Source organism: Rattus norvegicus, chromosome X, assembly GCF_021556685.1.
Source record: "Rattus norvegicus strain SHRSP/BbbUtx chromosome X, alternate assembly SHRSP_T2T, whole genome shotgun sequence".
Lineage (NCBI taxonomy): Eukaryota > Metazoa > Chordata > Mammalia > Rodentia > Muridae > Rattus > Rattus norvegicus.
Window position 1 is genome coordinate 160,248,066 of NC_141554.1, and position 60,952 is coordinate 160,309,017.

The 60,952-nt window shown below is 49.2% G+C and overlaps 3 protein-coding genes and 1 long non-coding RNA gene across 15 annotated transcripts; 2 read left to right on the plus strand and 2 right to left on the minus strand.

The window, feature by feature from the left end:
• Positions 1-229: 229 nt before the first annotated feature.
• Positions 230-7,398, minus strand: LOC147998407 (uncharacterized). Its single transcript, XR_015647125.1, has 3 exons — positions 7,030-7,398; positions 4,544-4,671; positions 230-535 (listed from the first exon to the last, which is right to left on the minus strand). It is a non-coding gene; the product is annotated as an uncharacterized LOC147998407 (long non-coding RNA).
• An 8,138-nt stretch (positions 7,399-15,536) lies between these two features.
• Positions 15,537-19,463, plus strand: Dusp9 (dual specificity phosphatase 9). The gene is made up of 4 exons (NM_001037973.1): positions 15,537-15,719; positions 16,296-16,793; positions 17,288-17,743; positions 18,012-19,463. Exons 2-4 carry the CDS (start codon positions 16,331-16,333, stop codon positions 18,335-18,337), a joined length of 1,245 nt encoding a protein of 414 aa, NP_001033062.1. The 5' UTR covers positions 15,537-15,719; positions 16,296-16,330; the 3' UTR covers positions 18,338-19,463.
• Positions 19,464-33,045: 13,582 nt separating this feature from the next.
• Pnck (pregnancy up-regulated nonubiquitous CaM kinase) lies at positions 33,046-37,073 on the minus strand. Of its 11 annotated transcripts, none has more exons than XM_087599310.1 (12): positions 37,022-37,073; positions 36,209-36,278; positions 35,730-35,861; positions 35,313-35,387; positions 35,081-35,219; positions 34,779-34,902; positions 34,497-34,572; positions 34,290-34,351; positions 34,132-34,210; positions 33,973-34,060; positions 33,700-33,844; positions 33,046-33,413 (listed from the first exon to the last, which is right to left on the minus strand). In XM_087599310.1, exons 2-11 carry the CDS (start codon positions 36,274-36,276, stop codon positions 33,707-33,709), a joined length of 981 nt encoding a protein of 326 aa, XP_087455436.1. In that variant the 5' UTR covers positions 36,277-36,278; positions 37,022-37,073; the 3' UTR covers positions 33,046-33,413; positions 33,700-33,706. The 11 variants fall into 11 exon arrangements, with proteins under 11 accessions (XP_087455436.1, XP_087455431.1, XP_087455432.1 ...); XM_087599305.1 differs by having other exon boundaries at positions 34,290-34,402; XM_087599306.1 differs by having other exon boundaries at positions 34,290-34,402; positions 36,985-37,073.
• An 11,198-nt stretch (positions 37,074-48,271) lies between these two features.
• Slc6a8 (solute carrier family 6 member 8) lies at positions 48,272-57,619 on the plus strand. Of its 2 annotated transcripts, NM_017348.3 has the most exons (13): positions 48,315-49,163; positions 50,742-50,873; positions 51,743-51,992; positions 52,406-52,538; positions 53,660-53,794; positions 53,887-53,990; positions 54,085-54,209; positions 54,746-54,858; positions 54,983-55,120; positions 55,199-55,301; positions 55,388-55,488; positions 55,569-55,739; positions 56,058-57,619. In NM_017348.3, the coding sequence occupies exons 1-13, from the start codon at positions 48,902-48,904 to the stop codon at positions 56,196-56,198; spliced, it is 1,908 nt and encodes a 635-aa protein (NP_059044.1). In that variant the 5' UTR covers positions 48,315-48,901; the 3' UTR covers positions 56,199-57,619. The 2 variants fall into 2 exon arrangements, with proteins under 2 accessions (XP_087456725.1, NP_059044.1); XM_087600599.1 differs by lacking the exon at positions 53,660-53,794 and having other exon boundaries at positions 48,272-49,163.
• The last annotated feature ends 3,333 nt before the right edge of the window (positions 57,620-60,952 follow it).

A 60,952-nucleotide genomic window follows, 5' to 3' on the forward strand; every position in this document is an offset into this window, starting at 1 on the left:
GATCCTCTACTAAAGTGTCAAGAGTTGAATTCAGATCTGGGAATACCTCAGGCTGATTAAATAACCCTGGCAAAATCACTCAAAAGTCCTGAATCCTAGTGTTTTCATCTATAAAATTTTAAGATCATCTACTTCATATAGATATTTTAGAGTTAAGTGATAATATATATGAGAAAACATTTTGGGAATGGTTTTCTAGAGTGGTGATAGCAAAATACCACCCACAAGGAGCCTTGAAACAACAGACATTTATTTATTTTTCCCCTAGTCCAAAGGACAGGAGTCCGAGACATGGGTATTGACAGAACCTTCTGCCCCTGAAGACTCCTGGGATGATGTGTTCCTGGCCTTGGCTTGGATTCTGCTGGTTGGTCTGTGACCTTTGGTCTGCTTTGTCTTGTAGATCTTTGCCTTCGTCTTCACATCTTCCTGTGTTTGAGTCCAAATTCCCCTCTTTTGTAACACTGGCGTTAATGGATTAGGAGCCCACCGCCTTCCAGTCTGACTTCATCCTGCTGAGTTTATCTGCAAAGAGCTGAATTCCAAATAAAGTCACATTCCCAGGTATTGGAGGTCAGGACTTCAGTATATGAAAAACAACCCATGGTAAGCTCTCTCTGGTGTTATACTAGAGAATTTGGGTCTCTCGCTGTTATTATTACCACCTACAGTCAGTTGAACCTCCTTGCCCACTTCCCCTTACCTGCTTGTCACTGTTCACTCCCAACTTCCTACTGCTCTGTCCTAGGCTTTGTTTCTGGCATTTTCCTTCCCAAAATGTACCCCAAGTATTCTGTCAGATCCCTTCCCTTTTCTCCACCTAGCCCCAACTTCTCTTTCCCACAGCCTTAGTATTCTCAACCAGGCAACCTCTTTGTCAGTATGCCTCAGTGGGACAGGAAGTGTATTACTGTCCCTAAGAAGACCTGTGCCTGTACAACAGACACGTGTTGTCATGTTGTCATTCTCTGGCTATAGGTCTCGTGTTCTTTAGTAAAACACAGCAAGCCCAGAACACTAGACAGGACCAGCTCCACATTATAGTATTCTGCCCCATACTTCCCAGGTACCACAGCTCTTGGTGCATGTTTGTGGGTCTGTCTGGTAGGATTCTGTGCAAACATCAAGGGGTCCCATCCCTCATAGAGACATATTCTCTCTCTTCCCTGACAATCACTCAGTATGGTTTACTTAGGAACAGAACAGAGATCTGAAGCTCAGGACATGGAACCTGTGGCAAAGGTTTCCCAGGGATCACCAATGTAATAACACAGCAGCTTGTCCTCCTCCACAGTATCTGGGGGTTGGCCAGCTGAAGAAGGAAGGGAAGGCCTGTGGTCAGCAAAGCCTCAACAAGCACACACTTGCCTCTCAAGACATCCCCAGCCACCCTGAGGTCCCAAAAAGATACTGAGCACTAGCTGAAGGAAGTGGAAGGTGAAAACATGGAGAAGGAAACTAGGGCTGGTCTGAGGTGCTGAATATTTTCTGAGAAGGAAAAAGGCAAAAAACAAAGACTGGAGTTCTGCTGCAGAGACTAGCAATGGTAATCACATGTGAGGAACAATGGGAAAGGAGCCTGAGGGAGCCTGGACAGGGAAGGACCTAAAGAAGCTGGAGCCGTTGAGACTGCCACATGGTGCCTTCGGGCTCTGAGGCATACCAGGGAACAGGAGACAAAGATTTGAAGACGACTATCAGGGCCTACCCCTGAGACCAGGAATGCTTACCTGGAGGCAGAATGAGGCCACAAGAGTTAATAAGGCAACAAAGGTGCCTATTGACTGCCTGGGCAGAATTGGTAGCTTCAGGCAAATGACAGCAGCGACTGAAACCAGCTGCCCTGGACTGTGACTGTGCTGGAATTTCTATTTATGGGTAGAGGTCTCCTGAAGGTGGGCTCCACTCTTGGGCCCCTCCATATCCTAGCGGCCTAGTTCAGGCCTAATCATAGAGTACAGTTGTGTGAGGTCTACTCTCTTTTCCAAGAATGGTGGTGGGATACAAAGCAACAGGTTGTAGTCCCAGATCCCAGGCCCTGCCTAAAACCAGCTGTTCACTGCCCTGTCCAGCTATACACAGCCTAAGTATACTGTAGGGTAGTAGTCTCAAGCTTCCAACTCCTTTCATCCCGGGCTCCACCCACCTTATTAGAACCTTTCTAGGAGCCAGACTGGTCAAAGGTACTAGAGGCAGAGATGGCCCTTTCCCAGTGTGGGTGCCGCTGAGGTTTAAAAAAGAAGTGAACCATTTCCTGGAAGACAGGCAGACTACGTGATGGTAGACAGGGTAGATATGAGTGATGAGGTAGAATAAATGTGTTTTCTACATGCTAGTGATGCAAATTTGAGGGTCAGGAAGAGGAATTACCAAGTTAAATAGTGGACTCACAAAACATGAGTCCACCTGGAGCCTCAGAATGTGACCTTATGTAGAATAAAGGGACACTAAGTATCCCAGTGTATTCTGAAAACTGCAAATAAAAAACTGAGGCTGGAATGTGGGCAGGGAGGAAGTGGGAGAGGGGAGGCCAGAGGGGCACAAGAGGCAGGTCACGTAGGACCTGCAAACTGGACTTTGTTCTCAAGGCCACACGGGACCGTTAAGAGGCCCAAAAGGGAGGAGTAGTTTAGTATTTGTCTTAAGACAATCCCTCTGGCTTTGGGATGGGAATGGGGGCTGGAAAGAAGCTATGCTGAAGACAGAACAGTACAGGCCAGGTGGCACAGAACTTGACAGAACCAAGGGGATGTGTGTGTAAATTTTCAGTCTTTAACAGTATGTAGAGGTCGTGCAAAGAAAGATCAGGCTGGAGGAGGAATTACCATGACTCAATTTTGAATAAACATCTGAAGTGCCATGGTGCTTCCAGGTGCCAATTGCCAGCTGGAAATGAGTGCTATGGACAAGATACTCAGTGATGTTGATGTCACAGTTCTTACCAAAGAAGGGAGCTGAGATCATCCCATGAGGACATGTACAGAGACATTAAAAGGCATGGAATTCCTGAAAAAGAGACTGGGGCAACTGGCCAGGAGGAAAGCAAGGCAGAAACCTGGCCAGCTGGGGAAATCAGGGGAGGGTAGGGATCTAAGAGGGAGACATGGCAGCAGAGTATCAATGCAAGTGCAACTGAAGAGGTCCTGCCCACAGAGCAAGAGTGTGGGCTTCTTAGCAGGTAGAAGGATTGGTGGCCCTGGGTATAGTGGCTGGAAAAGAATTCCATCCAGGCCCCAGAACTGCTGGGAACCAGATTGAGGCAGCATTCAGGAGACTTGAGGAGGGAGGAAAGATGGTATGGTATGTGTGCATGGTGATGGGAAGATATCAAGGTGGCAGGGCCTGTGCTGATGGGCTGAAGGGCATGATGAAGGGCAAGCAAATGGCTCCTGTGAGTCTAAACACCAGGTGGCCAGAAGGCAAACTGTTGCAATGCTCTGTGATATCCAGACCTCCCACTCCCATTCCTCCTGCTCATCGCTTATCAGAGTCATCTACCCCAGGGGACAGATGGGGGGAGGGAGGGGAGCACAAGCCCAGACACTAGGAAGAACAAATCTGTCAGTCAAAGGTAGGGAAAAGCCTCCCCGACCCTGCATTCTCACCACAGGGGAGGAGTCCAAGACAGAAAGGTAACTGATCCTGCCTGGCCTGGACTCTGGGGAGATGTGTGCAGGAAAATGTATAGTACCCACAGGAGGACCTTGGAAATCAGAAGTTGAAATGGGGCTACTTAGTAAGCACAGATAGATTGCAGGATAGATCCTAAGATGCTGGTCAGGGAAGCTTTTGAGAGCCAAAGAGAGTAAACAGAATTCAGGTGAAGTCAAGGCTAGTGATCAGTTAGGAGGTGGAAACTAGGTGTGCAAAGAATGGAGGATGAAGTACACATCAGTAAGGGCTGGGGCAGGGAGGCAACCTTCTCTAAGATGGAGAGCATATTCTAAACACAAACCTCCCTGCTCTGAAGGCAGGCTTTGGATGCTACTTTTACTTGTAGCCTTCAAAGCCCTTATCAGACAGCCTAGAAACAGATGGAACTATCACTGGGAGACAGTACATGAGGTACTCCTCTGGGACACGGAAATTTGAGATATGTTCTAAGTGACCCAAAGAAAGCCGCCCAGAGTGCAACAGGGCCCAGTATCTCTGAAACAGAGACCTTAGGATATGGGTCAGCATGTGGACATTGGTCAATGGTATGGGCAGAGAGTTATCCTTGAGAGTGTGAGCATGGAAAACAGGCCCTACTCCATGATACTAGTGGATAAGGGTGATGTTACAAATACGGAAGACATAATTTCCCAACGCTTCTCCTCCTATAAACACGATTCAACAACCACTTACCAACAGAAGAGACAGGTAATGTCAATCTAAACTCTAAAGTCACAACATCCAGAGGCCAAGCAAGGGGTTTCCAGACCCTCACTGGAATCTGATCCTGTGATTAGCTTTGGTGGGTTCTTTGAGGCATTGGCCAGGGCTGGGACATGAAAGAGACATTCAGAATGTGATGGTAAAATTCAGGTATAGTAGCACATACCAATGATCCAAACACTAGGGAGAGGGAGGCAGTAGTGTCAGAAGTCCCAGATGCTCCTCAGCTACATACAGGTTTGAGGCCAGTTTTGCCTGTCTTGAGAAAAGCAGCATTGATGTAAAGATGTTGGCCTGGAAAAAAAGAAGTCAATGAAATGATTCCCAATAATATTCTTTTATACTCAGATGAATGCCTAGCCCAATTGTCCTCAGAGAAGCTTCACCCAACAATTGATGGAAACAGATGCAGAGACCCACAGTCAAACATTAGGCAGAGCTTGGAGAAACCTGAAGAAGAGGGAGAGGAAGAATTGTAGGAGCCAGAGGAGTCAAGGGCACAAGAAACCCCACAGAATCAACTAATGTGGGTGCGTAGGGGCCCACAAAGACTGAACCAACCATGAGGGAGCTTGAATGGGTCTAATCTAGGTACTCTACATATATGTTACAGTTATCCTAACAGTGAAAGCAGGGGCTGTCTGTTGCCTGCCTTTGGGACCCTTTCTGCTGGATTGCCTGATCTAGACTTAAGGAGGTGTCTAGTCTTGCTGCAATTTGATATGTAATGGCTGGTTGATATCCATGAGAGGCCTGTTCTTTTCTGAAGAGAGATAAAGGGAAGGTGGATGTGAGGAAGGGAGAGAAAGTGGGGGGAAGGGCTGGGAGGAGATGAGGGGGGGAAAACTACTCAGAATGTATAAATAAATAAATAAATATAAATAAATTAACAAAAAATTGAAAAGCAACAAAACAAAAATATATCAGCCTCCCACCATCCCCAGTAGACCTGGGAATTTTCTATATTGGACTTCAAGAAGGGTGTGGCTTGCACAGTAGCAGGAGGGTGGGAGAGGAGGGGTTTGGTGGGTGTATGCCAAGTTCCTGAAGAAATATCCATAGAGACAAATAATACAGATTCCTAATCCATGGCCTACAGGTTGTCCAGCACTTAGACACCAAGAAGCAAGCCTTGGTGCTAAACCTTCCACTGGTTTGTTTGTGTCATTCTTCTGACCAGCCAATCCCAAACTGGCAGCTCTGGCCATTAGGAAGTCCTCCCAGGCTTGTACCCTTAGAACTTCTGTCCTTGACCCATCTTTTCCTCCACCAAAGCTTCAGAGACCAGCTACCTTCAAGTCACACATGTTATGAGACACAATCCTCATGGCTCTGGCCAGCTCTCCAACTACATGACTCCAGAGCTGAGCGTTGCAAGTTTAAAGACTGGGTCACCCTCACAGTCACATCCCATATTACTCATAGCAGCTTTCCCTGGAGGCTTTCACTGCTAGAAAACCAAGTCTTGGGTCTCTGCTCCAGATATAACAACCAAGTACACATGGCCAACTGAAAAGATATCAGAGTCACCATGTTCTCCCGTCTTTCTATTAACACAACTTCGGCACCTGCTTAAAGGAAGCAGTGCTGCCCACAACTTAACATCTACAGGTAGGACTGAGTAAGAATGCCCCCACCCCCTCACCCCACCACAGAGGAAGCTTAGTGACATCATAGCTCCTCACTGGGAAGGCCTGGCCTAGAGCAAGGAGCTCTCCACCCTCAGCATTCTCAGGCAGGGGCTAATTAACACTTGCCTCTCTGAGTTTCACTGTCCCTACCTCAGCTTACTGCTCTCTCCACCTTCTCACTGCCCAGGGCCTAACCCCAGGACAAGCAGATCACATGGCATGGCATCTGTGTCCTTGTGGTTCTCTCAGAACACTAATCAGTTACCAATGTGGGAAGTAGGTACTGAGAGGGAATGGTTGGCTTGCTAAATTTAGGTAGATAAATCTTGAGTTGTCAGAAGCATCCTAAGCCTTCTTTGTGGCAAGTAGTCCTCAACAGGAGTGTGAGGAGGGGTAGTGAGGGTGCCAGGCTAGGTTCACATGCAGCCTCAGCCTGGGACTCTGCCTGGTGGGATGGCCCCACTCTCTTTGCTGATCAGCATTTTGCCTATCTAAGTTGCAGCCCCAGTTCTGTGTAACCAGGAGCAGAGAGAGCTGACTTCTTCCCTATTCTGATGACTGAATGGGGCCTTGCCGGATGTGCTGAGACCTCGGGCCACTCCAAAAATCAGTAGGAAAGACCAAACCTAGTCTCCAAGATCAGAGGTCACTTCCCACTATATAGGCTGAGACCCAGCTGATGAAGGCTGTCAATTTGTCATTGGCTTCTTGATTAGTAGTAATGGAACTAACTATCACTTCTTTCTGTGCTCTGGGAACATCTAGGAGCACTGAATGAGAGCACAAGCACCGTGTCACTAAAAGCCATTGCTTTCCCTCATGATCATCATGACTTGAATGAAACCTTCACACAGTCCCCTGAACTGCTCATTACCTAAAGGCCTGTGGAGGAGGACTTCCTCCACCCAAGGAGACTCCTACTGACATTTCTGAAGGCCATGACGCTTCAAAAGGCAATTAAGGCTAGAGTCAGGACAAGGTGATAGGCCTTACCCAATTGTTCCCCCTGGAAGCCACTTACCTTAGCCAGCATTGAATCTTTGCTTAGAAGGTCGTTTTCAGTACCTGAAGCCCAGCCTCTGCCCTAAGATATGCCACAGCTCACAGCGGGGACTTAAGTCTCAGGCTGGGAAGGACAGGAGTGCCTGAGGCTCAGTCATTCTGGGAATCTGGGAATAGGAAGCAAATTGAAGTTCTGGGAAAGAGGGATAGCTGGAGCCAACAGAAAAGGCAGTTGGGATTCTCAATGCTGCATAGGTTCCTCCACAGTCTCCCCATGAGCCCCCCTCCTCTTGACACTGACATCAGAGCCTTGATCTAGGCTGTCCTGGCTGCCTGTTTCACATATTGTCTTGTTTCTTGTGGTGACCAGGCCTGACTGGCAAGGCACGTTCCTGTAGGGGAGGGGAAGGTCATCCAAAGATTTTGCCAGAAAGGTCACTCACAGAGGCCTTTCTCCTGGCCCAGGCAGAAAGCCATGGTTAAAGGTGTCTAAAGCAAGGGAGCTGGCGTCTCTGTCTGCGCAACCTGGTCCTTGATCCCTGGTAGCTCATCTAGTTGCTGGTCTCCTTCGATCCTTGACAGCCCTTAAATAAGCCTAAAGGCCTTCTGCACAAGGGTCACAGCTTCCGTTCACTCTCACCTCCATTTGCCTGCCCAGCCAGTGGATGTGGGTGGCTGGCTCTCCTGATAAAAGGATTATATCATCTGTATTGTAGATACAAACACACTCAATACTTCTCTAAGGACAAGGGGTGGGAGCACAGCAGTTGCCAGAGGGGGTTGAAAACTGAACCTGGCTCCTGAGATCCTGCCCTAGAAATCAACCACTCTATAGACTTACTCTCTAGCCCACCCTCTTCCTCCTGGTCTCTCATCTCTCATGTCCTGCTTGGAATGTGTACATCTGGGACCATAGGACTCTACTATCTGGAGTCTGTTTTAGGCCTTGTCTGCAAGTGCAGCTTGGGGAGCTGCCACCAGGGTCATTTTGTTTAACATGTCTAGGTGTGACCCTAAAGGGAGCCGCTAGGCTCTGGAGCTTCTTCTAAATGGGTCTCTAATGTGCTTCTGAAAGCACTGTACATGATCAAGGAAGGGCTTGGGCTGAGCACAGAGTTAAGGCTATTTATTCATAGATGATGCCGTGGTGGACTGGGGCCCCTGTGATAGCAGATGGCTTCAGCCACAGGCAGTCTTCTCTGTATGATTCAAAGTTTGCCCAGAAATAAACTGCAGGTGTGTGTGTGTGTGTGTGTGTGTGTGTGTGTGTGTGTGTGTGTGTGTTTGTACATGCACATATATCCAAAGAGTGGCCCTGTGTTAGTGCTCAGTGCCTTGGTCTTTTAGGAAGCAAAGGGACTGGATGCAATAAACTGAGGAGGTGATATAGAGAGGACAAGGGATAGAACTGAACAATCATCTTATCCTGAGGTTTGTCAGAGACCACCAGGTCCTAAGCATGTAAACCTGACTGCTACAGAGATAAAGGCCAGCTGTGTCCCCAGTTCAGCAATGGGAACCTGCACTCAAGTCTCTGTCAAAAAGGTTTTAAGTTTTATTCTGCAACCTCAACAGAGCATAGGCTGGGCTGTGCCACTTGAGAAAAATCCCTAGAGATAGAAAAGACACTCTAGTTCCAGAAGCCAAGCAGACCTAAGCCTTTCAATTTCCCAGACATCTTCAGATCAGCCTGGCCCTTGGATTTCTTGTCTTAGAGCAAAGAGTGGTTCTTGTTGCCTAGAGAGCAGTGACTACAGTGGGATGTCTGGGTGAGTGCTCTGCAAGGATGGGTCAGCAGAATCAATGCAGATAATACTCCCCGAAGCCTCTCAGTCCTGAATCACTAAAGTGTGGATTCAGGGCTTGTTTCAAACCTGTCTAGAAACACATCTGAATCAGTTCATCAGATGAGGGCCCAAGCCACATACTGTGGCTGCCCTGTGTCCTCTGGAAATAGAGGTAGGGAATGGCTGTCCTCATCGTTCTTGTTCTGTGTATTATCCTGTGTTGACAGATAAAAAGAGAAAAGTTCCTTATGGTACATCATAACTTTCAGCTTCTTCAGTTTCTAAAGAAAAGTCCCATAACCTTGGAATAAGGCACAATCAGGAGTAGCAAAGAGTCCCATGTCCAGAAATAGGAAGAAACCAAGGGCTGACCTATGTACCACCATATTGGCAGTTGCAGCAGGATCAAGTCTTGAGCCCATAGGCTGATGCTGAAGGGAAAGAGGCCAGTGTGGAATGGAGTGGCGTAGAGAGCAAGCTAACAACCAGTCTGATGTCCCTCTGGCAGGAAGAGGATGGTAATGCTGACCTCTGCCTAGAAGAGACTAACCCTTTGCTGAAGCTGAGGTGAAGAGGGGCAACCAGGGCCCAAGAGCATGGTGGTCATACCCGGCTCTGGACTCCACACTCTGCTCAGGCTCACACGTCAGTGTCTGATACTGCTCTAAAACTCACCTGGAGATTACAGGATCTTGCTTCCCTTCCCAAATATACAGACCAAGAAACTAAATCTCAGAGATGGGAAACTTGATTGCTGGCAGCCAAGTTGCTACTTTCCCTCTTCTGCAGGGGTAATGACTAAGGGGGATTCTGCTGCAGACATGAGCCAACTCCCCAGCAGCTCAGCAGTAAGGTCTCCCTTGGCTAGCCCCCATCCATGAAGCTGCTGGCGTCCCAGCTTCCCTGGCCTCACTGGATTCTGCTCCTCATGAGCAGAGAAGCCAGCCCTTGGCAGTGTCTGACCAAAGACTGGTTCTCAATATCTCCCCAATGTAGAACTTCCTGAGCTCACCCATGTCTCCCTTGATAGCCCTGGAAAGGACAGGCGCTTCTGAGTCCTTCTCCCCCAAAGCTAGAATTGAGACCTGGAACCAGCTGGTATCCTGTGCAAATGTTCTACTGTGGCTCTAGACTTCTGACTCAGTCTACTTGAGGCTAGTATAGCTTCACCACATTACTAGGTACCCCTTTCCAACCACTGCCTCAGTTGACCTAGCTGTAACATGGGAACTGCCTCCCTTGACTTCTACAAAACTGACAGATGAGGATAAGTCCTAGATGGAAATGCTTGGGACCTGTGATGCAAAACAAAGTAAATGGGACCTAATGCCAACATCCTTGTCTCCACAGGCTCCCAGGCCTTCCCCCAACATCTTAGTTCTACCCTTTCCAGGCACCGAGGCTCCCATGTTCTTCTATTAGACAAAATCTGACACATGAGAATGAAGGAAGACAGCGACGGGGGGGGGGGGGGGGGGATTTGCAGCACTGTCAGTCATACCTTTGCATCCACTTCACTATGAGGACTGGAGGTAGTCCTGGAGGCGAAGCCATATGTCCTTTCCCTCTTGGGCCCCTTCATTCTGCTGGAGGCAAGGATGACTGCCCAAACCAAATGCAGGCCACTGTCAAACCTCCCCACATACTCTGGCCCAACATGGGGTTACAGGATAAGTGTGCTTCGGGGGTCATGGGACTACAGGGCCCATCATCAATCAAGTACAAGTTGAGGAGGGCAAAGGCTTGCACGTAGGTGGAAGGTGGGTGGGGTTTGGAAGGCAGAGTGGGGGATGCTGGACAGGCCTGGGCCCCTCCCTGATCCTTCCCAGAGCCCCTCCTGGGCAAGGGGTGGAGAAGACTGCCACTGGAGGGGAGGAGGCAGCCACAGCGAGGCGGTGGTGGAGGCGGGATTTGGACTTTCCCTCTGCTGCGGCCATATGGCGGTACCAACCCCTAAGCTCCAGGCGAGGCCGCCGCCCTGAGCTCTGGTGGCGTTTGCCGGTGACAAACGGCGCTTCTTACTGCCTGAGCTACGGAAACTTCCTGGTCACGAAGCACAGAGCCAGGGATCAAGCTGAGGCTAGCGGAGGTGAGGAGAACACGCAGAGCCCTGCCCCCTACCTCACCCCATCCTTCCTTGCTGCCATTCCCCCAAGTATGTTCCTCTACTGTGGACCCCTATGGCCCTGCCAACCACATCCCAAAGGCCCCAGGGCATCCTGGGGAACAAAAATCTACATGAACCATTTAGTTCTATCACTACACTCCCCTGCCACCCTGTCCTTGTGCCTTCCATGTCCCCTGCCATTTCCACCAGCCTCGCGGTCATGAGCACACAGGTTTCTGTACTGTACATATCAGCAGCCCCCTGCCCCACCATTCACCACTATCCCAACTCACCAACATCATCCCATACCCTGCCACACCCCAGTACACACCGAGGTGCTGACACAGTGCCAACACATGTCTGCACTAGCCTAGAGCTAGCGCTCTCTCTCTCTCTCTCTCTCTCTCTCTCTCTCTCTCTCCCTCTCCCTCTCCCTCTCCCTCTCCCTCTCCCTCTCCCTCTCCCTCTCCCTCTCCCTCTCCCTCTCCCTCTGCCCTCTCTTCCTCTCTCCCCCCACCGCGCGCCCGCTCATTCTCTCTCTCTCTCTCTCTCTCTCTCTCTCTCTCTCTCTCTCTCTCTCTCTCTCTCTCTCCCCCAACACAAATGCTCTCCTACCGTCGCAAACTTCCCATATGTCCATTACAGAACCCACCCACATCCCGACAGTCCAGAGACACTGTAATCCACCCACTATAACAAATGCATACCCCAACAGCTGACATTCCCCAGTCCCCAACGACACCTCCAAGCATCCCCAACACCCCAACATATAGAAACACCTGCTGGATTGCTGGGACTTCAGCATCCTGCTCCGCTTCCATCGCAACTAGCCCTCACCTCCCCACCATGTCTCTGAGTCCCTCCCACAACCCCCCCCCAACACCTGGCACACAGGCTCTAAAGGCTGCAGCATTTGGTGGCATCCCTGCAAGGCAGTGGCTCATTAGCTTGGGACACCCCTCCAGGTGCCTCCCTAAAAGGTCTTGAGATTCCTCCAAAACTGACCTCTTCTTCTCTAAGAAATAAAGAAGGCACTTGAGGCCCAAGGTACAGTACTTAGATGTGAGGCAAGGGGCCGCGGGGTTGGAAAAACAGAGAGACAGGCATTGAAATGGGGGAGGCCTAGCTGGGACCAAAGAGGTCCAGCGCATAGTGGGCTGTTTTTGTAAGAGTCAACATGCACTATTTTTATCCCATCCTGCCTGAATGCTTTAAGTGCTCTGTGTGCACGTGTGAGTCTGGGAAGAGTGTGTGCTCCGTAGAAGGAAAAAGCAGGAGCAGCACCCTCCTGGGCTCCCCCAGGCAACAACTAGTTTCATTCATTCATGCTTTCTTTGTTAATGAGCATTTCTTCTGCAAGCACCCCGGCGGGCGGGCGCAAGTAGCAGGCCCTCAGTGGGGTGCTGGGGTCAGTTTGGGACCGAGCACACGCCCGTTCCTGCCTTGGAGGAATTCCCAGTCCCGCGAGGAGCCCTACAAGGAAAATCATAAAGCCATTCCCAGCGGAAAGAGGGTTTTGTGGGAAAGACTGGGTTTGGTAGAAACGTTGTCTCTGGGAGTTGCGCTCCGGGCCATGTGACCGGGCAGCGACAACCGAAATCCTGCCACTGGGCTGGGCGGGAATCCTGCATTTTGCTGCGAGTAGTGCCGCTCTCGGTCATCTCAAGGGACCTGGGAGCGCCCACAACATGCAGTGGACCTGGTGGGGAGGTTCGTTGGCCCAGGCAGTCGGAAGTCCTAGAGGGGGCGACAGTGGACTCAGCGCCCACCCTGCGGCAAGTGGTGCGTCCCCTGACTCCACCCACCAAAGGGGCGCGGGGAGGGCCCCGTGTGCCTCGGTCTCCCTAAATCCTGACTGCTGGAGAAGTGAGAAGCGAGAAGCGGGGGAGATGGGTGGGGCCAGCGCTCAAGCAGAGTCTGCGGGCGTGGGGGCGGTTAGTGGGGGAAGGAGAGGGGGCCCTTGGCTTCACCGAACCCTGCAGTGCGGGGGTGGCAACAGGTTCCCATTTGACCTGTTTTCTGGCACTGCGGTGAGACAGGCTTTGGGCACTGAGCACTGACTTTGGAGAGTGAGCATCTGTCATCCTCTCGAATCTTACACTAGGGTTGGGCCTTGCTAGCAGGCGCCTGGAATTATGTGTAGGGAAAGTGCTCTTCAGGTGTGGACAGGAGTGGAGCTGGTTGTCGATGCCTAGGCTTCCCTTTCCTTAATGGGGAGGTCCCTCTCTCCCTTGCTCGTCCTCAGGGCAGTTCCTATCACTTCCTCTAGAAAGCCCATTCCTAAGAGCACACCTAGATTACCGGGAATACCACTATTTCCCTCTGGTTGGAGATTCTCCCTCCAAGCGCACAGCATCCAGGACTGGGAGGGTGGGATACTGTCTCTTCAGCTGTCTGCATCCATGGCCTCATGCCACCACTTCGCTGGCCACAACATAATCAAGCCCCAGTCAGCCCAACTCACAAGTGTGACATGTTGCAGAACTTTGTTGGCTTCAACCTCTGCCCTAACCAAGGCCTTCCCTACAAGTACAGTGGGGTATGGAGGAAGGACACAGTCTGGATATCCATGGCTAGGCAGAAAGAGAAGGAACCCTACAGGTTTCCCTATGAGAACAATGGCGCACAGGGGCTGGGGCACGAGCAGCCAGCAGAGGAGACCTGGGTTGGAGCCCCATTTGCCCAGAACCCTTGAATACCGACATTGGAACTCATCCTAGAAGCAGGGACATGATGAGGCAGGGCTCAGTATTCTGAGTTTGGTGGTAAACTACAGTGGTAGGGAAAGGGGAAAACCTGAAAGGCCCTCCGAGATCGTCTGAGCCTGTATGGCTTGCCTCTACCTTGTCATCACTTCACACAGCATCTCATCTTAACTCTGGCTCATGAGAGGAGACATTTCAACGTGCATAGATGGTCTGCAATGGTACTAAATATTACTCTTTCGAAGGCTTTGTATTTTTTCACTCCTGAGAAAAATGCTTTGTAGCACCCATTCTGTGTGCACCAGTCTGCTTTCTTGTCTTTGGTTCCTTAAGGTAGAGCCCCAGAAGTAGCCCCAGAAGTATGAGTTTTTCTTGTCTGGTTCTTATTTGTTGTTTGGAATTGTTGTTTTGTTTTCATGAGACAAGGTTTCTCTGTACAGCCCCAGCTGTCCTGGAACTAGTTCTGTACTCCAGGCTGGTCTCAAACTCACAGAAATCCAAGTACCTCTGCTGAGATTAAAGGTGTGGGCCACCACCCCCGTCCAACCTTCTTGTCCTGTTCTTGATGCATATTGCTACACTATTTCCAAAATGGTGCTACCAAAACAAAATCCCTCCTAGGATAAGAACACCACATGTGTTTCACAGCAACCTTGCCAACTCTTGGCGGTCTCATTTTGAGAACATTCTACTAATGTCGTGACTGGGAAGTATTTCCTTATTTTTTTTTTTTTGAATTGGCTTTCCTTCCCTGCCTGAGCTTCAACCTTTCCCCAAATATTCTTACCCCATCACATTCCTTCCTTCGGGCAGAGTATGCAGTCCTTGAGTTCCTTACCCATTTATCTACGGGGTCTTAACCCTTTGATTATTTTGTGCGAGCTTTATCTTATCTGTTGTGTGTTTTCCTTTAACGCTGTTATTTGCTTTTCTTGGGCTTTTAGCAGAGAAAGGACACATGGCCAAATGGGGCTTTTTTAGAAGCCTCCCCTGCCTCTCCTTTCATTGTCAGCACTTATCACCCCGATATCTGGTCCAGTGCCTTTGCTTATTGTTGGTGTGTCCTGCTGGACTGGAAGACCCAGGCAAGGAGAGCCCTTGTGTGTCTTTCCTGTTCATTACCTGTCTGATGGGCTGGTTGGAGGCCACTAGCCTTTGTGGACTGAATAGTGCTCTGGAATGGGGCAGGGTGGAGACAAGCTGAAGTTTCAGAAACTGGGACACTGACATGTATAGTCATGACCACTGCAAAAGCCAGAAGGAGCATGGGGATAGGGACATATTGCAGTAAAACTACTTCCCTCCACGTGGATCCATCCAGGGGGTTATGGGAAAGATGTTATGGGGAGGCGCCCGCCTTCACCTGATAAGAGCACAGTGTCTCAGTTTAAAGTCGAGTGCTCAGAATTCCTGCGTACCTTTAGCTAGACCTGTACAAATGAAGCCCAGATGGAAATAGCGCACCCGGGAACTGCCTTGTCACTTCAGTTTTTTAGTGGCATCTCACAGTAGAACACTTTAGAAGGCTCCGATTAGCCCATTATACAGATGGGGGCCATCTAGTTCCAGATCAGGATTGTTGAGTTGTTCGAGACAGTTTCTGGTTCTGGGGCTCTGGGCTTTTGTCCCCACCCCTCTTCCTGCTTCCAGGGACCAGACTGGCGCCAAGCAGGGGCAACTGCAACATGTCCCCTGCTGGGCCCCCGACCTGCCCTTGGCCTCTGCCCCGACCCTGTCCCGCCTGGGTGGAAGCCCTAGCTCAGCTTGAGGTTTGCAACTCCCACCAGGCTATTCGTTAGCACTGGTTGGCTCGCCTGCCCCCTGAGACCGCCCCACCGCCCCGCCCCGTCCCGCCCCTTTGAGCTGCTACTTAGTCCGTCCGAAGGCAGAGCCTTCCAAGGTGGAATCTGGATCCGGCAGCCAGGAAGCGGCCAGCGCACGAGTGGCGCGAGGCTTGGCTTCCACGTGCGAGCCTGCTCCACCACCCCGCCCTCTCTGAGCGCCGGAGCCTGGGGACTCCGTCTCCATGAACGATACCTGCGCCCTGCCTTGGCACTAGCTGTGGTGAGGACGTCCGCGTTTGGCCGCCTGCCTCTGGATCTCGCTCCAGGTCTCTCCTTTTGTTCTCTCCTGGGGTGGGTAGGAGTGGGGCCGAGTCAGCTCTTACGGGACGGGACTCGCCGAGGCCCATCACCTCGGTGACCCTCTTGTTCTCTGGGTCTTCCCGGCTAGAGAGGAGAGCCGGGCCTTGAACCCAACTTCTCCACCCATCCAAAATCGAACTTGGGGAGTGATGGAGATCAGAGTAAATGAGAAAGTCAGAAAAGGGGTGTGGAGGGAACTGGTTTTAGTCCTCCTAGCACCTCAGAAAATGCCTTCATTCAAGAGGCCGCTAGACGCCTAGCTATCTTCTGGGGTATATCTCTTGAAAACTCCATGTGTTAAGCGGGGCAGGGAACAGCGCCCAAGTGGCGGCAGCCTCGGGTCTTTTTCCCGGGGCGCCTTCCTTGGTGTTCTCACTGTGGGTGGAGCGCGAGGAGAGAAGCAGGCGGTAGAGGAATGTCCCTGCGGGGACACTGAGCGCCTTCCCTCAGGACAGGGGTTGACTTCCCGCCTCAGTAGCCTGGTCCACGCTGCGGGAGTAGAGAAAACTTGCCCTCACCCCGCGCCTTGACTCTCTCCACAGCGCCCGCTGCCCGACGTGCAGGACGCTGCGCGACCATGGAGAGTCTGAGTCGGTCATGCCTGTGGCTGCGTCAGGAGCTGTCGTCCCCGCGCCCACAGCTTCTGATACTGGACTGCCGCAGCCGGGAGCTGTATGAGTCGGCGCGCATCTGCGGGGCGCTGAGCGTGGCCCTGCCCTCGCTGATGCTGCGCCGCCTGCGGAGAGGGAGCATGTTGGTGCGGTCGCTCTTGCCTGGGCCACCGGTGCAGCCTCCGCCACCGGCCCCTGTGATCCTCTATGACCAGGGTAGTGGCCAGTGTCAGCCCGAAGCAACGGAGGCTGAAGCTAAGGCCGAAGCGGAGGCCAAAGCCGAGGCCGAAGCGGAGGCCAAAGCCGAGGCCGAAGCGGAGGCCAAAGCCGAGGCTAAAGAGGAAGCTGAAGAGTGGGATGCTGACTCGGTGCTGGGCATCCTGCTCCAGAAGCTGCGGGAAGAAGGCTACCCAGCATACTACCTACAGGGTAAGTGAGGGTCAGTGGTCTGAGAGAGAGCGCTCTGGAGAGGCCTCAGGTCGGGAGAAAAGGTCCTTCTTTCCAAGGGGAGTTCATAATTAATTTAACCTTCGGCAAACTCAGTCTTATTTTGTCTAAAATATAGGGTAAGGGCCTCCCTCCAATAAGCTGCTGGAGAGCTTTTGGAGGTGGGGAGATGAGCATGACCTTGGGCAAGTCCTTCATCCCTCCAAGCCCATTTATAAATCTGGAAAATGGGGAGAATTGATCTGAAACAACCTGGGTCACAGGCTATTGCCCCGGGACTAAGGGCTGCATTGGGCACTTGCCATGCTGAGCGAGGGTGGATGGGTGTCCATAGCATAGCACGTGTAAGGAATCTGCTGGCTTATGTGTTCCCCTTAGCAATATCTGCAACCCCCAATCCGGGGAGCTGTATAGGCCAGGGATACCTGGCTGCCAGGAAGGCATGTTAGTAAGACCTCACCCTTTTTTCCTGACAGGCGGCTTCAGCAAATTCCAGGCCGAGTGTCCTCACCTGTGTGAAACCAGCTTCAGTGGTCGCGCTGGCTCAGGCCTGGGCTCAATGTCTAGCCCAGTGCCTGTGGTAGGGCTTGGTGGCCTGTGCTTGAGCACTGATTTCTCTGATGCAGAGTCCGAGGCTGACCGAGACACCTTGAGCTGTGGCCTAGATTCTGAGAGCACCACATCCCCTCCAGCTGGGCTGCTACCACCCTTCCCAGCCCAGATCCTGCCCAATCTCTACCTAGGCAGTGCTCGCGATTCAGCCAATTTGGAAAGCCTTGCCAAGCTTGGCATCCGCTATATCCTCAATGTCACCCCTAACCTTCCTAACCTCTTTGAGAAGAATGGTGACTTCCACTACAAGCAGATCCCCATCTCTGATCATTGGAGCCAGAATCTGTCTCAGTTCTTTCCGGAGGCCATTGCATTCATAGGTGAGTCCTCCCTACCCCTCCCCCAGCCCACTCTATCCACCCACCAGACTGATTCCTGGCCACCTCCTCCTTACTCTCTGCATTCCCAGAGCACATGTGACACTTGGGGAGGTGGGGGTAGAGCTCAGGTTAGCTACCAGTGAGACCTCCCAGATATGCTCTAAGCAGGGTGGGGAGACAACGATGATGACCCCAGAAATTCACTTAGCTTTGGCCTCACTCATGGTGACCCTTAGGGGGTGTTTCTGTTCTTTCCTGTTCTACCTAGATGAGGCCTTGTCACAGAACTGTGGGGTGCTCGTCCACTGTCTGGCAGGGGTCAGCCGCTCTGTCACTGTCACCGTGGCCTACCTCATGCAGAAGCTTAACCTCTCACTCAACGATGCCTACGACTTGGTCAAGCGGAAGAAGTCTAACATCTCACCTAACTTCAACTTTATGGGGCAACTGCTAGACTTTGAACGCAGCCTGCGCCTGGGGGAGAAGCGCTCTGGTGGGAGGGGCAGTGGGGGGCCAGAGTCCACTGTCTCAGACCCACCTTCCTTTTTTACTACCCCCACCAGTGATGGGGTTTTTGAGCTGGATCCCACATAAAGCTGTCTGGAGCTGCTGGGCTGGTCCTTACTTATGACCTCTAGTATTAGCAGGGATGGGATACAGCCATAAGCAGGAAGAGGGGAAAGGGGGAAGGGGGAGGGAAAGCTCAATACCTCATGCGGGGATGGTGGAGCAGGAACAGAGCAGAAACCTGCCCTACCCACTCAAGGCCAGCCCCAGATTCTATTACACGTGCCTATGGGTGGGCCCGTGGCTACGGGCCTAACCTGCACCGCTCTAGGGCGGAACCATGCTCCAGAACCTGCCTCTTCTGTGACTGTTACTTTATTTTTTTCAGGGTAGGATTGGGGTTGCCTATCCAAGAGACCATTCCAGATTGCTGCCAGGGCCCTGACCCTTCTTGGTGTTTCGTCTTTAGGAAAAGTGTATCATAATTTCCTGTCAAACCACAGGAACTTGCTCTTGGTCCCATACCTGTACCCAAATGTCCACCTGTGGGAACAAACCTGACCACTTTGACTCTCTGACTAGGGCTTAGACCTTTTGGAGCTGTGGGGTGTGGACCCAGAGACACAGTGGTTGCTCTCCACATCCACAGGGACAGCCTCTCTGGGTGGCTTTTTGCTGGGCAGTGTCACTTGGGAGGGCATGGATCTGGGAGCCAATGAGCGAGATCCCAGCTACACGTCTGGTGCCCTGGCTGTTTCTTTCCTCCTCCCCCAGATGTCTTGACAGGATCACTGAGACTCTTTGTGACTGAGGGTGGTCAAACTGCCACCGGAGAAGATGGGGTCTCAGCTCGAGAGCTAAGGGGGAGGGAGGGAAAGATGAAGGCCTCAATTTTGCTGCTGTACGTCTCACACAGCCACTGTTGGTTTGGGGGGCAGGGAAGGGACCAAGCTGCAGACACACATGGTCATTCATTTCAGTCCACACCCCGTTGTAGACAGTTTGTGTATGTGTGTGTGTGTGTGTGTGTGCGCTCGTGCACGCACATGCACACTGGCCCACTCACATACTCAGCTTGGAGCTGGCAGTACCTATGGCAGCAGGACCATCTAGTCTTTGAACCTGGAAAAACTTGTGCTTCTTTGTTTTTGTAATCCACATCAAAATCACTTTCTTTAATTGTTCCTCCTGAATAAACAGTTTATTTAAGGTACTGAACAGAGAGATGGCTGCTTCTTGGGCTCCTCAGGGAAGGGAGGGAAATGAAAAGGAAGCCTGCCCTTCACGGATCCATCGTTCTCCATCTGTGTGCACTGCCTATTGGCTACCAGGTCTCTCTCAACCCATTTGAGCTCTTATTCTATCACATACTTCAGGAAGCGGGTTACGACAATGAGCCAGACATGAAGAAACTGCATGTTTGCGATTGCATTTCCAGAGGGGAATGTGATAAAATGTGTGGCCAGTACCACAGAGTTGGGAATCAAATCAGTCATGAAGTTGCAAGTGACCCCCAAGCTGTGAGTCAAAGTTGGTTTGCTGGTCGACACCTTTGTCTCCTGCGCAGGATACGTGTCGACCCAGAGATCCCCATAATCTCCGTAATTAACCTCGCCTTTGCTTATTACATCCAAAAAAAAAAAAAAAGTTGGTTTGCTGAGGGTGCCTAGGACTTCAGGGAAAGGGCACAGGCTATGCGTACCACACAATGTGGAATCAAGGCTGCAAAAGCCTGGGCAAGGGTAGGGAGAGCAGTGTTCACTGCCCCACCAGAAATGTGAGGTAGAGCCTACATACTGGGTCATCTAAGTTTCAGGTACGGCTCCACTCAATACTGCCAGTGCTTTCTTCATGCAATAGCTGGAAATCTGTGTTTTCAGCTTAGAGATAAAGCAGAAGGAAAAGCAGCAGAAGGTGAGCAGGGAAAAGAATAGAGGAGAATGTAATGGAGGCTTGGTTGTTTCAGTCAGATTTCCAGTTAGCACAAGGAATACATGAGGCAATATGCTTGTAGAGGGAAAAGATTGATTTTTGGCTCTCGTTTCAGTGTTGCAGGCCATGCCTGCTTGGCCCCTTCACTCTGGGCCTGTGACAAGGCAGTACCAAATGGTGGGACTGTGTAATGAGGCATAATTGGATGCTTCATTACCAAGAGGGAAAAGAGAGGAAGAAAAAGGGACTGGAGTCCCCAAAGACCCTTCAAACAAACTAAAGACATCTTCCTTCCCACTGGGCTCCACTTCCCAGTATACCACCTGAGGGACTAAGCCTTAAACATGGATTTTTGAGAGACATTCAAGATCCCGACTGCAGCAATGGACTTAAGAACTTTAGGAACAGCAAGATGTTCAGGTAGCACTCCTTATCCAAAAGCCCTGAAATGTGGGTGAAATGTAAAATCCTGTGGCCAAATGGCTGAGCTGATGAGAGAAATGCTCTGAGACAAAAGGGAGGGAAAAGCCACCAGTGAGGAAGGCCAGCTCAAAAGTGCCTGGGTCAGCCCATGTATAGTCTTTGGGTAGTGGCTTAGTCCCTGGGTGAACAGGATTGTTGAGGGGAGGGCAGTAATGGGGGAGGGGGAGGGGCTAGGGGGATGTCGGCCTGGAAACTGGGAAAGGTAATAACAATTGAAATGTAAATAAGAAATACCCAATTTAATAAAGATGGAGAAAACAAAAATGCCTGGGGACACAGCCTGGGATCAGGAGCCAGGAATCAGGGATCAGTACAGGAATAGTATCTAAAACTGTGAGGTTTTAAGACTCCTCTGCCTCTCTCTGTGGCATAGTCAAATGTAACCCCATCTGGCTTCAAATTTACTTAATTCACTGTGAGGCTGAGGATACCTTTGAATTTCTGATCCTCTTACCTCCACCTCTCCAGAATGACAGACAAGTGCTACCACAATAGCAGTCAAAGTGCTCCTCTAAGTCACCAAATTTATGGTAATTTGTGACAGCAGCAAACAAATGTAATAAATGACCTTGAAAAATATCCCTATAGAAACAAATGAGTATGCATACTATCTTGAATTTAAATTTGGGTCAAAGTTGAATGAAAAGAAAAGTAACACCCCTGATTACCAGGAGAAAGGAATCCTACAAGTCTCCTGTAGTGTAATAGTGAAGTGGCAAGGAGAGGCCATGGTCTATAGTGCTGTTTTGGGGAGCCTATGACTCTAGGCTGTGTTTTTAATGTTCTGTCTCCCCAAAGGTGAGGCAGGATGACCACAGAGAACTCCCTTTCCCCATCTACCCACCCCTGCCACAAAGGCTTCAATAAAGGTAAGCCTTGCCTCAGCAGCTTTTTTTTTTTTTTTTTGAGGATAGGACAGGGCTTAGAATGCCCAGATTTTCTTCCCCTGTCAGAAGCATGAGCTTGTTCTTTGTTGGAGCCCTACAACAAAGAAAGAACTTAAAGAAAAAGTTCCCAAGAGCACACAAAACTACAAATTTTAATTGTCTGGCCTACTTTAATTTTTACTCTAGGCCTCCACAATTCAACAATTTCTGTGGAGCAAGTCTTCAATCGTCCTGAGTGGAACAGGAGTTCCTTGGGTTCCTGTGTGTGTCTGCCCCACTCCAACCTGATGAGGATGAGTGATGGATTTGAAAAAGTGCTTCGTTTTCAGCTGCTTTGCCTTTGTATAGCATGGTGTTAGCTTCTCAACTCCTTCTGCAATGGACCACTCACTAGTTTTCTAGGGCAACTTCTAGAAAGAATAGAGTATGCTAATTCCAGACTAGAGTAAGAAAACATGAATGATGAAGGAAAAGCCTCTATTAATGCAGAAGTCAAGAGAGAAATAAATAGAAAACACTGGAATAAGTAGAAAGTATAACATGACCCATGGGACAGCATTAAGCATCCAAAGTGTTTAGTAACTGGAGATATAAAGAATAAGAAAGAGAAACAAGCTGCTGCTGACTCTTCCTAGGGGAGATGGGAATAAACATGTATTCATCCCCCAACGTATCAAATAAACAATTTACCCAACTCTAGCTTACTGAACCAATTAGTTTATTGGGGGTTACTTAAAGGGACACTGGTTAAGGATTACTTACAAGACCTCCCTGAACAACTTGCAGGCTGCTTGGCCTCCTGGAGTCTCTACTCAAACACTGTTTGCTGCTGAAGCTAGAGAGATGTCAGTGGGTAACTCTTGCAGAGGACTTTGATTAAGTAAGTTCCCAGCACCCACATCAGACAGCTCACAACCACCTACAACTTCAGTTCTCAGGAATTCAATGCATGCTTCTGGCCTCTATGGGGCATTTTTATGCAAATGGTGCACGTACATATACTCAGACCTATACACATGAACATAAAATAAAAAATAACAAAATAAATCTTTGGCTGGGTGGTGGTGGCACATGCTTTTAATACCAGTACATGGAAGGCAGAGAGACAGATGTATCTCTGAGTTGGAGGCCAGCCTGGTCTACGGAGGGAGTTCCAGGACATCCAGGGCTACACGGACAAACCCTGTATCAAACAAAACAGAACAAAAAAGTCTTGGGGGTGGAGAAATTGATCCCTGCTTATATAATCTTGGGGAGGAGCCTAGAGAACCTCATTTCAAGAGCTTCCTGAACCTTCTAAGTTTTGTGAACTTCCTGAGCCTTCTAAGTTATGTCAGTCCTCTTGGAAGGAGTGTTTCTATTTGGAGGAAATAGCTACACTATACGAGCAGAATAAATGTTTGAAAAAAATTCAAAGTTTTATGAAAAAATAATCAGATGGAAGAAGTTCAACAAACCACACTAATAAAAACTGGTTATCAGTCAATGTTTCACCATAAAGACATACCTCACAGAGTTTAATAATGAGGAAAAGAGGTGAATTTAGGTCACAGTTTTAAATTTTTAAAGTAGAAAGAGCATAAAGAAGACTCTGAGACAAGGGCCACCACTAAGCTGCATCAGCTCGGAACAGAGACAGCAATAGCACAAGTGACTATTGCATATCAAGACAGGAACAGAGAGACTATGGGGGCTAGCCTTTCTCGTTTTATAACAGCCCATGCTAGAACTCAAGGGGACACACAGAACTATTTCCCAGAAGCATACCCCAAATAACCTAAGGACCTCTAGCAGGCTCCATCTCTTAAAGGCTCCACCACCTTCCAGTCCTGCCACCCCGGAGTCCAAGTCTTTCATCACATAAACCTTTGAGGGGGACACAATTAAACTATATCCCAATCATAGCAAACAGAAAGAGAGCCACTCATAGATACTTCACAGTCACTGTTTAAAGACAAAGGTACACAAATTGAGAAAGTAGCAAGAAAAAAGGGACCCACAAAGACAATTTAACACCTGACTTTTGGTCAGAAACAATGTACGTCAGAAGGCAATAGAGTGATGTATTCAGAGTACAGAAAGGTAAACACTATTATCAACTAAAAAGTCCACACCTGGCTTTAAAAAGTAAAGGCTTGAAGCTGCAAATGCTTAGTTGATGGAGTGCTTGTCTGGCAAGCACAAAGCTCTGAGTTTCACTTCCAATCCTTCATGAAACTAGTCTCTAAAATGTATTTTCCGTTTTTCCAAAGATTTTATTTAATTCGTGTGTGTGTGTGTGTGTGTGTGTGTGTGTGTGTGTGTGTGAACATATATGCAGATGCCCATGGGACCAGCAGAGGATGTCAGATTCCCTGAAATCAGTTGTGATCTCAGCACTCCAAGTTGTTTTACTGTAAGAGGTCTCCATTCCTATCTTGGGCTCAAATCAATGCTCCAACTAGTTAGTTCAGGGGTTGGCAAGGACACTGCTCATCACTTGCTGCCAATCAGCTTCTCACCTGGCATCTCTTCAGGATGCACCTGTGGAGAAAGCAAGTGAGCTCTCTGGTGTTTGTTATAAAGACACTAATATTATCAGCCATCCTGATGGCTTCATTAATTATTTCTTTAGGGGCCCAGTTTCCAAGTATTAGAATTCTAGTGAGAATTGGGATTTCAACACATGAGTTGGGAATGAACCCATTCAGTCCATCACAATCTACAGATTATTGGAAGAAATTGACAAACGGATGTTAAGAATTTATATGGGAATCCAAGAAACATAGAATGGACAAAACAATTTTGAAAAGATCAAAATTGAAGGACTCATGCATCCTGATTTCAAAACTTATCAGTAGCTACAATAATCAAGACACTATGACGGGGTTGGGGATTTAGCTCAGTGGTAGAGCACTTGCCTAGCAAGCGCAAGGCCCTGGGTTTGGTCCCCAGCTTCGAAAAAAAAAAAAAAGACACTATGATACTGACATATGGATAAATGGAATAGAATTGAGACTCAAGAAAAAGAGACCTAGCAGGTGCTTAACTTCAGAATTCAGGAAGGAGAGGTAGGCAGATCTCTGTGCATTCTAGGCCAATGTGGTCTACATTGTTAGTTTCAGGACTGCCAGGGCTACATTGTAAGACCCTGTCTCAAAAAATGAATGAATGAATGAATGAATGAATGAATGAATAAAAGAATGATGCCAGGACAACTAGACAACCTATGTAAAAGAAGAAAGTTGGGCCTGCCCCACATGTGGCCCATACATATACAGCCACGCAATTAGACAAGATGGATGAAGCAAAGAAGTGCAGGCCGACAGGAACCGGATGTAGATCTCGCCTGAGAGACACAGCAAGAATACAGCAAATACAGAGGCGAATGCCAGCAGCAAACCACTGAACTGAGAACAGGACCCCCGTTGAAGGAATCAGAGAAAGGACTGGAAGAGCTTGAAGGGGCTTGAGACCCCATATGAACAATAGTGCCAACCAACCAGAGCTTCCAGGGACTAAGCCACTACCTAAAGACTATCCATGGACTGACCCTGGACTCTGACCTCATAGGTAGCAATGAATAGCCTAGTAAGAGCACCAGTGGAAGGGGAAGCCCTGGGTCCTGCTAAGACTGAACCCCCAGTGAACTAGACTGTTGGGGGGAGGGCGGCAATGGGGGGAGGGTTGGGAGGGGAACACCCATAAGGAAGGGGAGGGGGGAGGGGGATGTTTGCCCGGAAACCGGGAAAGGGAATAACATTCGAAATGTAAATAAGAAATAAAAAAAAAAAGAAGAAGAAGAAAGTTGGGAAGATGGTTCTGTGGGTAAGGGTGTTAGCTGTGCATGTACAGACCTGAGTTGAAATCCTCAGCATTCATATTAAATGCCTGGAATGAATGCATGTGCCTGTGACTCCATTGGTGCATGAGCAGAGAGACACATAGATTCTTAGGATTTAATGGCCATCTAGCCTAGCCAAAATGGTGAGCTTTTGGTTCAGAAAGGAATCCATTCCCAAGGCAATAAGATAAACAATGATAGAGGAAGACACACAAAATACTGTTCTGTCCATTCACACACACACACACACACACACACACACACACACACACACACAGAGAGAGAGAGAGAGAGAGAGAGAGAGAGAGAGAGAGAGAGGGAGAGAGAGAGAGAGTTCTGTAGCAATTCATCTTATATAATCAGTAAGGGAACTGCTGAGGAGAAATTCTCTGAATCGTTGAACTGTCTGAAATGTGCAGAGATGTCCAGAGTTCCCACTTTCATCACTTGTCACCCATGCTAGGATGGCTTTTAGTGATGCAGCTGTCTTTGAGTTCTCCATGTTCCTGTAAATGGCCTTTCACCCATACTCTTATAAGGAACCCCAATAAACTCATTAGTTCATTAAGTTGAACTTTTACTTTGGTCTGTCAGCAGTTCCTTGTCTTGGGTAAGTAAACTCTTGTTTATGTGTCCCAAGGAAAAAGTGTCACACACATATGCACATGTGTACATGCATGTGCACACATGTGTGCATGCATGTGCACACATGTGCACATATATACAAGAACTTGGACCCTAACATCAAGTGATATACAAAAGACAACTCAAAATCTATTTAAGACGAAAATGCAGAAGTTAAACTATGGTTTAGAGCACTGGCTGCTCTTCCAGAGGTCTTGAGTTCAATTCCCAGCAACCACATGGTGACTCACAACCATCTGTAATGGGATCTGAGGCCCTCTTCTGGTGTCTGAAGAGAGCAACAGTGTACTCACATACATAAAATAAACAAATCATTTCTAAAAACTACTGTTTGGGGGTGATGGTCTTAGCAAGATGTGGTATTACCATCTTAAAATCATAGCAGCTAGAACTGGAAGAGCTTGAAGGGGCTCGAGACCCCATATGTACAACAATGTCAAGCAACCAGAGCTTCCAGGGACTAAGCCACTACCTAAAGACTATACATGGACTGACCCTGGACTCTGACCCCATAGGTAGCAATGAATATCCTAGTAAGAGCACCAGTGGAAGGGGAAGCCCTGGGTCCTGCTAAGACTGAACCCCCAGTGAACTAGACTGTTGGGGGGAGGGCGGCAATGGGGGGAGGGTTGGGAGGGGAACACCCATAAGGAAGGGGAGGGGGGAGGGGGATGTTTGCCCGGAAACCGGGAAAGGGAATAACACTCGAAATGTATATAAGAAATACTCAAGTTAATAAAAAAAAAATCATAGCAGCTGTGATTACAGCAAGAAAATCTCAAGATTGGGCCCCCCTAAAATTTCCTCTTGAAAGTGGGGATCTGGCTCATGAGGTCCCTAAAGCTCTACCCTTCCTTGAGGATATATAAAAGTCTCACAATTTCTAAAGGAGGAAAAGTTCCTCAGTACTGTAGCTGCTGGCAAGTTACCCATGATCCTTATAGGTAACCCCTCATCTATTCTCCTGTAAGCAGCCCCAATTAAACTTACTTGCACCAATGGTGGAATATTCCTTCCATCTGTTTGTGCCCTATTTGGAGTGAATATGTGTTTATCCATATATTCTCAAAAAGTTACTGCAACAACCACGTAAAAGAAAATATAATCATTAACTTTGTGATCAGGATTAAACAATGGTTCTTCATGTATGAAACTACTGTATAGCTATGTCCTCCAAATTGAAACATTACCTCCTGTAGAGAGGAGGGAAGCTCATGTAACATATTAGGCTCAGGGAATTAAGGGAAAATAAGGCTTTGAGAACACAAAAATTTACAAGATTCTTCACCCACAGTTAAAAAAGCAGTAAACAACTGTAGGCTGAGCTGCCAGCAAATTGTTCAGGAAGCTCCAGGGATGTAGCTTTCATGAGTCATCTGTCATCCATGCTGGGATGGGCTTTGCAGAGATACAGCTGCCTTTGAGTCACCCATGCTCCTGTAAGTGACCCTTCACCTGTGATCCTGTAAGAAACACCGGTAAACTCAGCAGTTCACTGAGCTACAGCTGGTGGAATCATTTCTTTAGTCTGTCTGTCATCAGTGCTTCATCTGAGATGAACAGACATTTGTTCATATCTCCCCAGGAAAGTCAGACAACATACATCACAACACAGGAAACTAAGAAAACTATTGGAGTTTATCACAAGACTAAAACACTTGTGCATCAAAGAGTAAAAAGATGGCCCGTGGAGTGGGAGAAAATACTTACAAATTGCATATCTGATAAGGATCTACTAACTAGAAAATATAAAGAACTCATTAACAAAAAGACATATGACTCAAAAAAATGAACAAGTAGAGAGGATCAGAAGTCCAAGGCTAGGTAGGCTCAGCCACATATCAAGTTTTGGGCCATTTAACTGACATAAGACTCTGTTTCAAACACACACACACGCACACGCGCGCGCGCACACACACACACACACACACACACACACACACACACACAGACTAATAAATGCATGAAAAGATGTGTGTGACATCATTTATCATCAAAGAAATGCAAATCAAAGCCATGAAATGCCCTCGAATGACTGTGGGAGGCATGACTGCTAATGGGTACGGGGTTTCTTTTTGTACTAGACAGTAGTGATTTTTGGGAAACTCATTGACCTGTACATGATATTGGGACTGAAAATGTAGCAATATCTCATATACCCAAGGATAAGTGCTGGAATTACAAGCCTGTGCCACCATGCCTAGCCAAAATTTACACTTTAAACCATGAATTTTGTACTGGGTGAGTGAATTCTATCCCAATAAAATTTAATTTTTATTTTTAGACAGGGTCTTAATGTATAGACCTGGTTGGCTAGAATGCCTATGTAGACCAGGCTGGCCCTGAACTCTCAGAGTTCTGCCTACCTCTGCCTTCCAGGGGCTGGGATTAAAGACCTGCACTACCACACTCACCTTTTTTAAAAACATTTCAATTTAAGTGTATGAGTAGTTTGCCCTCGTGCATGTATGTGCACCACAAACATGCTTAGGGCTCTAGGATGACAGAGGAGGGAGTGTTGGATCCCCTGGCACTGGAGTTATTGATGCTTGTAGATCAGCTGTGGGTGGTAGAAATTGAACCTACATCCTCTGCAAGGGTAACAAGTTCTGTTAACTGCTAATCAATCTCTCCAGCCCCATAAAAAATTTAATCTTGGAAAAGGATTTTTTAAACTATTTATTTAATGTATATGAGTACACTGCAGCTGACTTCAGACACACCAGAAGAGGGCATCAGATCCCATTACAGATGGCTGTGAGCCACCATGTGGTTGCTGGGAATTGAACTCAGGACCTCTGGAAGAGCAGTCAGTGCTCTTAGCCACTGAGCCATCTCTCCAGCCTCCAGAAAAGGATTTTTTTAACTAGTAGGAAAACATTAACAAAAAGTAGTTGTTGCTATGGTAATATCGACAAAGTGGATTTTAAGGCAAAGCCAATCCTAGTACTAATTTTAAATAAAGCATTGGACCAACTTGAAACAGAACTGAAAAGTACATAAAGCAGCACACCAAAAAATTGCAAAAACAGTATGGGAAGATGACTCAGTGGTTAAGAGCACTGATTGCTGCTGTTCTTCTGGAGGAACTGGGATCAACTCTCAGTGCTCAGATGATGGCTAACCACCATCTATAATTCTAATTCAAGGGATCTTTTGCCCTCTCCTGACCTCTGAGAGCACCAGGTATGCAAATGGTGTACAGATATGCATGCTGGCAAACACTCATACACATAAATTAATTTTTAAAGATTTATAAAAGTTCTACAAGGAGAATCTGGCAAAATACACTTGTTTTTCTGCTCAGATAATCATTCTAGGTAAGTAAGATATAGCCCCTCAGGAAGGGGAGCTGTCAAAAATCTCCTTAGATAGTGAGGGAGGAGACCTGAGGGTGAGGTTTTAATATTGATCAGAATAGCCAGATAGGGTTGAAAATATTGAAAATTACTTTTAAAAGGTTCTTTTGTTGGGCTGGCAAGTTTGTGAAACTTGCTCAATTTACTCAATTTGTGAAAGCTCTAGCCACAAAAGTCTGACAACCTGAGTCTGATCCCCATACCACACATAAAATGCTCACCTGCAGCTGGGGATGTAGATAGGAGGCCTGGCTAAAGCTAGCCCTGGGTAGAGAATGTGACTGCAACATATCCTTTGGACATACATGCCTGTCAGGAAGGAACTTATGGCTATGTTGCCAACTCTTTCCTGGGTTCTTGGTCACATTCTTTAGTCACCTGTGACCCACTCCTGCCCTTCCCCTGACAGCACACTTCCACTGGGTCCCACTTCAACTAAAAGTTCTCTGTATCACGTGCCTTGTTCCTCATATGAACTCAGAAGTGTCCATCTCCCAGTCACCATTACTATTCCACTTCTGGGCTATTCTTTACCTAAACTCTAGAGGGATCTTATCGGGCCTAGATCTTATCGCTACCCCTACTACAATTAGATTTCCAGGGTTTCTATTTAATGGGACATTGAATGAAGTCACAAGGATGCTAACAGTTACACAAAATCTTTTAAAGTTAAAACTGAAATTAGACTTCTCCTAAGAGGGGACTAGAAAGAACTCTCTTTTTCTTCAGTTACCCAATCCTTACGTCCTAAGCAAGCACTCTCCCTCACATAGAAGCAAGCAGGATTCAGGGTAAGACAGTGGTTTTTAGATTCTCACTCTGCCATAAGCTGTGTGGCCTTTGCTCCATTACTGGGTTTTTTTATTCTTCGGTTTTTCCACATTGATTGTAAGGATGATGATGACAACAGCTGCCTCACTCCCAGCTGAGCTTTAAGTGAATGCCCATTAAGCTTTACAAAGGTTGGCATAAGTGCCCAATAAAGAGTCCTTGTCAGCTTCCTTTTTATTATGAGAGAGAAGCCTTCCATAAATATTAGCTATGAAGCCAGATACATATTTGCTAAAAGAAGAGTGAAGCACAAGTTGGTGTTTTCTCTACTTTTAGATTCCTCGAGCATCTTTAACTTACCATATCCAAGAATGATCTCATTACCTCTCCCCCAAAGCCATCCCAGTGGAAATCTTTCCCTAGATCTGTTGCCAAGCCCATCTATCCAAATCCTAAAGAGCTCCTATCTCAGGTTGGGTATGAGATTCAGTTGGTAGAATGCCTGCCTACCACGTGCTAAATCCTGGGTTTATCCCCAGCACCACATTGCACACCGTTAATTCCAGCACTCAGGAAGTGGAAGCCTGAGAGTCAGACGTTGAAGGCCACACAGCAAGCTTAAAGCCAGTCAGGTGTACTACATGAGACTTAGTCTCAAAATAACAACAAAACCTGTTACCCACATAGCCCTACAAGTTGAGCTTCTCTGAAACCCCTGCCACTCACATTTGTATGATTCCTGTTTGGCCAAGATCTGGTGAGGCAATGTTCTCTTATGATACACACAAGAGATACTCCCTGAATTTCTACCTGTCCCTTAAAGACTGGACTCAGCTCCTATTTTATACTACCTCACTTTTTTTAAGAACATGAATTTGCCTTTATTTTATGTGCATTGCTGTTTTGCCTGCATGTATGTCTATGTGAGAGCATCAGATCTTAAGAGTTACAGACAGTTGTGAGCTGCCATGTGAGTGCTGGGATTTGAACCCAGACCCTCTGAAATAGCAGTGAGTGCCCTTAACCACTGAGCCATCTCTCCAACTGAGCACCTGACTTTTACAGCCAGCTCTCACCCCAAACTGAACAAGAATGCTGCTTTTGGAGAACACATCAGCAGCACCTTTGCTCACAGGCTGTCCCGTTCCCATTCCAAGTTTTGGTGTGGCTCCTTGCTCTATGGACAAGCACCTGCACGCTGTTTCAGCACCCCTGCCTTCCACTAATATGCAGAGGAGACAACCGGTCTCTCTGCTAGGTGACCCAAAGCCCTACTCTCTCAAAATGCCCTCCTACAATGGGAAGATCTGGGAAGGATAAAAGACATGCTGCCTTTGTATGACCCAGCGTTGTCCCTGGAACTTTATTCCAAAATGAACAGGATGGACCTCTCTCCCTAGCTCAAATGTATCTAGGGCAAGATTTGGGGACCTGGTGGGCAAGGAATGGATTTGAGCTGCTGCCTCAGTTACTAAAGCATTAAAAAGTGACTCAGATGTCTAAACATGGGTCTGTGGCATCCCCTGCTGGTGGTGAGGTCATACTGCACTCTATGTCAAGGCCAATCTGTATCAAGGGGCCAGAAGTGATCTGGCCTTATGCTTAGTCTGGAAGAGCTGGTGGTCTGAACTGAGTGCTGATTCTTTCTGGACAGCTGGCTCTGATGCTCATGCTAAGGCTGCCAGAGTAGCTAGAAGAATGCTTTTCCTGTGCGTATTGTCCCCATAAAACCACCCCCTTCCCCCTCCAAAAGCCTCCCCTTGCAAAGTAGAAGGTCAATCAGTACTGCATCAACAAAGTAAGAATGGATAGGTATCATACATGGCTGAAGGAAAAGATGAGGTACATGGAGCAGTCAAAAAGAGACTGGAAAAGGTGGCCAAAAGACAATGAGTTCCCAGGACAGTTCACTGGAGGTGAGTAAATCAAGGTGCTGAAACTCATTTTTGGTACCAGATGTCTAAGGTTTTCCTCTACTGACTCCATAGGGGTAACAGCAGGACACTGGGCAAACTTGTCAGGACACATGGCCCAAAGTCTGAAGCACAGGATGGCCTGAGGTGACCATGAGGACAGAGGAGAAAGCTGTCTGCTTGCTTCCAAACCTCCTGGCTCCAATCCTGAAACCTAGAGTAGCTTCTGTCCCAGAAACCCAGGCCAGCACTCTCTTGGACCTCAGTGCTTCCCTTTGGATCCCAAAATTGGACAAAATGAGACTTCTCACACAAACACACACACACACACACACACACACACACACACACACCCCAATCAGGATCTGTCATCCACCTCACACACTGGAAGCTAGAGCAAGCTCCTTTAAATTCTGGCTGAGGCCTACCCTTCACTGAGCCCAGCAAGATAGGCTTCTGGAATCCTGGTTTACTGGTGGTAAATGGGGCTAGAGCACCAGAACCAGATGATAGCCCATGACTCATCAAACCAGAAGCAGCAGTGGAGGAAAATAAACTGAACTCTAGTCACTTTCAAGCCCTTTCCAGCCCAGGATGGGGAATTAGGACCAGACTGCTGCTGCTGCTGCTGCTGCTGCTGCTGCTGCTGCTGCTGCTGCTGCTGCTGCTGCTGCTGCTGCTGCTGAATTACACCTCCTGCTATTGCCCCCTGCTGGCAGCCCAGTAGACATTGCTGGTGTCCGTTTCCTCTCACACCCAGGGCAACCAGGTAGCCAGGCAGCCTCTTGCTGGCAGTACTCTGAGGGTCAGAATCAGGAAGTCCTTGAACAATTCAGAGTGCCTGTGCCATGATCCCAGCAAGGAGAAGTACAAGAGGCAGAGCACAAGATCCACTGGCAGAGGACGTGCTTCCTTCATGTCCTTTTTTTGAGGTGACCGCACAACCCCATGCTCATCCCATCCCCAGTTCAGCACCAGGGCATTGTTCTGTTTGTCTTTATTGGTTGGAAAGAGGAGGAACTAAAGGGCTACAACACAAGCAGGACCACCCACAGTCAGCAAAGCACAGAACAGCCACGCAATGCATATGTGCGTGCAAGGTGCAGGAAGGATGGCCCCCAAATCCATTTTTGAATACCTCCTCAGTTTCCATAGAGGGTGGCAGCAACAAAGGACAGAGGCTGGGGACATACTTGGGAAGCCCCATACCCCAGTGCCATGCATCACACCCACGGTCTTGGACTTTCCAACAGAGGCCAGTCCGGGGGACAAGGATCAGGGAAGGAGATCAAAAGGGCTGGAGGAAAGAAAAGCTAGGAGTCAGTCCACTTGGCCTTCCTTGGCATCCACCTGGGGTGGTGAGGAGGAGAAAGAAGCAGAGGAAAACAGGTTCAAGATGTGCCCAGCTTTCCTGGGTCCTTCCTAGCATCGTATTCAAGCTTTCCCTTTCCTTTCACAGAGACTCCATAGGGTCATGCCCCTATCCTATTAGCATAAGAGGCCTGACTACTGCTCTGCCCAGCTTCTCTTTCTCTGACACTCTTCCCTTGGCTCTCCAGACCCCACTTAGTTCATTGCTACCCTCTAGGCTCCCTAAGAAACTAGTTTCCAGAGGGAGGGTGTAGGATTCACACACCTGGTTGTCACCACTTGGGAGACTGGCTAGTCCCAAGGCCTGGGTGGCTGTGACGGGTCATACCCTGCCTGGAGGCCTCCTCACCCTCTGGGCTCTGTCCCAGCTTACGGATGTGACGTAGGAATGATGTGGCATTGAATGCACGCTGTGGGAAAAGAGCAGGGTCAGGCCAAGCTAGGCCCAGCACCAAGACCAATTCTAAGACCACCATCAAGACTAGTAGCTACACCCTGAAACAGGAGCATGGTAATCTCTCTCTCTCTCTATGCTCACCTTCCAGTGGGTCCTGGCAAAATTCTTCTGGATCTGCTCACTGACAGAACCTAGGATGTCCCTGTCCAAGGCTGCATCCCCAGAGATCCTACAGGAAGGTTGGGAGTCAGCACAGGTGTTACTCCTGCCCCTGTGCCACATACCAGGCATCCCACTCACCAGAGATGCTGTAAGGCCTGTTGGCAGGTGAACCTCTTCTGGGGATCACGTTCCAGAAGGTGCCGAATGAAGTCTTTGGCTGGAGCAGGGGCAAGGTCAGTCTGCCCTGTCCCTGGCCCCTTTGTCAGTCCCCAGGATAGGGCCAGCCTTGCACTCACCTGATTCTGAGATGTCATCCCAAAAGGGAGAGTCAAACTCGTAGCTGGCCCTCAGAATCTGGCTGAAGAGTTCAGGATCGCTCTCATCATAGAAGGGGGGGTACCCACACAGCCTGGCACCCACAGATGAATCACCCGGTTGTCCACCCCTCCCCAACCCAGCAGGGACAAGCAGGTAGGAGTTGAGCCGTCGAAGCGGTCACTCACAGGATGTAGGAGATGACACCCAGGGCCCACACATCTACGGCCTTCCCGTAGGGTTTCTGCTCCAGGAGCTCTGGGGCTGGCGGCCAGAGGCAGACAGACAGACAAACATGTCTGCATAGGCACGCACACATGGCATGCCCTTGAGGGCCACCTGGTATACCTATTCAGACTCAGGAATAGACTGCCACAGGCAGCAGCTGCCCCAGGTCCTGGAGCCTTGGCATCCCCTGGGTCACCAGCTCCCTCCCCACCACAGTGAGCCTTAGAGTGCTTTCCTCTTACCCACATATCCTGGGGTCCCACAGGCTGTGCCTAGCATGTTGCCAGCTTGAATTTTGGACAGGCCAAAGTCAGAGACCATGATCTTGGAGTCCTCAAAAGGTGTGGCATAGAGGAGGTTTTCAGGCTGTTGACACATGGGACCAGGGAAAGGGCCTATAAGTCTGAGAATGGCTTGGGCATTGGGATAGGGTGGGCCTCAGCACCCTTAATTTCCTTTGACCTAGATTGAAGTGAATGTTGAAAAAAAATGACACTCAGGTCCAAAGATAAGTGGGATAGGGTAGAGAGAAACAGCCAGGCACCTTGAGGTCCCGGTGCACGATGCCCAGGCTATGAAGGTAGGAGACAGCACCAAGGACCTGCCCTACAAGGTGGCTCGCATCCTTCTCTGTGTAGGAGCCCCGCTCCATGATTCGGTCAAACAGTTCACCACCTGTTACCCTGGAGGTAAAAGGAACAAGGCAGGTCAACTGACCCAGGGATAGACTTGGACATTGCACCCCTTCTGCCCAGCACCCCAGCAGCCCTCCTCACAGCTCCATGGCCAAGTAGAGATGGGAAGGGCTCTCGTGGACGTCCTCCAGAGCCACAATGTTGGGGTGGCTAATCCTGAAATAGAGAAAAGTCTCCTGATGGGATCAATGGAGCCTCTTCATCTGGAAGAGCTCTGTCCTGAGCCTGCTTATCTTCCTTCACCTGGGCCCCCATTCCCTACCAATCCCTGCCCTGACTAGCCCAGGCCTTCCTAGAACACATACTTCTGTGGGCCATTTATAAAGCACAGATGGATAGGGTGCCTCTAATGTTGCCATGGAGACATGCAGACTCAAAGGAGAAGAAATGTCTACTCCACCCCCACCCCCTGCAGAATGGCAACCGGGCCTAATGAGTCCAGAGGACTCAGCCTGGGTGGTCACAGGTCTCCCCAGCCCAAGAGGAAAGTGAGCACACCTGCGGAGTACTGCGATCTCATTCTCCACCAGGGCCTCCTTGCCCCGAAGTGCTTTCTTGGGAATGCACTTGAGGGCCACAAGATGAGCAGAGCCCCTTTCCTGGGCCAGCATCACCTCAGAGAAGGCACCCCTGCCGCAGAGTCAGATGGTAGAAGGCAAGAAAAGAAGGAGAGGGTGCCAGTGAGAGGAGGATGAAGATCAAAATGGAGGAGGTGTTCAGGCTGTACCACCCATCTTAATACACATCCCTAAGTGTGCACACACAGATCCCCACACCACCTTACACAGGTTCACATACACTGACACATTCACACACCACCTCACTCACACACACAACAGCACACCTCACAACTTACCCCCATGTTCACACTCATGCCACACACACACCACTTCCAAGCTCCTTCGCACATTTGCTCACATGTGCACATGCCCCACATTCACAAGCACTCACACCCACAGCCCAGCATGAACACTCACGAGCCCAGCTTCTCCCGGATCTCATAGACACTGCTGATGTCCTCCGTCTGTTTCTTGAGCAGCAGCATGTCTGGGGGTGGGGTGATGGGGGTAGAGCGAGGCCCCTTGGCAACACGCAGCTCCCTTGCCCACCAAGCCTAATAGTCCCCCAACTCAAGATGGAGTCATTCACTCCCAAGCCCAAGCACACCTTACTCCTCCCCCACAGCCAGGGACACACACACTCCCACGGAGGCAGACCACTGCATGCGGGCCTCCCACCCAGGTATGCTGCGCCAGCCTGTGCTCCCCCCACCCCCAGCATCCAGAGCACACCTAATGTTGGCTACCAACACTATGACACCCCTTTTCTGCCTCCACACATCGAGCCAGAACTGCCGACTATTTTCCAGAAGGCTCCATACACTCTGATCCTGGTTCATGAGACCCACCTCCACCCATAGGGCCCTTGCCCCTCCCCCACCAGACCTTCCATAGTGGCTCAGCTCAAGCACACACCACGTAGGTCACCAACCCGCTCGAATGCACCTGCGACCCTGCTTGCAGCCACCTGTCACGACCACAGCCACCCACGCAGCCCCCTAATCGCTGCTTGGCCCCTGGCGCCTCAGCGTGGGGGGACTCCGCAACCTCAGCCGCCTGTGTCCAGAGCTGCGTGGGCTGTGCGCGTGCGGGCAGGGGGGCGCGCCGGGCGTCACAGGTGTGTGTGAGGGTGGTGGGCTGCGGAGCTAAGATGCCTTGGTCCCTGTACGCCCCGGCCCGCCGGTTCCGCTCGCCTGTTTGCCCCCAGTCCAGAGCGGGGGTGGTGCGGACCTGCAGCTGCTGCCAACGCCGCCACCGCCGCCGCAATGTCTCCTAGCGCAGTAGCTGTTGTGTCGCCGAGCCCCCCGCCCGCGCCCCGTCGGCCCCGCCCCCTCTGCGCGCGGCCCCGTGAGCCCTGGACAGCTGAGCACGCGGTGTCTGTGGCCGCAGCACTGCAGGGAACCTCGTAAGACAATTCCTGGGTTCTGGCCACCACTGTCTGATTCTTTAGTTATGCTTGCTGACTATTGGGTGCTCCAGTGCCCTGGTAGCCCAGTGAGTGACCCCAGGGCCTTTGCACCACTGGGGACTTTGTCCAAAAGTGTTGTCATACATAGGCCTAGTGTCTGCCTTCCCTGTTCTAATATAATGTCCACAGATTATCCAGGCCATTTGCTGCTCAGCAAGCAGTCTCTTCTCCTAATCCCTGCCAGCCCCTGAAACCTTGATGCCAGCACACCCAAGTCTCCACCAGCTGGCTCCCTTTGCTTCCACCCTTACCTCTTGGCCCTCCTCTTTTGCACCACATCAGTCCCTTCGCTGGGGTTATATGGCTCCCAGAGGCACATATGCCACTCCGTGGCAGAGTACGAGTCTTTGGCAGAATAGGAGTCTGATGAATTTCTGGCCCCTTTTTCTCCAACTCTTTTCCCTTCTTCAACCTCCTCTGTACCTGCCCCTAGCCTTTGCATGGGCTAGCCATCTTTGCCCAGATGTCTGCTCAGCCCTCATTCCATTAATTAGTCTGGCACCCTGCCTCCTCAGACAGGCCTCCGTTGCCTCTGCCTGCCAGTTCTCTAGGTCATGACTCTGTCCCCTCTTCAGAGCACCTGCCACTGCAAATCACCTTGCCAGGTCTTCTTCCTTAAAGCAACTGACACAGCCCAGGTGAGGCACACAGGAAATACTGAGGTGAAACTTCACCCAAATATTTGAGGATTCCTCTACATCACCCTCACCCCAGCCAGCCCTATTACAGCTCTGTGTCTTTCCTGCAAGGAGGGTCTGCTGACTGTCACAGGGGCAAAATCCAGGCAAGGCTATGTCACAAGGCCTCTGCCAAATCACAGGGACTAGATGTAGCTTGTTGACTCTAGTGTTCTAAGTTCCTGCCTCCTGACCTTTTCCAGTCGCCTCTCTCAGTTAACAGAGCCTGTCGCGCCCACCTCAACCGGCAAGGAAGACGCAACACCGTTGGATCCTTCTCAATCAGCCTTTATTGCAGGAACACCTAATTGATGATACGGGGACCCCGGGGAACAAAGGCACTTGCCTTAAGTACAAAACAGACAGCATGGCTAAGGACTTGTCCTCGGGGGATTGGTGGAGTAAAGACATCTTATTAACATGCTTATCAATTATGACCTAGTAAAGATGTCAGAAGAAAGCTAAAGGTGGTAGTAATACAAGCGACCACTAGATGTCAGTGCTATAGATAAATGCTCCCAACAAGAGCCTAGATACAGTTCTGTCCACCTGACCAGGTGTCATGAAAAAGAGGGGAGCTGAAGGGGCACAAGAGGATGGATCTCCAAAACTCCTGATGAAAAATAAAATAAAATAACTTCTATCTTGCAAATATTAAATTTCACAAATGTATCACACACATACACTTGTTTCTGAGTAACTGGAAACTGTCCACATTGAGCAAGATAAGAAGGCTCAGAGACTCCTGGAGAGGAGCAAATGCCAACTAAGAGGCCTTATTTCCTGCTCTAGGATGATTATCTGCACATGATGTGATTTTGTTTCTTTGGGGGTTTGAGTTTTTCTTTTTTGTTGTTGTGTGGTATGCTGGCTAGTTTTATGTCAACTTGACACAAGCTAGAGTTATCTAAAAGGACAGAAACTCGGTTGAGAAAATGCCTCCAGGGCAGCCTAATATAAGGCACTTTCCAAATTAGTAAATGATGAGGCAGGGCTCAGCCCTTTGTGGATGGGGCCATCCCTAAACTGGTGGTCCTGAGATCTATAAGAAAGCAAGCTGAACAAGCCAGGGGAAGCAAACCAGGAAGTAACATTTCCTCCATGCCCTCTGCATCAGCTCCTGCCTCCAGGTTCCTGTCCTGCTTGAGTTCCTGTCCTGGCTTCCTTCAGTGATGAGCTGTTACCTGGAAATATAAGCCAAATAAAACCTTTTCTTCCCAAGTTGCTTTGATGATGGTATTTCGTTGCAGCAGTAGAAACCCTAGCTAGGATATGGAGGTTTGGGCTGAAGGGATTCTCCTCCTTAGTCTCCCAGGTAGTCAGAAGTACAGGCCACTTCCACTTGCATGTGATATTTTTCACATGAAGCTGAGAATGGAACTCAGTTGGCAGAGTTCGAGCCTAGCATATACAAAACCCTGGGTTCCAACCCCAGCACTGCATAAGAAGGAGCCTGATGATAACAGGACTATAATCCCAGCACTTGGAGGCAGAAGTAGGAGAATCAGAGGTTCAAGGTCATCTTCATTTATATAGTGAGTTTGAGGCTGACTTGGGATACATGACATCCTGTCTCAAAAACAAACAAAACCTCCATATCCTAGTTAGGGTGTCGTTTAACCGAGGTGGACCTGGAATTCTAGTCTCTACTACCCACATATTGGGATTATAGAGATGCATCAAACTCACTATATAAATGAAGATGACCTTGAACCTCTGATCCTCCTACTTCTGCCAACAACATCAACTCCTAATCCTTCCCAAAAAGTTTCACCAAATGGGACCCGAGTTTTCAAATATTTGAACCTATGGAGCCATTCTCATCTAAAATTTGTAATTAAGCATTTGGTAATTATGACCTTTGCAACTATTTAGATAACCACTGAAGTAGTGTGTATGTCAACTTCAAGATACAAATGTATGTAGTAGCAGTGAATAAAGAACTTTGAAAATCAACAGAAGCTGCTGGAGAAATGACTTAGCTATTTTTAAGGCTTGTTGCTCTTCCAGAGGACCTGAGCTCTTCTCTCAATATCCACACAGGGTAACTCACAACAGCTTATATATTCTAGCTCCAGATAATACAATACCCTCTTGTGGTCTCCATAGGAACTTACAGGCATGAGCAAAACCCAACACCCCTCCATATACATAATTAAAAATAAGATAAATATTTTAAATTATATTTTATTAATTCTTTGGAAATGTAACACATTTTGAATATACTCACCCTGCCCCCAAGTTTTCCCAGATCCACACAATATTATCCAGAATACACAGAGAACTCAAATAAAAAAAAATGAACAATCCAATTTTTAAAAACAAGCCAAACCTCTGAAGAGACAACTCACCAAACAAATGTAACAGGCATTTAAAATGGTGTTTACCACCATATCTTATTACCAAATTACACAATGATTTTAGATACCACTTAAAATGGCTAAAATTCAGAACACTGATATTGTTGACAGGGACAGTGGGAATGAAAATTGTAACGGCTACTTTGGAAGTTTTGTTTTGTTTTGTTTTTTGATCAATTTCACCTTGTTTGGTGCCACTCCACCTGGATTGGCAATTTTGTTGCTGTTTTCCTCGAGGCAGAGTTTCTCTATGTAGCCCTAGCTGTCATGGAACTTGTAATGTAGAACAGGTTAGCCTTGAACTCAAGAAAGCCTTCTACCTCAGCCTTCAGAGTGATTAAAGGCATGTGCCACCATTGCCTGGCAGAGGCTTGACAATGTCTAATGAAGTTAAACTTGCTTTTACTATATGGCTCAGTGATAATACCCCTTGGTGTTTATGGCACATGTGTGAAATCTTATGTCCACTTAAAACCCAGAAGGTTAAAAAAAACCCAGAAGGTTTATTCATAATTAGTGAAGACTGGAAGCAAGTAGAATATCCTTTAGTAGCTCAAAGGAAAACTAGACAGTGAGGAATGAAAGAACATGCAACCACACAGAGAAACTAATAATTCTTCAAAATGTTTTGTTGAGCCAGGCATGGTGCCACACACAGTGAGGAAATAGAGGCAGGAAGACCAGGAGTTCAAGGTAGTCTTCAGGTACACAGCAAGTTTGAAGCCAGCCTAGGATACATGGGACCTTGCCCCACCCACAAACAAGCAAACCACATACTGGTAAGTGAAATAAAGCAGTGGGAACAAGCCACTTACATTAGACTTCATTTACAGAACATGTCAGAAAGGGTAAAAGTATAGAGACGAGAAACAAATCAGAAGTCAACAGGGAGTAAGAAAGGACAGTGTTTTACTAGGGAAAGCAAAGAGGATTTTGAAATCAGAAAAACCATTCTGTCTGGTGATGTCATAGTAAAGGGTTGACATTCAGCAGAAGTGTCTTGACAGTGGAGGAGGGAACTGCAGTGTATACAACCCCTGGTGATCTTCTAGAAGGTAGAGGGGTCACAATATAGAGTGCAGATTATGACAAAAAGAGTTTAACTGTGTCACACATGTATCTCTGAAGCAGGGAAAAGGGTTGATTTAAGTCCCCGCACAAAGGAATAGGTGCATAAGACTAAGTGCAGGCTGTGTAACAAGCATAGGGCCCTGGGTTCCAACTCCAGGAATGCAAAATTAATGGAGAAGCTGGAGGGAAGAAAGGGAAGGAGAAGAAAGTGACAAAATTATATTTTAATTAAAATGAATTCTAAAAAACTAAAATAAATAAATACAGGTATTTAAGACTAGAGGTGGAGAAATTGGTGAATCAGTAAAGTGCTACCCAAACATGAGAACCTGAGTTGAGGTCCCCAGAACTCATAAGAAAAAGCCAGTGCATGTCTATAATCACAGTCCTGGGGAGGCAAAGACAGGAAGATCTGTGGGACTTGGTGACCATCAAGTTCAGTGAGAAAACTTGCCTCAAAAAAAAGTGGAGGGCCAGCAAGATGTTTCAGCTGGTGTTTGCTACCAGGTCCAATGACCTGACTTTCATCCCCACATGGTAGAGAGAGAACCAATTGTTCTATGCCTTCCATATGTTTGACATGACATATAGAGACATTAAATAAATGAATAAATAAATGTATTTAAGAACTGTAAATAAAAAATAAGGAAATAAGGTGGGGAGAAAGATAAAAAAAGGACACATATTTGATTTTTGGCCTCTCTGTGCATGCGTGCATGCATACACTCATGCGCGCGCACACAGACACACACACAAACTTGTAAGTACAGATTAAAAAAGACTAAAAGCAGATGGGCATGGCAGCACACATCTTTAATTCAGTTACTCAGGAAACAGAAGCAAGCAGATCTTTTAAGAGTTCGAGACTAGCCTGATTTACATAGTCTTTAAAAAATACTAACGGCAGATGAGGTGCAGTGGGAGGGTATGAGTTAATGAATCTGAGACCACTAGATCTTTATAGGCAGTTAGGGAAGCAAAGGGATGAGGCTAGGTTGATCTACGTGGTAATGGATTAGAGTCAGAGACATCACTTCAAATTCCTATTTAGCTTAATGCAAACACCATTGCATGTCTATATACAGATAGTGTGCAGAGTAATGAGTTTTGCAAGTCCCTTTGCTCTGTCTGCTGTGAAGGTCCAGAAACACTACTCCATAGCAATGAGCATTTCCAATGAATGACTCCTTGGAGAAATGGCTCATTCAAAATCCACAGCAGGAAATACATAAGCTGGGCATACAGCCAGAAAGCAAGCAAGTGCTCAAACAGGCATGTACGTGCACACAAGTGCATGGTAGAGAAGTGTGTTGGGAAAAAAGTTAAGTGGTGTAGCACATGCCTAGCATGCAGCAAACCATGGCTTTCTCACTAGAGAGTCAAGAAGCTGTTTTTGTAAAGGTCCTATGTTGGCTCACAACTATCTGTAACTGCAGTTCCAGTGGATCAGATATCCTTTTCTGGTCTCAGTCACACCAATTGTACACAGACATAACACCCCTACATATACAAATAATAAAACTTTAAAGGATTCATGATAATTAACAGTGGTTGTCAACTTGACATGATCTAGAACCACTGGCAAAAACAAGCCTCTGGGAATGCTCAGGCGGTATTATCTAGATTAAGTTAATTGATGTTGGAAGCACCAACATTCCATGGGTTAGGATCCCAGACTGAAAAAGAGAAAAAAGAAAAGCAGAGGAAGCATTCAAAGAGTCAAGCTTGAAACCAGCATGGTCTGCATGTCAAGTTCCAGACCAGCTATAGTTAAGACCCTGTTTCAAAATAATGAGAGCCAGATATGGTGGCACATGCCTTTAATCACAGTGAGGGGAAGGCAGAAATGGGAGGATCTCTGTGAGTTTGAGGCCAGCCTGATTTATATAGTAAGTTCCAGGACAGCCAGGGCTACACAGTAAGGCCCCATGTGAAAACTGTAACAAATCACTTTTTAACTAATACATAAAGAGCAGAGAACAAATAAAACTGCTGTGAGGAAGAATGCAACAAAATCACCAGAGTGGCTCCTGTCACAGTTTGTTTTAACTTTGCATCAAAGGCTCTGGATTAAAGGTTTGCTCCCCAGCCTATAGTGCTGTGGACAGGGGTGAAACCCTTAGAAGGTAGGATTTAGTGGGGGGAAGTTAGGTCACTGGGCTATATCTTTGAAGACAATATTTGGGACTGCTTCTTGTGGCTTTCTGACCAAAATGGGGCTGCCATGCTCCCTTGCCATGGTATTATGACAAAGACAGCATATCCAAGTGACATTTGCGGGGTTGGGGATTTAGCTCAGTGGTAGAGCGCTTGCCTAGCAAGCACAAGGCCCTGGGTTCGGTCCCCAGCTCTGAAAAAAAAAAAGGAAAGAAAAACCAAGTGACATTTGCCTGAAACTCCAAAAACTGTGAACTAAAGTAACCCAACCTCTGTAAGCTGCTGTGCCCAAGTGTTTGTTACAAGAATGGCAAGTGACTGACATAGTCCAAGGGAGAAGGACATGTAACTTTCCTTGTAAAGAATGCAGTGTGGGGGTTGGGGATTTAGCTCAGTGGTAGAGCGCTTGCCTAGCAAGCACAAGGCCCTGGGTTCGGTCCTCAGCTCCAGGGGGAAAAAAAAAAGAACGAAGTGTGTAAAGAGAAGGGACTCCTACTTTGATGAGTGGAAATCTGACACATCTCTATCAGACAGCCATTGTCAACATTGGGCAACGGTTCTATAAGCACTGATACCCCCAAAGGATGGATGAGCATGGTCTTACAAACATCCAAGGTCCAGCTAGCATTCTACCTCCATCAGCTTTCTTCAGAACTGCGGGTCATCAAAACAAAGCACTCCTCACAATCACAGTGAACATGATAGACAAAATCAATGTTCTATCCTGGATGGGATCTTGGGACAACAAAGGGGCTTTAGAGAAATGCTGCAGAAAGCTAAATAAACTGGACTCTACTTGATAGCATACCTCTGTTGACTAGGCATAGCATAAGAATTTTTGTGATATGGCTGAGGGATATGGGAGTGCTCATACTATCTCAGCCATTTTTCTGTAAATCTAAAAGGGGTTTAAACTGCATATAGTATTCTGCATCTGGAATCCTAGCACTCTAGAGATGAAGACAGGAATATCAAAAGAACAAAGTCACCCTCAACTATATACTGAGATCAAGGCAGTCTGGACTAAATGAGATCTTGTCTCAAAACACTGGAATTTTTTTTCTCTAAGCCTAAATATGGTAGCTTACACCTGTAATCTCAGCATTCAGGAAGTTCTATGTAAGTTCAAGGCCAGCCACTATCCCACCATATGCCCCCAAAAAAGAAAAGTTAAATCTTCAATAACAAAATGTGTTCTAATAGAAAAAGATTAATCCTTCCAGATTGTCTGTTTGAGTGATCACAGCTGGTAAACAAGGTAGGCTGTGCTGGGGAGGGGACTTTTGCCCTTCAGCAGTCCCCAGGCTTTTGCTGTTGCAACCCAGCTCCATGAATCTTGTTCCCACCCGCATTTGTTTCCCCTTGCTGGCTAGCTCAGGAGTTGGAAGCATAAAGCCTTGCCAGGTAGATCCCAGCTTTCCCTTTGTTCCCAGCTCCTTCAAATTCTAAAGCTTATTTTGCTAACCCCCAAAAAGAGGAGATGCTCCAACCATGCCTTCAGCTGCCTAGCTTCTTACAGAATCATTGTAGGGGGTGATGACCTCCATTCAGCCTTCTCCCAGTACATGAATACCTCAGACCTGGACAGACACTGGGTCTGACCTTAGTCTTGCTTGCCAGGCTCCATCACCACAGACTCATGGCACCTCTCTCCCAGCTTGGTACTACCTCCACCCCAGCCTGCCCTCAGCTTTTACCCAAGCTCCTAGAGGGATGTTCTCAGAACAGTTCAATGCCTTCATGAGTGCTAGTACTGAAGAGCCTATGATTATCAGCTGAGATTCTGGGAAGTTCCAGCATGCTCCTCCCTAGCAACTACACTCTCCCTGACACCCCATGTCCTGGAGAGAGCCTGCCCAGGATCAGAAAGTCCAATGCTTTTGTTCCCCCTAGTGTTCCACATCTCCCTAAACATACAAATGTCCCCATCAGGTATCTGGGTTGGAACACACACCACAGGCACAGGCTCTGGAACTTGGGAATGGCTCATGGGTAGCTAACAGGACAGTCATTTACAGTGCCTCCTTCTTTAGCTCCCTGACCATCAACCAAAAGTCAGTAAAGAAATAGAATCAATACCATTGCAGGATGCCCAATGGGCAAGCGTGATGTCTTAGGGTTTTACTGCTGTGAACAGACACCATAACCAAGGCAAGTCTTCTAAGAACAACATATAATTGGGGCCGACTTGCAGGTTCAGAGGTCCAGTCCATTATCATTAAGGTGGGAACATGGCAGCATCCAGGCAGACACAGTGCAGGCAGAGCTAAGAGTTCTACATCTTCATCTGAAGGCTGATAGCAGAATACTGACTTCCAGGTAGCTAGGATGAGGGTTGTAAAGCCTACACCCAGTGACACACGTACTCTGACAAGGCCACACCTACTCCAACAGGGCCACACCTCCTAATAGAGCCACTCCCTGAGCCGAGCATATGCAAACCATAACATGCAACCTAAGCCTGGGGTTAGTCATTAGAGTATGGAGAGGTTTGGGTCCTAAGAAGGTAAGGTAGGCAAGAAAACTGCTGCAGGAAAGACTGGCTGCTGGGAATCTACAGTAACCCACAAACTACAGGGGATCTGGGAATCTACAGTAACCCACAAACTACAGGGGGGCTGGAAGGTGGTAGCATTACCAGACAAGGCATAAATGATACTCTATGGAATCAGGTCTTGAGACCTGTCAAACTTATGCCCCTGAGATGTAGAGGCTCAAGGTTACATTGGTTATCCTCAATGACCTTAGATTTCTATTTCCCACCTGTCTCCACCCTGGCTACCTTCTGAGCCCAGAAAAGCAGTGGCAATCCCAGGTGCCTAAGCATGGGTGACTGGTACCTGAATGTGCCTTTTTGTGCCTACATAAAGATGATACTCCTTCCTTATATTCCTGTACTTGGGTTTGGCAAATGTCTCTTCACCCAGATGCTCATCACAGGCCCAGGATGGAGGATGCCCTCATTCTTGCACTCAGTCTTGACTTCTTGAACTCCAAGCCTCTCCACCCCCCCCACCCAACACAGCAATGACCAACTCCTCAAAGTGCCATATTTCTCAGGCTACTATGTTCTGTTTCCCATCCCTACTCTCTGAACAAGCAGGATCTTAAATTCCCAAAAGTACCCACACCCAGTTCCCACTTTTACGGCCTGATTTTCCTGTTATTGACTGGTCTCTGCCCACACCTGATCCACATAACTGTTGCAGCAGCTCCTTTTCCTTTGCAGGTCTTTATACTGCAATGGAGTCCTCTGCGCCCATTCCTTAGGATCCTCTTCTTTCCTCTCTTAAATGACCTTTTCCTTGCTCCTTGGATGGCTCCAGCTCTTCCGGGATATGTGTGCTATGAGTAACTCCTCTATGGCCCTTGTTTCTCCAGGAGGACTTTGGTCCCAGGCTGGGACAAAGATGACTCAAGTTAGGGTTCTCTGATGCGCAAGGAGATTCTACCAGAACCTAGGCACGTGTGACATACATGAGGGGGGTGGGGGGAGGGAGTGAGGGAGGGGGGGGGGGAGAGAGAGAGAGAGAGAGAGAGAGAGAGAGAGAGAGAGAGAGCCCTTCCTGCTAGCCTGGGTGTAGATGCTGCCCCTCCCTCTCCCCTCACCTATCAGCTCAATCTGGCTCTGGCTGGAACTGCTTTTCTTTCTAAATCTGCCGGATGGCTGCAGGCTTAACATGATGGGATGAGCCATCTGGGGACTTTGGTGTCTGATCAGATCAAGGAGTTTGGGATTGAAATGGGCACTCCTCATTTTCCTAGTCCACCCCAGGCTAGTGTTGGTCTTGGAATATTCCCGAGGTTGCTCAGCTGCGGATGGAAAAGCCTAGACATCCCTGAAGAGCAGGCAGGTTACCGAGCTTAGAGGGAGGGTCTGTACATCCACTAGGCACCAGGGGGCAGCCTTACCCTATTCTTACCCCAGTATCTATAGATCACATGCCCTACCCAACCCACATCAGGCAAAAGGTGGACTGACCAGTTATCAAGAAGTCCCCTTCTCTACCTTGGTCACAAATTGTAACTTTGATCTTCGACCAAGCAAGCTACCCTTTGCCCATTCTGGAGACAAACAGAAATCGATCACACCCAGAGCTGACACCATGATCCTCAGCCTTCAGGATGTATCTTTGAGGAGGCCTAAATGTCTTGAGGAGACAGCTCAATACTTCTGGCAAAGTTCCACAGAACTCCTGGAGGACGATCTCCCCACTCCAGGTCAGCGCAGCGACAACCCTTCAGGAGGCAATCACACAGGGCAATTACTTTGGTGTAGGGACCAAGAAACTTTGCACCTGGGCATCCAACTCTCCCTAGGTCCTAATTGAGAAGTGAATTAGGCAGGCTGGACGAATCTTGGTGAAGGATGTTCCACCGAGAAACGAAATTCCAGGCTAGAAAGAGTGGAGAGAAGGGGGAAGAACTAAGGATATCTGGAGGTCAACTAGAGACTCCGTTTTCCTGGTGGTTCAGAAAAACCAGAGGGGACTTTGACCTGACCCGTGCCAGGTGATCCTGGAACGAATGGTGGCTCAGCCCACTGAAAAGAAAGTGCTGGCCAGCGCCCCAGGTAGCAGCCATCCTGCTCCCCACTGGAGCGGCCTCTCCTCCAGAGGAGGAGGTAGGCGGAGTGACAGGGAGGGCGGGATGGAGGGGGAGGGGGGACCAGCCGATTCGTGGGGGTGGGGCGACAGTGACATCACCAGGAGTCGGTTCTTAAGCAGCAGCGGGTCGCGCTGGGAAAGAGAGAGACAGTTGGAGTGCCCTGGCGAATCTTTGAGTCCGCCGCGGCCCGGAGAGCGGCTGTAGCCGCCGCCGCCGGGAAGGAGGGGGCTAGTCGTGCCCAAGACCACCGGAGCCGCCAGTGCTAGCAGAGCCCCGGGCGAGCAGGACAGCCGCTTGGGGCTGGGCCGGGGCCGCGGGCCGCAGGCCCCTTGCTCCGGCCGCCGCTTGCAGACAGTGGGCGTCCGATGCCATCCGCGACGCGCTAGGGTGAGCCTCCGGCAGGGCGAGCAGTCCTCGCTGCAGCCGCCACCGCCGCCGCCGCCGCCCGAGCCGCGGGCAGGAGTCTCGGGAGCCGCCGCCGCCCGGCCAGGCTCCGCCGCCGCCCGCGCGCTCCCGGGCCCCCGACACACATGAGATTCTTCAGGCTCACTTTCAAGTGCTTCGTGGACTGCTTCTGACTGCGCCGCCCCCGCCGTCCCGCACCCCTCCCGCCCGCCCGTCGCCCCGTCCCCCGGCCCGGCCGCCCCCGAGGCCCCCGGGCGGGCCCGCGCTTTCGGGGCCCTTTCTCCAGGTGCCACCGGAGCCCCTTGCCCGCTCGCCACCCTCGAGACGCCGCGACCCCTGGCCTGGCCTCGCGGCCCCAGGGGCCATGGCGAAGAAGAGCGCTGAAAACGGTATCTATAGCGTGTCTGGAGACGAGAAGAAGGGTCCTCTCATCGTGTCCGGGCCCGATGGTGCCCCGTCCAAGGGCGATGGCCCTGCGGGCCTGGGGGCGCCCAGCAGCCGCCTTGCTGTGCCGCCGCGAGAGACTTGGACACGCCAGATGGACTTCATCATGTCGTGCGTGGGCTTCGCCGTGGGCCTCGGTAACGTGTGGCGCTTCCCCTACCTGTGCTACAAGAACGGCGGAGGTGAGAGCCCCTATCCCGAGCATCCTGTCTTCATCAGCAGTTCCCACCCCCAGCCTGCCACAGGCCCACCAGAGCAGTGGGGCAAAGTCCAGAGGGTGGGGAGGCCCGCCCAAAGCGGGTGGGGGCCATGGTGCCCCCTGACCAACCAAGCGTTCGGTGACCCAGCACGGCGGCCTCCACCCCCCTCGCCGGTCATGTGCCTGGCAGTGTGGAGGGGAGGCAATCAAGGAGAGCTTCCAGATGAACTGAGGGGCTGCCTCCCAGACTTCCAGTCCACATTGGGAGTGATTGGCCATTGAGGTGGGAAGGGAAGGCCTGCCCCCAGTGGAGGGGGCTCTAGGAGGTGAGGAGCCCTGGCTGCCCCCATGGGTCAGGCACACAAGTGATACATTGTGTGGACCCCCCCACGTGTGCACATAGGAATACACACACACACAATGGGCCACTCTGTCCCTCCCCCACACTCTCCCCTCTCCTCCCTCTTCTCCCTTCTCTCCTCTCCCCTCCCCTCTGGCCCAGGCTTGGAACACTGGGTGCTTGAGCCAGGCTTGGGAAGTCTGCGGCCTGGCCCGCCTGGCGCCGCCACTAGACAGGCTGCATGCACATCCCATGCCCAGTTGCCTAAGCCCAGCTTAGCAACAGCAGTGGGTACTAGCCTGTCCCGGGACTGCAAAACAGTACTGGATTTCTGGGGAGCTGAAGCAGCTGAGTGATGGGTGGGAAACTGAGTCCCAGAGTGGAGGTTTCTGTCCAAGGTCACACACAGGAAGGATGCTGGGTGCTGGAGCCCAGTAAACTGCAATTAGCTCTCACTGAATAGCAGAGAGAGTTGGTCCTGTACAGAGAGGGGTCCTAGAGAGCAGTAAAGAAGAGGAGGTCAGAACATCAGCTGCCCAGCTCTCGCCTTTCCTACCACTCCACATAATTGCTGGAATACTGCCTCAGCCCCTCTCCTTGATTTGTCTCTCTTTATCCTACACCAATAACCCCATAAGCAGAGAATTGCTACCCACCCAGTTTCCTCCTTGGATTCTTGTGATTACGAAGTACAGGGTACTTGTGCTCACTGCCTTTGGACAAGCCTCCATTCCTGAGCACCCAGCCTGGCATACATGAACACACTCTGGCTATTCCTTCCTGTTCTGCTGCCTGCCAAAAAGAACTGTGGCACAAGAGATGGCCTACATGCATAAGCCTGTGTGTTTTCAATGCCTGCTAGCTCACCCTAGGTGTCTATAGGCTCAGACTTCAGTGAGCCAAGGGCTTTCCATGGTACAGGGAACACTGGCTAGACACTGCTGCTGAGCCTCCTCTCAACAGACCTAGAGTTCACCTCCTGGGATTGTTCACCTTGAGCCTCTGAGTCAGTGGCCACCCCTGCGCTGATTCACTCTGTGGGAAGTCATGGGACTGGGGTGCAAGCTGAAGCTGGGGCTCTGTCTGGGCCTTCTATGACTTCTGGAGTCTGGGCTAGTGTGAGGCCTGGACAGCTTGGCTGATAGGTTTGGGTTAAGTCCCCTCCTGCTGCAGGAGGAGATTTGGAGGTATCCTGAGCCCACTCCACATTTCCTCCTCCAGGTGTGTTCCTTATTCCCTATGTCCTGATTGCCCTGGTTGGAGGAATCCCCATTTTCTTCCTGGAAATCTCACTGGGCCAGTTCATGAAGGCCGGCAGCATCAATGTCTGGAACATCTGTCCCCTATTCAAAGGTGAGCTGCCTCCTGGGCCAACTCTCAGCTCTTCCATTTTTCAAATTATTGGGATGAGGGCCAGGGAACACAATATGACTGTGACCCACTTGAAGAAGTCTTTTGATTTCTTCAATGAGCACTAGACTTGGGGGCTAAGTAATACCCCTCTGAGCTTAGGAGAAAGTCTGCAGGATACTGGATCACACAATTAATTTGAAGAGTCAGGAACTAGGGTGCAGGCTTTTAAAAAGGGAAAGAAACACCCAGGCTTAGGGACAGGACCTGTTGGATACACTTGACTCACCTCAGAGGTCCTGCTACTGTCCTTGAAGAAGCTGGGCACACAGGAGTGAAGCAATTTGCCAAGGTTGCCCTCTAAAGGGGTGAGTATTTTCCACACTTCCTGAGGTTACTAGAAAGCTCTCCCAGCTGATGTAAAATGGAGGCTACTGTGTAACATGGGGCAGAGGCTTGCCTTCTGTGACTGCAGGATGGCACTGGAACCTGGGAAGGGGAAAGCATTTGAAGTTGGACAATCAACAGGATGTAGTAACCATATAGGTAGGAGAGGAGAGCTGCCTTTAGCTCTGGGCTAGGTGGAGGAGTTGAAGCACAGAGATAGTGAAAGAACATGGCAATTCTTAGCTGGAGACAGACAGAAAAGGTAGCCTAGAGTTGGGATACACACAATTGGGCTTAAAAAGTTTGGAGAAGCCTCTAGCAGGAGGAAAAGAGGAAGAAGGTACAGGGAAGGATGGAGGCATACAGGGAACAACCTGTCAGGAGCTCAGCAGGGATGAATGTCAGTTCTAGAAGGGGAGATAATGGGGGTGGTAGGAAATGACCACAAAGGAGCCCAGAAGTCAAAGCTACTCACTCATCCTCAGGTCTGGGCTATGCCTCCATGGTGATTGTCTTCTACTGCAACACTTACTACATCATGGTGCTGGCCTGGGGCTTCTATTACCTGGTCAAGTCCTTTACTACCACTTTGCCATGGGCTACGTGTGGCCACACCTGGAACACTCCTGACTGTGTAGAGATCTTTCGCCATGAAGACTGTGCCAATGCCAGCTTGGCCAACCTCACATGTGACCAGCTTGCTGACCGACGGTCCCCTGTCATCGAGTTCTGGGAGTGAGTCAGGTGCCTGTGGGCCAAGCCCATCCTCTCATCCCTTGGTCTCTCCATATGTAGTCAAGCCCTCGGTAGACATGGCCAGAGATGCAAAACAACCACTCCTGGGTTTTGTCTGTCCCCATCCTCCAGGAGTGCCTAGGCCAGTCTCGGGGCTTGAATAGACATTGCTGCTATAGCAACTTGACATTTGCTATTGTCCTGTCATGTTGACCTCATTATGGAGCTGAAACTGCATGTTTGTAGAAGGTTGGGGTGAGGATGATGACCCAGGATAGTTCTCCAGACACCTGATGGTGGGGCCTGGACCAGGGCTGTGATGAGGGAGGACCTGCCAACTCCAAAGCAAATCCCAGTTACTGTGCCTGTTGCTGACATGACCCTCAGATGCCTTCCTTTCTTTTCTACCTTAGGAACAAAGTCTTGAGGCTCTCCACAGGGCTGGAGGTTCCAGGAGCCCTCAACTGGGAAGTGACCCTGTGCCTGCTGGCCTGCTGGGTGCTGGTCTACTTCTGTGTGTGGAAGGGGGTCAAGTCAACAGGAAAGGTATAAGTGGAGGCATGCAGGGTGGGGGCAGCATTCATTGCCTGGGAGGTGTACTTGTCCACAAGGGACACAATGACAATAGGTGACTAAACTGAGGCTCTAGCCTACAGAAGAGACAAGTTCTTAAACTCATACCTTTTACTCTCACCTTTTGGTGGGGATTCTTTCTCAATGTTCACCTCCAGGGACCTTCATCCCTGAGAGTGAAAGGTCCAGACAGTAACTACCTTTCTTTCCCATGTCCACCGCCCATCTTGGCCCTTTCCATTTCCTACCTCTTCTACTGCCTCTCTTTCTGTTTCTTCATACTCCTTGCTAGATGCCTAAATTGGTTTTGTCACTCTGGGTGAACCTGGTCTGTGAGGGCTCTCACCTCTGTGATCCTCAGGCCCCCAAGGAAGACTCCTTCAGAGGTTTCCTCAGATTACAGAGACAGATGAACCAACACATTAAAATTGCTAAGCCAGGAGACATAGTCAGGTTCCTGGATGATCAAACTCCAGAGCATCAAGACTCCTTTCTTCACAGCAGGGTCCTCAAATGCTGAGTGTCTCCCTCCCTCCCTCTTTAGCAATAACACCAAGCTTCAAACCCAACTCTTGTCTTTCTCTTGCCTAGCTAAAATCCCTAACTGCTAAGAAGCCCAGCAGCCTACCAAGAATGACCTGGAGTTTGGGACCAAGCTTATTGTAACCCATATAATATTGCCACAGGTTTTCTGTGCCCATACTCCCCACATTTTCCCGCCCCAATCCACATAGTCATGCCCCATAGGAACAAACTCTGGACTGCTTTCCTTCGTTAGACATTAGATACACCTAGGCACCCTCACCTTGGAATGCTATGGCCCTGTTTCTTCCCTCCTTTTACAGTTAACTAGAGCCTGTTATGAGGCTGCCTGGGCCCCAGCCTGACTCCTAGCTTTCCTGGGGGTAGTTCTCACTCAGGAATAGAATGAGTGCTACTGGCTTTCCTAATCCAAACTGAGCATGACTGCAATTGGGAGATGACTGCTGATATCAGCTCACAGTAGCACTGGGAACCAGCCACCAAGTTTAGGTAGGAGGCATCTTAAGGGGGAGCAGGGATCCAGAGCCTCTCTGAGCACCCTGGCCCCCTAGATCGTGTACTTCACTGCTACATTCCCCTACGTGGTCCTCGTTGTGCTGCTGGTGCGAGGGGTGCTGCTGCCTGGAGCCCTGGATGGTATCATCTACTATCTCAAGCCTGACTGGTCAAAGCTAGGGTCCCCTCAGGTGAGGAAAGGTAGTTTGTGGCAACAGGGTTGGGAGATGCCGCCTGTTGAGCAGGGTCCCTTGTGACTCTTCTCTTGATCCATCCCTTTCAGGTATGGATAGATGCTGGGACCCAGATTTTCTTCTCTTATGCCATCGGCCTGGGGGCCCTCACAGCCCTAGGCAGCTACAATCGCTTCAACAACAACTGCTACAAGTAGGCACCCGCCCCTGTCCTGCCTGCCCTGCCTTGCCCTGCCCTGGAGTAGTGGAACTGCTTAAACCAGAATATTCTGCCCCTCCACCCTCAGGGATGCCATCATCCTGGCACTCATCAACAGCGGGACCAGCTTCTTTGCTGGCTTTGTGGTCTTCTCCATCCTGGGCTTCATGGCCACAGAGCAGGGTGTGCATATCTCCAAGGTGGCAGAATCAGGTGAGCTGCCTGACCTTGGCCAACCTGCAGAGCAGCAGAACTACTCTGATGTAGGGTACACACGAGTGTGCATGCCCCCCCCCCCACACTGACTGACACGTGATAGATGAGTTTAGCTAGCTCTGTGCAGGTAGGATGCATGGCTCTATGCAGCTGAGACAAGGTAATCCTCTGGAGCTGGGGCCCCCCTATCACCCACACCCCCAGGACTGCAGGGTATATCTTCATGTTCATTGAGTGCTATAGATAGGAATAAAAGGAGATGGTCCTTCAGCTCTGTTGTGTCACCCCAGGACAACCAGCAACTGCTGGTTTTTCAGGAGTCTTGCTAATACAGGTTGGGGCTGCTAGGGACCACAGCCTTTTAGAACTCTGGCATGAGACCCTGTAGGACCTCAATGGGCTTAGCCATGCTGAGGCACAAATAGTCCTCAGATTTTTATTATTTTATCACCTGGGGGATGGGTGTGACCTTAGGCATCAGGGTACTCAGGATGGTGCTGAGGGCCAGTCTCACCCTGCATCTTTGCACTCAGGGCCTGGTCTAGCCTTCATTGCCTACCCACGGGCTGTCACACTGATGCCTGTGGCCCCACTCTGGGCTGCCTTGTTCTTCTTCATGCTGCTGCTGCTCGGTCTGGACAGCCAGGTTTGCAGGAGCTCTATCTAGGGCAGGAATGGGGTAGGGGCTGGTGGTGGTCAGGGGATTTGGCACATTGGGCAAGTGGTGCACGGGGACATGGGGACCTGGGCCTGAACTGCCCTGGCCACAGTTTGTAGGTGTGGAGGGCTTCATCACTGGGCTCCTGGATCTCCTCCCGGCCTCCTACTACTTCCGTTTTCAAAGGGAGATCTCCGTGGCCCTCTGTTGTGCCCTCTGCTTTGTCATCGATCTCTCCATGGTGACTGATGTAAGTGGGGGTAAGGTGGGTTACTGTCAGTTTCCACCCATGGACCATCATCTTCCCTGACCTGACTCTGTTCCTCAGGGCGGGATGTACGTCTTCCAGCTGTTTGACTACTACTCAGCTAGTGGCACTACCCTGCTTTGGCAAGCCTTTTGGGAGTGTGTGGTGGTGGCTTGGGTTTATGGTAGGTCAAAATGAAGGGCTGGGTTAGAAATTGTGGGTGGAATGAGGATGGATGGTCTCCAACTCTAGCCTTCCTGTCTGTTCCAGGAGCTGACCGCTTCATGGACGATATTGCCTGTATGATTGGGTACCGACCTTGCCCTTGGATGAAATGGTGCTGGTCCTTCTTCACCCCACTGGTCTGCATGGTAAGGCTAGGGAAGTGGGCAAGTGGTGTGGGGTAGTGGGGTAGTGGGGCCCCAGTGACTGCAGGCATCTGTGTCCATAGGGCATCTTCATCTTCAATGTTGTGTACTACAAGCCACTGGTCTACAACAATACCTACGTGTACCCATGGTGGGGTGAAGCTATGGGCTGGGCCTTTGCACTCTCTTCTATGCTCTGTGTGCCCCTCCACCTCCTGGGCTGTCTCCTCAGGGCAAAAGGAACCATGGCAGAGGTAAGGTTCCTTCCTCTTTCCTCAAAGGAACAGTCCATCACTCGGAAGCATGGCCAGCTCACATTGGTGGGGGCAATAGGTGGAAGGAAAGTTGACCCATTATGGCCTCATGTGGTAGCAAGGAAGCAAGACCCACATCTCACTTTCCTGGCTCCACACAAGGACTACTTAACCCTGCTTCCCATTACAGGGAGCAGGGCCTGAAAAGGGTGCCCATAGGGAAGCACACCTGTCTCAGTGGCAGATAGTAGGAGCTAGAGAGGTGGAAGCAGTTGCATGTGACCCATGGGAAGTTCAGCATGCCCTCCTCTCCCACAGCGATGGCAGCACCTGACCCAGCCTATCTGGGGCCTCCATCACTTGGAATACAGAGCTCAGGATGCAGATGTCAGGGGCCTGACCACCCTGACTCCCGTGTCCGAGAGCAGCAAGGTCGTCGTGGTGGAGAGTGTCATGTGACAGGCACCCCCAGCTCACATCACCAGCTCATCCTTTGGTAGCCATAGCAGCCCCAGCTTTAGCCCCCACCCATCCCTCGGGGGCTTGCCTTTCCTTGACAGTTTGGGGATCTGCCTGGGGAAAGGGAGGAAGCACCATGAGTGCTAACAAAAACAACTTTTTCCATTTTTAATAAAACGCCAAAAACATCACAACCCACCAAAAATAGATGCCTCTCCTCCCCACCCCACAACTACGCTGGTATTTTCGTTGCTTCCAGTCCCCACCTCCTTTCCTTCTTCCCAGTGCCCAGGACCCATCTCCTAGCCTTGCCAAGCCCATCTGCCTGCCTCCCAAGCTCTGCTCTGTAACACACCTTTGCCCTAGAACCAACAGTGGCAGCTTGGGGAACAGGAGAGGAGGGAAAATAACAGTAGGACAGGAGGGGAGGCAAGAGAGGGACAGTGGAACCAAGGTGAATATTTCAGCTCAATTAGAACTCTTCCCGCCCCTATTCTAGAAGCTAGAGAGCCAGTCAGCAATGGAACCTTGTGTTCCTGCGCCAATTGCCACCAATATTAATTGTGTGAGCTTGGGTCTGAGTGCACGTCTGTCTCTGTGTGATGTGTGTGTGTGTGTGTGTGTGTGTGTGTGTGTGTGTGTGTGTGTGTGTGTGTGTGTGTAGATCTCTTATCTCTTAGTGAAGGTGAATACCAGAAGTAAACAGAGCCTCTGGGCAAAGGAGGCTTATATTTTGCACATTTTATAAGAAAAAAAAACTTGAGAGTGAGACTTCTGCTTGTATATTTCTAAAAAGCCCCCACCATCCCCCATTTCCACTCCTTTCCTTGACATCCCCACCTTCTCTGACCCTAGCCAAGGAGTGTGAATTTATAGACTTAATTTTCATAGGCAAAACAAAAGCTTCAGGCTGTTGAATATGTGAGTCTGTTTGTGTGGATGTTCTGTATGGTCTCCAGCCAGAGACTGGAGTAGGAAGGTGGGAGCCTCAATGGTGTCCCCACACTGTTCCTTTGCCTCTAAGTCTGTGGGGTAGAAGGCTGTAACATTATCCCAGGGAATCTGGGTCTGCTCACCTGACATGCTCAGACTTGCCCACACCCAGCTCCCTGGGCTGGGCATGATTGCAGGGATTTCCCATGGACATAGCCCAGGGAAGGGATCCTGGGTATGGCTTCCACTTCCAAGCTAAAGGCTGATGTGCTTTCGACATCTCAAGTCTTCCGTGTAGCAGCTTAAACCCACATCTGTGTCCCATCAAGCCTGAAACAGCCAAGTAGCCATTAGAAAGGCTTTCTTCACACAGAGCTGGACTAAGCCAGGGAGGTGGGGCTGGGTAAGGGTGCAAGCCTTTGGGGACATTCTTACTGTGCTAAAAAAGCCACTGCAAACATAGCAATAAAAACACTTCATTTTCCAAAGTTGGCTCCTGTTTCTGCTTCTCTGGAAGAGGAATGAGGTGGGGATGCAGGTGTGGGAACCAGATGAAATGCTCAAAGCCAAGTCCCAATTGTCCCCATCACAGGCCCTGGCAGCACCAGGCTAGCATTCACTAAAGCCCATTCTGAGCGATTCTGCACCTAGTAGCATGTCAGAAACTGAAGCAGGGAAGGAAGCCTCAAGCCCCTAGACTGAAGAGCATGGGGGTGACAGTAAGTTGAATAGGAACAAATGCAGCAGAGAGAGTCTGTAGCTATAAGTTATTCCAAGAATTTTTCTAAACCAAGCATGGTGGCTCATGCCTATAAGCCCCAAACTTGAGATATTGAGGCAGGTGAATCAAGAGAGTATGTTTCTGAGCAAGTAGCCTTCCAAGATCTAAAAGTAAAGGGTACACTAGGATCACAGATAGTAAGAGGTAAGCTGGGGCAATGATCCAGGGACTAGGCATCAGCACCTGGACCTGTCTGGTGGCAATGGAGTTGGGTGGGGGAGGTTCTTTGGATTGGGGTCTTCTTTCCTGGCAGGAACAGAAGGGACTGTGGATGACTACATGATATAGAATTGAGGAGTCAAGATAAACAACAGAGATTTGGCTTGAGCCACAGGAAGAAGGGTGCTGCCAGGTCCTGTGATGGGGACAATTGGGAGTTGGCTTTGGGCATGTCATCTGGGAAATGTCATCCAAGTAGAGATCTTTGGTTGGCAAATGGACACAGGACTTTGCAGTTCTAGAAAGTTTGGCCTGGAGCTAAAACTTCTGAAGTACTCACCACACGAGTCCTGATCTGGGGGTGGAGCTTAAGTGGGTACAGAGGAAGACTCAGAGATATAAAACATCCTGGGCTCTGACTGGCCTTCAAGGGTCAAAGATGATGGTGCTATATATAGTTTACTGTGTGGCAAAGACTATAGGGACCCAGACAAGAGTGGTCTTGTGCAACATGCAAAAGCCTCATTTAAAAAATGGGAATTCAAAAAGTCAGCTAGGCCAGGTAGCATAAGCCTATCAAACCAGCTACTCAGGTGGCTGAAGCAGGAGGATCAAAAGTTCAAGGCTGCATGTGCTACAGAGAGTTCAAGGCTTTCCTAGTAGCTGATCAATGACAGAGCACTTAGTGGATACAAGGTCCTGGGATTAATTCCCAGGACTGCCAAAGGCACCAGCTGTGGAGAGGGTGGAATTAGTGGAGTCTGACCTTCCCAGCTATTTGGGGGGCTATGGCATGGGGGAATTGCAAAATCAAAGTCTTCCTGGGCTACAGGACAAGTTTAAAGCCATCCTGAACAACCTATGAAGATTGTCTCAAAACACATAAAGAGCAGGAGATACAGCTGAGAAGTAAAACACTTGCCTAGCATGTGGAACACCCTAGGTTCAATGCCCAATGGAGGAAGGGAGAGACTCAAATTGTACATGAATGTATGAACAAAGTATTGCTTATTCACAGAATGCAATTTTATTTAGCCCGAAAAAGGAAATTGAGATATATGCTGTATGGATAGCCCTGAAGGACACAATAATTGGTGAAATGAGCTACTTCTGAAAGAACATTGTATGATGCTACTCACAAGAAACTCCTAGAGCAGTCAAATCTAGAGACTGAATAGAATGATGAGACATGGCATCAAGTTTTCTACATGTGCAAATGCTTAATGGCATCAAAACTATGTGCTCGGAAATGGTAAAGATGTTTTAGGATGTTACAAGTATATATATTTATGCTTTACCACAATGTAAATAAAGCTTGGAAGGGTGGGACCTAGTGCACAGAGGGCAGTCTCTGAGGAGTAGGTGGCGTCACAGGAGGGTTGGTAACCAGACAACCCTAGTTCTGTTCTGTACAAAGTGGTTCTGTTCCACACAGAACAGGAAGGAGTCATCACCTGGTACAGACTATAGCCTCCCTGCCCTCAGCACTTGTCTTCAGTTTGTCTTCCTTTACAAGCCTCTGTTCTTGCCCAGAGAGCCACTCATTTGCTCTTATCCCTAAATCTCAGCATGTTATCTTTAGCTGCAGAAGATCTTCCTAAGGTCTACTAGAACACCCCCCTGGCCTTATACCACCCTTTCAACTAACTCCACCCATGAGAAAGAAGGAGTTCACTGCCTCAGGCTCTGTTCAGGATGAGAGCTCTCACCTCTCCTTCAAGCAAAAGGACTTCTCAGCAACCGGTCAACTTCAGAGACAGAAAATGGTAACTTCATAGAAGGCTACCTCACAGAGCTGTGTTATTTTAACTGGGTGCTACAACAATAGATTCCTATTTACTCAGGAAACCTACTCCTATACAAAGGTTTAAGAAACAGATCAAAAAGTCCAAGTAGATTGAGAAAATGGAGTGGTAAACCATCAGACAGGATGCCCCAGAAGCTGGGCCAGAGAGGGTAGTGGCCAGGGTCAGAGTGGAAAGGCAATAGAGGTGATCTGGACTTTAGCCTTCCAAAGCACAGACAAGCAAGCTCAGGAAAGCCCAAAGTAGTCCAGAACACTTCCTGGAAAAGTAGACTAGTCCTAAGTCTTGGCATAGCAAACAGAGGGTGTTACCTGAATGCTCCTGCCCCCATAGGCACCACCTCTAGACTGCTGGGAAGGGGGTGGACTCCTCACAGGGCAGCCATGCTTTGTGGGTGGGGAAGAGTAACAGAATACTTGAGAAGGCTGCTGCTTGGCCTAGTCCCATACAGGTCAGACAAGAGTAGGAACATAGTTAGCTGACAACCACCTAGCCAACACCAACATCTTCAGGAGTCACTCCAATTCCAAAAGACACTTCTAACCTGCTCCCATAATCCCTCTAGCCAGTTTTCACAGACAGTAGGCATAGCACACATCCTTCAAGGGAAGGCTGATGGAGGAGGGCAGGGTAGGAACAATAAACATCTGATTAGGGATAGACCCTTTCTTGTGCTCTGCTAGAAAGCAGCCTAGCTACAGGCTGATCTTGTTATAAGGAGGCAAGCAGTGAGGGCATGAGACCTGTCAGCAAAGTAAGCCAGTGCAGAGGCAAAACCACATCTAGTAACTCTTCAGGGTTGGTGGGTAGTAAAGACCCAAGCACTCTGCAGTCCTTTCTCTACTGCCTTGAAGCCCCTCTCCACTGCCTTGTTCTGCAGTAGCAAGCTCTAGGTCACTGCCAAGGACAGTCTCCTTTCCCCAGTCAGCATTAGTCAGAGGTCATGCTGTAAACCTTCAGGAGGGGGTTGGGCAGGGAGTGACTGGTGGCACTCTGCCACATTCTATCTGTCCTGAATGTGATGAATAAGAAGTAAGAGAAGGCACCAGGAAGTCCTGCTGGTTTACCAGGCTTCC

Bases quoted from the DNA above. Each gene is read 5' to 3' on its own strand.
- Dusp9 (NM_001037973.1), top strand. From the start codon at position 16,331: ATGGAGAGTCTGAGTCGGTCATGCCTGTGGCTGCGTCAGGAGCTGTCG. The intron at 16,794-17,287 runs GTAAGTGAGGGT...TTTTCCTGACAG, and splicing joins CCCAGCATACTACCTACAGG to GCGGCTTCAGCAAATTCCAG. The intron at 17,744-18,011 runs GTGAGTCCTCCC...TGTTCTACCTAG, and splicing joins GGAGGCCATTGCATTCATAG to ATGAGGCCTTGTCACAGAAC.
- Pnck (XM_087599304.1), bottom strand. The intron at 35,388-35,729 runs GTGTGCTCACTT...TCTCTATTTCAG, and splicing joins GAGATCGCAGTACTCCGCAG to GATTAGCCACCCCAACATTG. The intron at 34,211-34,289 runs GTGAGTGCAAGG...CCCCTGCTCCAG, and splicing joins GGATGACATCTCAGAATCAG to CCAAAGACTTCATTCGGCAC.
- Slc6a8 (NM_017348.3), top strand. From the start codon at position 48,902: ATGGCGAAGAAGAGCGCTGAAAACGGTATCTATAGCGTGTCTGGAGAC. The intron at 49,164-50,741 runs GTGAGAGCCCCT...TTCCTCCTCCAG, and splicing joins GTGCTACAAGAACGGCGGAG to GTGTGTTCCTTATTCCCTAT. The intron at 55,489-55,568 runs GTAAGGCTAGGG...CTGTGTCCATAG, and splicing joins TCACCCCACTGGTCTGCATG to GGCATCTTCATCTTCAATGT.